Source organism: Carica papaya, chromosome 4 (genome assembly GCF_054855325.1).
Source record: "Carica papaya isolate Zhongbai chromosome 4, ASM5485532v1, whole genome shotgun sequence".
Classification (NCBI taxonomy): Eukaryota; Viridiplantae; Streptophyta; class Magnoliopsida; order Brassicales; family Caricaceae; genus Carica; species Carica papaya.
In genome coordinates, this window is record NC_142312.1 from 8,311,029 (window position 1) to 8,362,301 (window position 51,273).

The following is a 51,273-nucleotide window of genomic DNA, read 5'->3' on the forward strand; positions in this document are numbered from 1 at the left end:
AGGAGAAAAGAGGGAAGTACAAATTATAATTCCATAAATTTCAAAAAATTAATGTTGAGATGTCACATGAAGATTATATTTGGTTGTAGGTAATGAATTATCTTGGAATACAAAGGGGCTGTTGTTAGTTGCTAATGGTGTCACACGTAAAATGGCTTGAGAGCAAAATAGTAGTCTTCTATTGGAATTTAACTTAATAAAAGATTAAATTAATTATCATTAGTCCCAAATAATTATGTGCCGATTATGTTATCATCTTATTTTTAAGACTGATTAAAAACTAAGAAATTTGATCGTTTTACGAAAGGGTCTTGAAGGAATCATCAAGATATGATGTTTTAAGTACTCCAAAATTAAAATAGTAATTTAATTCTAGGATTGGTTTTGAGATTAACATACATGACCTCTTCTTGTGTGTGTGTGTGTGTGTGTGTGTGTGTGTGTGTGTGTGTATAATGATGGAATAACATCTTTTTTTTTTTTTTGTAGAATATTAACACCAAGTAGTAGACTATATTATATTTATTATATGGTTGCATACAATAACTAGTGAGAAATATTCGATGGAACTTCTTTTAGGAAATATCATTGCCAAAATTAGATAAAATTTTTCAGAACTTTATATTGAATAGGCTTCCATTAGATTAGAAAACTGGTTTCCAACCTAAAGATTGCTTAAAAAAAATAACTCATCCCTAATAATATTATGATATGATATTTCAAACTCAATGCCTATCATTCTCCTACTTCAATAGAATTCAATTACTGATTGCACCCAAGTTGACAAATTGGTTATTTGTCAAAAAAAAAAGTTCATACAATTAGATTTACTAAAATAAATATTTATCAATTTTGGGTAATCCTAACTATCAAATTTCTGTTAGATAATATGTGTTGAATTTTTATAGATTTACGAATTTGAAAAGAATTTTTATTGTAACAAATTAAGCTATTTCTATAATATTTTAAATTATTTCAAGTAATTGATACCTTAATAAATGTAGAGTTATTAGTAATTATTTTTTGTTTGCGTGATTGTCTCTTATGATTATTATTGGTTATATAATTATTATTTATTTTTGTAGTTAGCCGTGAATTGTTACTATCTTTCACTATTATTTATTATTGTGTATGACTATACGCTGGTTGTCGATCTCTATATGTTATTTTTTATTATTTAACATAAATATATATTTAACGAGTAATGATTGACAATTCTAGTTACAATAGCAAATGATGGGTAAATACGGTAATTATTGATAGTTAAATATTATAGCAGTATATGATGATTTCACACAATTTTAAATAGTAACATATTATGATTTAAAACACTAAGAGATACTAAAATATTTCACTACTAAAATGTATATCTCAGTGCGAAAAATTGGCCGTAAATATTTAAAATCTTTGTAATTGTAAATGTGATTGAGGGAAACTTTTTTTTTTTTTTTTTGGGTGCTTTGTTACATCTGTTTCCTTATGAAACTTTTTTACACTCTTTACCTTTTGTTAGTGGATGTTAGCTAATTCATCAATATTCTACTCTATCACCATACTTATAGGTGATTATATATTTAACCAACAAAAAGTAGAAATAATTACTGTTTCTACTACCCAATTGGCTGATGAAATTAATTAGATGATATCTGTACACTAATAATTCTAAATTTAAAAAAAAAAAAAGTATATTTCAGATGATAAATATATAATTAGAGATGAGATGAGGTTTATTTTAACTGATTATGTAATTTTTTTTTTAATTTAATAGTTTATATCTTCTAATCGGTTTATGAAATTTTGTGACTAAGGCAAGGTATCAATTAATATGATCTGTGATATATATATTGAATTAATTGAATGTAAAATCAAATAACTTATCTTATGATAATTAATAATTATGGAATTTTTACTGAACTCCAATTATTAATTAAGTTGGATATTTAATTTATAAAGTTTCAAAATCATAAAGAGTAGTAATTGATTATTAAACCTTCCCTTATGCTTAGTGATTAAATTAGTAAAGTTATGTCCTTTCATAATTTCCAAAACTCAATTACAACTAAACTTATTACTTATAAATTCAATGTACTTTTTCTATTAACAAATTTTAATTACTAATTTAACATATACTGTTAAATAATTAAAAGATTTTATTAAAATATTTATTGTAAAAATATTTTATTAACTATAAAATGACTTAAGTAATTATTTTTAAAATATATAATGAATTTAATTATAATTATAATTATAATTACAACCAACTAATTTGTATGGATGCGGTGAGGTTTTGTTGATAATTGTTAAAAAGCATAATGACATGTGACTAGACTCTTAACTTTTGTTTTTCTGATTTAATCTCTTTTTAGCAAGTCAAGAAAGATTGATAATTGTGAACCGTTCAGATTTAATCTACGGTATGAGCACATATACAAACTGGTTTTCTTTTCAGAAGTTAAAATACTATGAATTGTTTATGTCAAAATAATACCATTGCTAGAACCGCACAACTAATATTGAAATTAACAAAGCAAAACCGTAAGCACCCATTATAGACTAGAGGAGGAGGGTTGGGCCAAAATATATCTATACAGGTTAGGCTACTAACTCCAATATATATATATATATATATATATATATATATATATTCACAGAGAGAGAGAGAGAGAGAATATAATGCATATATATATATATATCATTTGAGAAGAACTCCAAAAGATAATCTAAAATGATACCAAACGAGTCAAATTCATGGAGATGCCCACTACTAGCTGTATTTTTGTGGACATATCTGTCCTCTTCATTTCTCACAAATTTTGCCTCTTAAAAAAAAAAAAAAAAAAACTCTTGAGAAAATTGATTATATAAGAAATTTATTATTTGAAAAAGGTAATTTTAATGATAAAATAAAAAAATTGTTATAATTATTTATGGGTTAGTTGTGAACACCAATGTTAATTACAGCTTTTGGTCACTCAACCTATTTTTTTTTTTACAGAATTTTTACTTCATTATATAAGACATATGATGTAGATATATGATAAAAATATGGTACAGACAACATTAATATGTGACAAAAAGGTGTTTGGCAATCAAGTGTATCACACACCATCTTTCTTCAATTGTAACAATTTCGAGAGGTTTGATCAATTAAGAAGGTTAAAGGAAATTAAACTCCGAAACAATTTTCTTTACTCTTACTTAACACTTTCTCGAGCTTACCCTTTTTTTTTTTTTTTCTCTTACTAACTCAAATGTTATGTTTTTTTTCCCTTATTGACTTAAATATTGGAATGTTGTCTCTCATGGAAGGTTGTTGTTTGTTTTATCATCATTTTTAGCTTTTATTTCATTTTGATATCATCAATTAACGTCGTCTATGACACACACAACACAAGTAGAGAGTAAAGATAAGGAATTCATTTCTTCAATAAAAGCAAAGATGATTTTACTTAGGCAATGAAAAGAAGAAACTAGAACATTGTCTTTTCGAAAAGCTAGTAGTTGGTGGATCTAAAGAGGTAATTGCAACTTCTTATTAAGTATCGTTAGATGGATTTGCAGGAGATGATGAATTAATTTTATGTAAAGAGAAAATTAACCAAGACTATAAAAATAATGACAAGCGTCCTTTTTGTGTCCCAGGAGACAAACACACAAAATAAAGTTTAATGATGGTTATGGGTCACTAGGAAAAATGTTGAAGAAGTCAAAGGTTGTGCCAATTCCAATTTTAACTTTTAAAACTGGTGCAACAACTAATATATAAACTCACTAGAGAAGCTCGAAGCCAAGCTATTCAAGGATAACATTTATAGTTTTAAATATAATTATAAATCCCATTTTTTTTGAGAGCTTGATGAAGGATTTTATCAAATTTTAAGCTGTCATAGATGGGCCACTATAATGGGATAAAGAATTCTTGAATTTTCTAAAAAATATAAAAATTCCATGGGGGGTTTTAAGGAGCAAAGATAAGATGCTTTATGAAAAATAGTCTCTCACCTTGGGAGGGGGTTAAACTCTTAAGTTAGGATCTTTCCATGCCCTTAAGGACCTAATAGATTAATTCTTAGAATATTTCATTATGAATCAAAGGTGAGAACTAACTGGATAAGATGTGGCATTACAATCAATTACCAATAGGTTAATCAATCATGTATTCACTTTCTCTTTCTTATTAAATCAGCTAAAGACTTTGCTGGAGCTCTTATCTAGTGTGTGTGTGTGAAGGTGAAGAACATCATGACTTCCTGTGATGATGGAAGTGCAAAAGCCTCTATATAAAACCCTAGGCGAATGATATGCTAGTCCTTAAAGAAAATATAAAGTAGAAACATGCAAGTAAATGAATTCATTCAAGGGTTGATCGGTATAACCTTTGGGAGTTGATGAAGTATACTTCCCTTAATGTGTAACCATATCAAATCTTGGAAGAGATTCAATATGGAAACACTTTTAAGTCACCATAACCTTTAAAGACAAATAACAATGAGTTAGATAGATCAAGATATTATAACTTCCATCATGACATATATCTGTTAACGTATTGGAAATATTATGAGACATATAAAGAAGAGAGTATGGAGGTGATAAATGAGATCATGAAAGATAATTTCAATCTCAATCATCTCAACCAATTATTGGAGTTATTCATTCCATATGAACCATAAGTAGAGTTATCCTATAATGACAACTAACAAAGGATTCAAGATCAAACTTAAAAAAAGATTACTATTGGACCACACCATCTACTCTTAAATTCACGATTTACTTGTATTTTCTTTATACTTCTATTGATTATGGTTTCAACATCTTAAAAGATATTTTAAAAAAAATTCAATGGAGGAATCTCAAAGAGATTAATTAATGAAGTATTATGAAGAATTTCATTTCTCAAGCTATCATAATAAATTATTCATCATAAAGGGTTATAAAATCCTTAAAACCTTTAGCTCCAACTATTTTGTAAAAGACTAGTTAAACTCCTTATTTCATGTGTTAAGGGGGCATATAGTAAAAGTAAATCAAAACTTAATAGATGGATAACAAAAGCATCATGAAAATACCATCTCAAAAAGATGATAAAAAAGAACAAATCACGACAACAATGATAATTAAATGATAGTACGATATTTTAATTATATTGTCAATAATATTATTAAAAATGATAGAAAATTATAATAATATATAGCTCATAAAACTAAGATAATATTGTAAAATGATAGTAAGATAAAATGAGACATAATAACAATTAAAAACTATCTTAAAACATATCATAAAGAACCTCACTATTAAACTCAAGTTTTATATTAATGTAGCTTATAAATCTAAGACCTTTTTGCATGAATGGAGCTTTTAAACCAACTTTTTGCATGAAAAACTTGGATTTTACCAAAATAGGTTACATCATCTTCATGTTCCTCTAAGTTGAGGTAGTTATCCTTGGCCTATTCCATAGGTAGCTTTGTCCTTCCATAAGATTATTGTTTTCTCCTCACATTTTTAGTCACATATTTGTATCTTCTTTATTTTTTTTAAATTGAAAATCCTTTTATGAAAAGTAGCTAGAGTAGTGGTAAGTTTAACAATTTTATTTCTAAGAAACAACTTGACTTGAGGTCAACAACAAGCTCTTTAACTCTTTAGAACAACCATGAGCTTTACCAAAAACTCTGTCTGTTAGCCATCTAGATTTCTCTCGGCTATCTCTATCATCTATAGATTTTATTATGATATAAACATATTTTATTACAAAGAGATGACCTAGTGAAAGGAAAACATAAAAATTTACAATAAGATATTGTGAAAGACTATACAATTTCATAGAAAACTTCTTATATAATCTTTAAAGTCTTCTTTGGACTAACCAATTAGCTATGAAAACTACACTGAGTGTTAGACCTATATTTTACACAAAATCTATTATGAATGTTTTATAATTAAAGCATTTAACATCATAAAAAGGATTATGCCAAAAAATAAGGCAATGATAAAGGCTTGGATAGTCAACCAAGGCATGGGAATGACGTACTTATAAGACCCTGAGTCTAAAGTGAGGTGGGTTTGGTAAATATAAGGACCCAAGAATTTTTAATGACTAGGAGTCACCAAATAAGAATATGCATAAAAATATTTTAGTAAATTAAATTGCTAATTTTATCGTGAGTATTATAAAGAATACAATGTACAAGGAGGGGAAAATTTTATTTAAAACATGTAGGACTAAATTAAAAATATTCTAAAAAAGCAAGGAAAAATTGAAAATTAAAATAAACGAGACACCCTTAGCATGTAAGGTACCTGAGGAAAAATTAAGCTCGACCACTTAAGTGGCCACATAGGAGAGCAAAGGAGAAACGAGAATAAACGACTAAGATCAAGACATAAAAGAATAGAAAAAAGATTGAACGATTGAGATCTATGTAGACAAAAAGAGAAATGTAAAAGATTAACAACTAGGATCATGCCACAGAAGTGGGGAGGAAGGATGGACAACCACAACAGTCTAAGGTGATAAAGAAGAGGGGATCGACGAACAAAGTCATGCCATGTAAAAAAGGGAATAATATATGAATGACCATGATTGCATCCCATGGGAAAAAAAACAAGGGAACAAATGACCAAGAATTCACCACAGAGGGAGAAAAAAAAAATGGACGACGACAATTTAATGATACACACGAAAGGATAAAAATGCTCTTAATGACACGCAATCAACATGCCAAAATGCATGGATGGAATCATACAACTTCGGGTGCTCTGGACTTTAATATATAAACTTCTTTCGTCGGCTTCTTGATGCAGAAGAGACATGATTGGATAAAAGAGAATTGTAAGCGAGAGAGGGAATTAAAAGGGACTTAATGCGCGAGAGGCCAGAAAACTTTTTTGAGGGAATGAGAGAGAGGTTGACGGGAAGTATGGAAGGTTTATAACCAAAGAGAAATGATAGTAACCGAGAAGGAGAAGAAGGAACACAAACCCGAGAGTTCTTTCTAGTCACAGAACACTAGCTAAAGTATCCATTACTGATGAAGTCTTCTTTCTTAGTATCCCAAATTTGATGAGTCTTTCTACACATCCAAAACATGCATCTATGGTGTTACAAAAAGAAAAACAAAAAATTTAGTGAGTCTTTCTACATAAGTTGAGAGGAATATACCAAACATCAAAACTCGATAACCTTCAAGTACATGTATTTAACCAGAGGCCAACTTTGAGAAAATTTCTGGGTATTTTAAGGAAATTTTAGAAACCTAATTACATGTTAAATTAAGCTAAAATATGGATAAAGTTAAGAGGAAAAGGACTAAAAAAAATACATTGATTTGGGTAGAAAACTTTGATGGAATAGGAGCTAAGAAACTGATTGCAACTGAGCTCTTTTTTTATCAGGTCTAGGAATGATTTTTGGTGAATAAATTTGTGAATTTTAATCCATTAACTAGAAATGATTTTTATTCGGAATTTGGGTGAGAAAGTGGCAGTATTAGAACATGTATAGATTTTCATATTTTTGGATTAATATTTAATGGTTTGCTCATTGTTTTAAAGGGTACCTTATTCCCAAACTGTCGGGAAGATCACAGCTTCTGGGCATTTAAGCAATTCTTGTGGATTAAACCACTGAGAAAAGCTTGATTTATTTTTAAATGCATTTCAATTCCAAATTTGTTTATGTTTTTGTTGAATTTCTGTTTTATAATTGCTACGGTGATGATATTTGATGAAATTAGGCATGAGAATGTTAGGTTTTAGGTAAGATGAAGAAGTATAATAGAATGTTCAAACTTAGAAGAAATTAACTTTAAAGTATAAGAAATGAAAACACGAAGGAACGGGAAATAAAATTAAAATAAAAAACAGAAAAGGCAATAAAATTTCATTGAAAAATGGGAAAATTTAATTCGTTTTTTCTTATGGCAAATTATTGAAAATTAAAAATTTCTATTTTGAATATAAAATTTTTGGGCAGTGTTGGTCTTTATTAAGATATTCGATTGGAGATAAAATTGAGTTGAACTAAAAATATTTATGGAAATCAAGTTGAAACATACAAAACAGATCTAAGGTATAGAGAAGTAAGTGGACAATGAGAAAGTATAAATTATATATAACACCCAAAATTTTTCTTTTATTTTATTTTATTTTTATTTTTATTTTTATTTTAATTTTTTATTGGAATTTTGTTTTATTTTATTTTATTTTAATAATTAATTCATAAGGTTTTAATTTAATTTAATTTAATAGAAATAAAAATAATAATAATAATAAAATGGGATAAAATTATTTTTGAGATTTAATTGAAATTGATTTTGGAAAAAAGGGGTAAAAATTTAGATTCTGGGGGTGTTTTTGAAAAGAAAATCGAAAACCGATGGTCAAAATGTAATTTAAAAAAATAGCGTCACGTCAGCAGTCGTGTCAGCAGCCCTGACCAACTAAGACACGCTACGTGGCAGGGACGCTGACGCGGGAAGCCACGCGGGACGGAGACACGTGGGCGATCCGCGTGCGCACGATCAGACGGCCCAGATCCGTTCCCGCGCGCATGGACGGTCCAGATCAAAAGCGCGCATGGACGGCCCAGATCTCACGCGTGCGGACGGCCCAGATTTGATCACGCACGGATGGTCCAGATCGTATCGCGATGGACGGTCTAGATTTATTTCTAATTTAATCGCGATCGGACGACCCAGATTAAATCATGATGGACGGCTCAGATTAAAAGGAAAGTGTTATAAATAATTACATCCACACCCAAACCCAAACCCTAGCTGCCAAAACCCTCACTGGAGAAGACGACCCAGCCACCGGAGGAACCGGTCGCCACCACCTGCCGCTGCATCGGAGGATTTTTCAGCCTCCAAACGAGGTAAAATTTCTCCCCTTGGCTCGTTTTTTCGATGCTAAACCTCCCTGTGGCCAAATCGGAGCCAAACCACTGGCTGATTGGCCGAAAAACACCGCCGAAATCCAGCGGCACTGCTGCGGGTTTTCTCAATTTTTGCCTCCGATGAGGCCCTTCCCGGTTCCCGTTCGATGTAATTTTATACCACTGTGACCACCGTCCTTTTCTCTACAGGTTGATCGGAGCAAAATACCAAATCGCAACTCGCGCCGGAAGAGCCGCCGTACCTGAGAGCTTCGCCGCAGGTAAGCCTCGATTTTTTGAAATTTTTTGGCCCACTGAGGGCCCTAAGGGTGTTTTATCACGGGAACCAATGCAAGTTTGGCCGAATTCGGTCGAAAACGGCCAACCCGAGGCGAATCGCCACCGTGGGCGGCGGCACCGTCGCCGAAGCATGGTGGAGCTGCTGTGCCGGAATTCTGAAATTGGTCGAAAGGGTCCTGGGTCTGATTTGGGATTTTTTAGGGACATGTGCAGGTACCGAAAGTGTGTTTCAGTTTCTGAAAAAAAAATCAAAGAATCTAGGGACTGCCTGTAGGCGCAGTGAGAACCTGATTTCAGACTCCGAAACAATTAAGGATCCCTCACCCTATTTCCTATCATGGTATTAAAGCTTAATAAATGATAAAATAGTTTTTTATGAGTTAATAGATATGTATAATTAATTAAGACTGCTAATGGAGCTTGAATCTGATATATTTTTTAGTCAAGTATTGTTTGATTTATTTTACAGTTTTGAATGCAGTATGGTGCCTGATGTGTTTATTCTATAGTTTCGTATGCATGAATCACGGTTTCATTTATTATGGTTTAAATTATTGTGAACCCGATGTTGTGTTACCTTGTTTGGTGTCCATTACTAGTTTACGTGTTTATGTTTGATTAGATAATTGAGATTAAGAAAAATAGAAAAAGGTATGTGAATTGATAAATGGATAATGTCGACAGCCTAACTAGATATCCTGAGAGATGGTGGACGGACCGGGTCTATAGGGAACCCTACCAGGAACGTGATCTCTCATATCAGACGGGGTATGGAGACTTTATGTGTTTTGGCGCCCATACCGGACGGGGTATGGGGACGGCCCGTTTCGCCCTCATACTGGATGGGGTATTGAAGTTTATGGTTTTAGTGCCCATACCGGACGGGGTATGGGAACGGCCCTGGAATTAAGTTATTAATGTGAATATTTCACGTGTAGCGGAGACCCCCTATGGATTCCCATATATACTAGTAGGCTGATAAAAGAGAAAATTTGTTGCCTGATGATTGAAATACAAAAGTATAATATGTGTTATGTTACAGAGTGTGCATGATCTTATTATGTTTATGATGTTATGGTTTCTCATAAATTATTTTCATAAATCTCACCGAGATAAGTGGACAATAAAAGTTTTTATTATTGATAAATGAGTTTGTTATAAATTATGCTCAATTAGTCGTTTTTGTTTTATACCAACCTTTATTTCTTTGACAGTGAGATAGTGTGATGTCTTTATTGGCATAGTGTAGCTCATTCCTTACTTAACCATTTCAGATCAGTAGGACTTGGTTTCCGAGCCCGTTCTACAGGAAGACGGCGAGTAGAAGCCTAAGAATTTATTAGTTTTCCTTATAGTATTCATTCATAGTATTTTCTTTAGTTAGTTTATTCTTTCATACGTTTAATTCGTTTTGGTTATTGTGTAAGAGATGTTAATTATAATATATTTTATTTTGCTTTCGCACTTAGAATAAATTTATACATTTTCTTTTAATTTCCGGGGCCGTTACATCATAAACTTAGAGAGGTAAATAAAAAAGAAAATAATAACCTGGGAAAAATTTAGAGCATGAACTAGAAGGTATAAGTTTTAAAAGAGGTTAGTAAAATTTAGTAGAACAAGATTGACATGGTAAGAAATCAAATTGGAAATAAGATGAAGGACAACGATCTAAGACAATAACCAATTATAGAGGAGAAATTTTAAAGGTAAAAAGAAATTGAAGAAATAAACTTAAGGAGATCATATTATAAAAATGGTAACAATCAATTTAGTAAGGCAATTAAATGGGTAGTAACTTAGAAGGAATTTAAATGGGAATATAAAATAAAATAAAGATAATTATGGAAAAAGAAGACCTCATCAAAGGATAGTAAAAGAAAAAGGTAATTAAAGAGTAATACTACGTAATAGAATACTTGGGAGTAAAAAACTACATAAATATAAAACTTTAATACAAAACTTAGTGGGATATTAAAGAATGTAGAAGTAATTAAACCAATGATGGTTTTTGGGGAAAGGTAAAGCAGTAAGTAAGGTTATAGAAAAATACAATATTAAATCTCAAAAAATATAAAATGAGTCAGAACAAAAAATAAATAATGAATAAAAAATATTAATAAAAATTGAATAGAGTACATAATAAGACATAACAAAGAATGTAAGATAGGATACTATGCTAATTTATCTAAAATATATGTCAAAACAAAAGATCTTATAATTTTGTGGGAAAACTTTTACAACTTCACAAATTAAAAAGAGAAGATGAAAAATGTAAAAAACTTAAAAAATCTATTTTTGACATGTATCATGGAGGTGTGTATATATGTATGGCTTAAATTTGATGGTATAAGTGCTAGTTAACTCTACCACATGGATGAATAAAAAGTGATCTAGACGTGGATGAGAATTTATTAGTGGCCACCTTGAAAAATATAACTGTTGTAGCAAGTGTTATCTGTATCAATGTAAAGTGTGTACCTATCCATGTTGGTAGCTAGGGATCCCTTATATCCTCCTTGATACTAGTTTAAAAGCGACATCATACGATAAAATCTCAATGGTGCAAAATTCGTAACTGTTGGAGACGTCTAAAGAAACTCTCAATGTAAGAGCGAAAAGAAAACTTGTGTGAACAGTGAAAATTGATCAATGTTAGTGAACAAGTGTATTATCATAAAAGTGTAAAGAATAAAGTAAAATCTGAAAATCAAACACAAAGAAAATTAGTAGCCACTTAGAAGTTTTCGAAAAGAAATTTGATAAATTAAAAAAAAAAAAAAATTGAACTATTGATAACTATGTTATATATGTAAGGAAAAGATATAACTAATTAAAAAATTTCTTTTCACGCGAGATTTAATAAATATATTTTTAGTTCCTAATATTTCAAAAAAAAAAATTTCTTTGTTATTTGTTCACAGTTTTAAAGTTCTTTTCTCTCTATTGTTAGAGTGCTATTATATTCTTACTAAGTCTGTGAAATTTACTTTAATTCACACTCTCTTTATAGATCAAAAAAACCAGTATTAGATGCCAAATCAGAAAGAGGCAGTGTAGAGGGCCTTTTTGAAATTTGAAATTTTGTATCTTGAGGTTAATTAGAACACCCTAAATTTAGATTTTCGTTTATATCGTTTAGGTGTTGATAGCTCATGTATTTTAAATTCGGTACTCTATTTTGATATAAGGAATGAATAATAATGTATAACAATTGTTGTATTATTCAAATTAATAGAATACTAATAAGTAATTATGTGTGTTGATGTGAGATGTCACCGTAAAAGTTTGTGATGAAGAAAAGGAGGCTCTAACACGATCGTGAGGAGGGATACAAAAGAGAATGATTGTGATGTTGATGCCTCAAAATTAATATAAATAACCAAATTTGATTCTATAAAAGAGCTGGTAAGGGATGAGGAATAGTAGTATGATACTTAAACCTGAACTATTTAACTCAAATCTTGAGTCAACACTTAAAATTGGTACTGAAGCAGTTTCAATGGTACTAAAATAACTTTTTATGATCCTAACTTTATGAGCAAAATCATTTTTCTCATTAGAATTAAAGGAGTTGCTAAAATAGTATATTTAGTTTTTTAAAATTTATTAGTTTGCGAATCAATGATCTCTTATTATTTTATAAGGAATTATTCTTACAATTAGTCCCTTCAATAATTATAATTAACCACGAAGAGAAATAAATAATTGAACATATGTTAAAAGAAATTATTTATATATTAAAAGATAAAACATATTTTAACCAATGTAAAAAAAAAAAAAAGGTTTGGTAGAGGATAGTATGCACATTTAATTTGATCTAATCCTCGTTAGTGTAAGTAATATTAAATTATATGATAATAAATAATAATTAAATTAAGATGATAACAAACAACCCTAAATTAGTGACAAAAAGCCTCCTCCTCTTAATCACCAATTGATCTTTGGTTAAAAAGCACGAACCAATGCGAGATTGAAGATTGTGGGGTCCATGATTTGAATTCTTTAACCAAATCAAACGGTGGAGAGTGGAGTTGTGACCATGATGATCACGACGGACGGTGACTTTAATAATAACCTTATATTATTATTCTATACAAAAGACCCACTTAATATTTTATCAACATCATGTCATCACATACATAAGAAGAGATTGGGAACCTAAAATTATTTAATTATTTGTAATTTATAAAAATGAACAAGGAAAAAAAAAAAAAAAAAAAAAAACAACTTATCTTTTGTCTCTTTCTACGTATTTTCCCTCTTGAGACTAATCAACCTTTATCTTTTCTTGTAGAATTCTTTACAACAAAAATTTGTAAAGCTATAAAATTTAAGAAGAAATAAGAATCAATTAATGGGTCACTTTCGTAATTTAGTTTTTAAATTAAATTTTAATTAGATTAAAAAAAAAAGTATTCATTACCAAAAGATTTATAAATAAAATAATAATAGGGTTGAATAAATAAAAATAAAAATAAAAACTTTATAGCACCACAGGGAACAAGGGGGAGAATGGGAAAAGTCTATAGTCAACAGGATATATGCAATAATATTCCATTATATAATCTCAAAATAATTATATATATATATATTTTTAGAGTAAATTTGAAAAATCATTCAATAACATCAAATTAAAGCAAAGAGAAAGCTGAACATTTACTTCATATGCAAAAACAAGAGGTCATATACCCCACACACCCACACACACACACACACACACACACACACACACCCCCCCTCTCTCTCTCTCTCTCTCTCTCTCTCTCTCTCTCTCTCTCTCTCTCTCTCTTTCCCTTTCTCTCTCCCATTTTACCTTCCTCCTCTTTCCACAGCCATTTATTAGATTCCTCCCTCAATGGTCTTCTCTTTTTTCAATTCAATTGTACAGATTCCAAGCTGAAAAACCTACCTCCAATCTTCTCTTTCTTCTTCTTTCTGGGTTTTTCTCCTTCATTTTATGTGTTTCATTATTTTGGCCTGATTTTACTCTCTTATTTTTTCTTCAACCTTAAGACAAAAGAAACTCTCCTGGGTCTCTTGGCTTCTGCTCTCTTTTGCCAAACCCTTTTCTGGGTTTGTTGCACAGAAGCCTTTAATACCCAGCTGTCTGTATTACGTTACGGGCTTGAACAGACTAATTTATATTTTGCAATTTTTATGTTCAGTCCAAGTTCTTTTCAATAAAATTTTGCTTTTTCCCCTTTTTATTCTTCCTGTTTTCAATCAAAATTTCTTTTAAAATTTAAATAATATTTTCTTCGCTTGAGGAAAAGAGAGAGACATGGGCAAGCAAGGGCCTTGCTATCACTGTGGAGTTACAAGTGAGTTCTTGTTTCTCCATTTTTACTTTGAATAACCCAAGAAAATACCAATTGGGTTCTTCTAATTTTGTTTTTTTTTTTTCATTTCCAATAATTATTATTGCACATCTAATGTTTGCCTGGTTTGATAAAATTCGCCGTCATGGTAGATAATAACAGTATGATCAGAGAAGAGGAGATTGAATAAAATCTAACTTTTCTGCTATTAAATTTTTTTTCTGTTTGTATATGTTTTTGGGATTACAGGTGTCCTTATTTTGTTTGAATATGTGTTCTTGTTTGGGATTGGGTTTTGTTAGTTAATTCAATTGTATTTACCCGTTCTTTGTTTTCTGATACAAAGTACTAAAATCATCTGGTACCTGTTTTTCTTCTTTGTTTCTCCTTAACAATTTGAACTCGCCCCTTCCCGATGTATATTGACTTTGAATTCTATTCAACCAGATTGTTGAGTCTATGCTGTCGAACACTGGGCAGTTATACAGACTATTCGATTTGTAAGACAATTAATCTCATTGGTTCAGAGTTGTTTGGACCCCATTACCCAGTCAAAGGTTGGCTCCTGGTTGTATTCATCACCGAGCTGAATGAGTCAGTTGGCAAAAGTAAAACATGTATTCCCTGTCTCCTGCAACACCGTTGTTGTTACTCCATTACTCTTCCCGCCAGACATTTCATGGAGTTCCTTGCTCCTTGCTATACAGGCGAAACTTAGTTTTAAGCAAACACTGTAGTATGTTATTAATCAGTGTTCCTGTCATTTCTCTCTCATTGGTTAGTGATCCCTATACATAATGGAAGATAATTTGGATATAATTTGCTTTCGGCAAACAGTCAACCTATTCCCTTAGAGGTTTCTTTTGGTTTCTCTATGTGGACTTTTATGTGTCTTCCCAAGTTTGGCGCTTTGTTCCTTGAGTCTTGGAGCCCCTGCTTTTCTCTTTGGGCAAATTCATAGCTAATATGTAGCGAAGATGGATGTGTATGGGAAGAATCTTGGACACAAGAAACCGCTTTTGAAGGCCTTTGGTTTCATGAATAATGCCAGTATCTTTTGCTTCAAACCTAGCTCTTTTGGTATTCCCTGACGCAGCCTAAATTTAGTGTGAACATTTAGTTTGTGGATCATGCTTTTGTCCTTTTCAGTCAAGTTTGAATTGAGGATCACCCTCCTCCACCTTAGTTATGAGGCCTTTTTTCTGTATGTTGTTCTTTGTTAATTGTTGAGCTTCTTTGATGGTGCATATCCCTTGGAGTAGATAGTTATCGTCGCCATACCTCGATACTTTAGCTCATTAACTTATGAAAACTGGATATTTAGATTTTGAAAACATAAATGGGCTAACTTCTGAAATTTCCACGTAGTTAGACATTTATGTTCCCCAATCCTGAAAGTATTGCCACTAGAAATTTCTTGAGTGAACATGATGTGTCCAATCTTCACTTACATTTGGAATCAGTTTAGTCTCTATTTGTTGCATGCGAATCAAAAGCGTCATTGATTCTCTGCTCCAAGCTAAACACAGCACCATTTTTCGCCTGAGCTCGTGTTCGATTATTTTCACATCGTTGTCCATACACTCTGGAAATCCTTTTGTATTAAGTTCCTTTTGAGTATTACAAGTACCCCAATTTGAGTACTCTTCTTGTTCGAGATGATAGAACTATATCTGCTCTTGTAGCAACCATGAGTTATAACTAGTGCTCTTGACAAGGCAATGAAATGCTCTTAAGTTTTTGAATTTTGCAATAAAAGCTACATGATTGGCTAATATAAGATTATTGGAGAAGCACCTCTTTCAAGTATTATCCCTCTTGGCATGTACAGCCAGTTAAATGAGCATGACAAATGCATTACCAGATTTTGACACAGCTATTTCTGATGCAAATGCTTCAAATTCTTCATGCAAAAGATACAATGAAATTTGTAATGCTTTCCACATGACCTGGGTATATATTCTTTTTTTCGGCCCTTTCTTTTCAACAAATTAATTAGCTAACAGCTGTGTCTTTAGTTTCCTGTTTATTCTTGCGATGAATGTATCAGTTAAGTTGATTTGTTTTGAAATTCCAGATAGTTAGCAGTTAATCTTTTTATTTCCATCTGTTAACTTAATCTTCTAGCAATTCTTTATTAGATTTTTAATACCTGCTGGTTGTTGGACAAATTGTTGTGACAGGCACTCCTCTTTGGCGAAATGGACCTCCAGAGAAACCAGTGCTCTGCAATGCTTGTGGATCTCGATGGAGAACGAAGGGAACACTTGCAAATTATACCCCTCTTCATGCCAGGGCTGAACCTGATGATTGTGAGGATCACAGGTTTTCCAGGGTGAAGAGCATATCCATAAATAGGAAACAAGAAGTGAAAATACTAAAAAGGAAACCAAATCAAGATTCTTTCGTTGTTGGAAGGCCTTCTGCTGATCACAACCAGGGCTTTCGAAGGGTTGTAGATGAAGATGCAAGCAATAGATCGAGTTCTGGATCAGCCATATCTAACTCTGAGAGCTGTGCACAGTTTTGTAGTGCAGATGCTAGTGATTTGACAGGTAAAATACATGCTGTGTACCCAAAAATTGGCTTTTGGATCTTTTATGTAGTTTAGTGGAACAGCAACATATTCCAATCTTTATACTGAAATTCCATATTGTTATGTTGTTAAGTTCACAATTCAAATGGTTCGATAGTGTATAATAATCACTGTGGTTTATTGTCTCGTCCAACATCATAATTATTGTGGTTTTATTATGTCATCTGATGATTTTCATATTCCCAATTTGCATGAATTATTTCTCAGTGCAGGATACGGAACTCATTGTTAATTGGATTTCTGTTGATCGAAGCACTTTTTGTAGCTAGGCTCAAATGCATTGGTGATGCTTCTTTTTTGGCTTTCACTGTATCTTTGCAAGTGTAGTTTCAGTCTTTATTTTGAGTACTCCATTATGTTACCCTGCATATCATCAGATAATTATCAAGGTCTACGTTCTATGTTAAGTTGCCATTTGAAACACATTCTTCTTATTTTCTGGTGTCTCTCTATTATCTAACTGCTTGCTTATTTAGGTCCCGCGCAGTCTAATGTATGGGACACAACGGTTCCTTCTAGGAAGAGGACTTGTGTAAATCGTCCGAAACCATCTCCAGTTGAGAAGCTTACAAAAGATCTGTATACCATTTTACAAGAACAACAGTCTTCGTGCTTCTCTGCATCTTCGGAGGAGGATTTGCTTTTTGATAATGAAACACCTATGGTTTCTGTTGAGATTGGGCATGGAAGTGTTCTCATTAGACATCCCAGTTCAATCGCTCGAGATGAGGAATCTGAGGCTAGTTCCCTTTCAGTTGAAAACAAATACTCTATAAATGAGGCTTATTCACGTTCTCTGAAACTTCCTGTGAATAATGAAATCAAGACTGTAAATCATGCAACTGAAAAATATAAGAACGATGATGGGAAAGGGATGCAAGGTGAACAACTTAAGAGGTAATTTACTTCCTAGATAGTGCAAAGCTTGGAAGAAAATATTCTTATATAATATGGATATCACATTTAAGTCAGAAATATAAGAAGTTATATAACATGTGGAAGTTAAAGTAGAATTGTCTAGCCATGTAAGCTTTCCAGGAACACTAACTATCAAGTGGCAGTCTGTGTCCCAAATTCTATGGTAAGTTGGTGATACGTTTGTGATACATGGAAATTATTAACGATGTGCAGATGAAGTATTGATTAGTAGGAAAAAAGATATTGTCGATTGTGTTACTCCATAGTTGAAGGAGAATCAGAACTATTTTTCGCTCTTTGTTTAATGAAGTGTTCTGAATTTCAGGAACAAGTCTCAGGTTGAAAAATTACAAATACTGGGAAGCCATAATTCACCTCTGTGTAATATAGATTTGAATGTAAGTATTGCTTCTTTGTCCTTCATTTAGTTCATGCATAAACCAACTGTTTCAAACTTGACACCTTATCTAACTAACTATTGCAATTGATGGAAAAACATAAATGCAGACGCACACATGGAAAATTTCCTAAATTGCACTTTGCTTTCTAGTCAAGTGCAAGGAACCATAGTTTGTTTATTCTTTCAGAGATGATTGCTTATTCTTGTACATTGCATGTTCAATTGCTGTTAAACAATACCATAGGGATAATGGACGATACTCCTCCGAGATTTTTTATTTTTGACTTAAATTGTTACAAAATCTTACATCCTTTATTTTCTTTCTGATTGGTGTCTGCATCTGCCTATTTCTTAATTACTTGTATCATGTAGTGAGCTGGAGCTTCAATCTATTCATGACAGGTGTGCTTGGAATTGCATTCTAGTATTTGTAAGCACTTATCCTGATTGCTGCTTGTTGGTGCAGGATATTCTCAACTTTGAGGAGTTTGTGAACTTGACAAATGAAGAGCAGCGGCAACTAATGAAATTTCTACCTCCTCCTGACATTGCCAAGCTTTCTGAAAGGTTAACAGACTCAGTCTTTCATATCTAGTGTATATTCTTTTTTATTCACAGCTAAGAACATTTGATGAAAATGTTTAATTGTTATCATGCTGTTCATTTGTGAATGAATTTCATTTCAAGAGCCAATCCACTTTACATCTAAGGCAAATGGCAAACCAATATTTCAAATGTTGTCATGTTATTGACTAAAAAAATGAAAATATCAAATAATGTCCATGTTTTCTGATTTTGCATTGCTCTATTATGTGAAACTGTGAAGTATATATCCCATGGTGAAACTATGATTCCGGAATGCTGATTGTTTTTTGTTGGATTTGCAGCCTCAAATGCATGTTTAATAGCCCTCAGTTCAAGGAGAATTTGTCTTCCTTTCAGCAACTGCTTTCAGAAGGGGTTTTTGATTCTGAAGATTGCAAGCTTTTGAAAAAGCATGTGTTGTTTAGTTATACAAAATCCCATTGGGTGGAAAGCTATAATCAACTCAAGGTTTGATCTCTCAAAATTCCATTATTAAATGGAGATATTTGGCTTTACAGCTGGGAAAAAATTACCTTAGTGTTGCTACTTATTAGCATAACTTCAGCTGCAGAAGTGTAGAAGTAGTACTGGAGAGTCTCTTGTTGCAAAAGGACCAAATCCAATTGTATCAAATACTCTGGTAAACGTCAGCAGATTTTGGGAAGGCCAAAGTCAACATTTTCCAGGTTAATCAAAAAACTCCATTAGAGAGAAATATGTTCTGAAATAAATTGTTGATTATATGAAGCTAATAAGCTTCTAATGATGCAAAATAGAAAGAACTGTGTAAATGTTAAAAATATTAAAAGTGTAGAAAGCTACTAAAAATGGTGTTCCACAATTTGAAGGATTTTTATAGCTTTCTATTTCAATGTATGCTTCTTCTGCATTCTATGTTTTGGAAAAAAAAAGAACGCACCCTAAGGGTTTCTTGCAATATGTTTTCCATTCTTTCTTAGTCATATTTTGTTGGGCTTCCTGTGGTCAAAAATAAAAATGTCATGCATGGGGGATGGAGTATGAGCATTTCATCATGTAATCATGAATTGAAGAGCAACTAAGCATTAGAAACATCACTGAAATGGCATTAATTGTGCATACGATCTTATTGGTGCTTAGATAAATCTTATTTTCATTTCCACCCGCCTTGTAAATTTTTATGGAACTGTACTTAAAATACATTTTATCCATTTCAGGAACGAAGACTACAATGAAAAGTCCAAAAAGGGTGAATATGAAAGGTAGCTACGAAAACAAAGAGATCATAGACAATGATGTCTCTTGCTTCAGTCCGAGAAGCCTATTTGCGTTGCCTCCTGATGGTAGCTCCCTCATGTTGGATTCTCTTAATTTTATTGATGAAAGCTCTGATCAGGATTTGCTGCTGGATGTGCCATCCAACAGCTCGTTTCCACAGGCTGAGCTTCTTCACCCAAATTTAAGTTTTGGGTCACAGGCAAGCACTAGTAGTAGTTCTGCATACCCACAACATCTCCGCCCTTAACAGTGTCTTGCTAGGGCTATGCGAGTTTGCCTTCAGCTAAATCCCATGAGTGGGGTCCTCATATTTTGCATGCCAAGGACAACATAGAATGTGAATGACCGCTCTTTCTTCCCTTGACCTCTATGAACTTTGCAATGCAAGAAATATTATCTGGGTGGGTTTATTTTTGTATAGGTCAACAACAGGTTGTAATATATAGCTGAAAAATGCAGCAGAGGTGGTAATTTTTAAGAGATTGATATGAATATATGGTTTTTTATAGCTTTGCAAGTAAACTTTATTAGGCCTTTAACTGGCTGGTTTTTATTCCAGCGGATTTTGCCTTGCAAAGGGAAAAAAAACTAGGAAAACTAAATTTGACTTTTAGTGGAGTATATGGGAAAGAAATAGATTATCTTTTTCGATAATCATTGAAATAACAAATGGCTAGTTTTGATGGTAGAGCATCGATGTAGATACAGGTTTCTTTAGTGCGATGAAGATGGAAACTAAGAGGGAAGGATTGAATGCTAGATCTTTCGTCCCATTGAGTTTTGACCTTGTTTTTTGCTCCCTCCTTCCTTCCCAACTGTTTCTTGTGTCATGTCTTCAGGGAGTGACTGGAGCAGGCAAAATTTGGACGTATTAGGAAAATTGATTCCATATTGATGTCGGGTTTCAGAGTGCTTTAGGAGTTGTCCTCCTAACAGTCTGTAAAATTGGAAACAAAGTTCTTGCAGTATCCAATGAAGTTTCCTTTTGTTGTCAATGGCCTTCAAATTCAAGATTTCAAATTCAATATTTTTTTTGGTTTTTCCTTTGCTATATTACTGGGGGTAGAACATTGCTGTAAGTAGCTTTTACAAAAGTTATTAATTAGGTGAATGTACACCAATCATTAACACACTTTCTAAATCTAATGAAAGAGAAGTCACATTTTTTTTTTTTAATAAAGAAACCCTGTGAATTGAAAAGATAGCAGGGATGCAATAGGAAATAATGATTTTATTAGTATGTTGAAAATTTTTATGGAAGCTCAGTTGGGAAATTGATGGAATTATATAGGTGGATTATTCACATTATATTTATATATTTTAATTGAAACAATTAGCTTCCCAATGTTCATATAGCATCAATGGTTTTATTTATTTACATTACATTGTTTAACTGCATAAATTCATGAATTAAAATTATGGTAAATTAGTAATAATTTAATCATAAATCTAATTTTTAAACTTATAAAAAACTTAAAATTCAATTTTTTTTCTTGAACAATTTTTGAAGAAAAAAGAGTCTCTTGATCTTTTTATAAGAGAATTAACTTCAATTTTTCCGTTAAAAATTCGTTTAATATGGTTATCAAAACTTTTTTGTTTTTACGTTGTCAAAAGTAAATCTTTCACGAAAGTTGTCGATTGAGTTTTAAAGAAACAAATTTTGTTAATTGTTCTGAGTTATTCGGAATCGCTTACTTTTCATTCAAAATTTGAATCCTTTGTACTAAAATACTTTGGTAACTCAACTTCTTAATATTGAATCAAGTATTCAAAAGTAATAAAAATAACACTTGGATATTTTACATGATCAAATTTTACACAAACTTTAAATTCGTTGTTAAATATAGCGATGACAACAGAATGAAAACTTGATAAGCGTGAGAGCTTGAACACCCTCCATAAATATTGAATTCTCAACTCAATACAGAGAGAGTGGTATGAAAATAAAGGGAAAAAAAATATCTGAGATTAAGAAGAGAGATATTTATATATTCTTGATAAACATCAACCAGGGATATATGAACATGTAGGGACAGCAATGACCTAATCTGGGATGTGAGGGATATTTCTAAAGGAAACCATTTTATCACCTTCCAGCATCAACTATATTATATATATATATATATGTATATATATAAAGAAAAAGGAAAATCTTGTCATGTCCTTTAAAGGACAGACAATTCCAAAATTAAAGAAGTTGGCATCTTGATTCTTGCATAACCAAAAGCTGGGATAGCATGCAAATTTTTTCTTTCATCAAAGCAGTCAGCAGCCAGCAACCAGCCAACATTTCCTTATATATATTTATATATGTACGTATGTATATATGCAGAATCATACAGTGACTAGAAATTTTTACTACTATATTATTACTACCTTTTATATTTCCATGATTCAGAAATGGTGTTTCATTTTTTCTTTCTTAGTTAAAGACTCGCACTATTACTGTTGACAATCAGATAGATTCAAGTGAAGAATCATAGTTCTGTCATTGATAGTACATTTTTAGAACAAACAAATTCTAAATCCAATATAATTTACTTGTAAATCTGTAATTTTATACTTAAGGTATGAATTTGTAACATTCCGACTCCGAAAATTAGGTTCGGAATGGAAAATTTTAATTTTATAAATATTAATAATGCATAAATTTTTATTTTTAATTATTTTTATTATCTTTTTATAGAATATATACATTTTGAACGTTTTTTAAAATAAATTTTAAAAGTTATGGCCAAACTGTAAATAAAAGAAAATATATTTGAAAGAGAAATTTAAAAATAAGGATCGAATTGCAAAAAAAAAAAAAGGGGCCAACTGTAAATCAACAGCGCAACAAACTGTTGCATGCTGCGTGGCAACCACATCAAATGGGCTCCACACAAGAAGCCTACGGTAACAATCTGCGTGCTAGGAAAATCAGACGGCTCATGTCTACCCCTACATACGCGCGAATAGCTCAAATCAATTCCCCGAATGAGCTTCGATTGAACGACTCCTGTCGCCCCATGCGAACCTAAACAAACGGCTCAGATCGATTCTTTGAATAAACCTGATTTAATGGTTATCCGCACTCCACGTCGACCTAAACGAACAGCAGGATTAGGGGAATATAGGTATATATACATCAATCTAAACTAATGTCACCCCAAAACCTGACACCAGGTCACCGGAGAAGAAGAAGAAGGGCAGGTGGAAAGGAGCTCAGCCATCAGAGAAATGCCAGCACCACCATGCTGGAACCTTAAAATGCTTTGGTAAGCCCATAATTTTTATCCTTTCTTCCCATTTCTCATTTCTTAGCTGCCTAACACATTTTCAATGCAGGGTGACCGAGAGAAGTTGCAAATTGCGAGGGAGGGATGACGAAGCTATGCTGAGCTGCTGCACTGGAGAATTAAAACCACTGGTAAGACCAAAGTTTTTTCCTCCCTTCTTCGAAAAACACCTCCTAACCACGATTTAAACAAATTTTCATCAGGAACTAGCCAAAATCGGTTCGACTGAGAGGAGAAGCATCGGAGAAGGATAATCAAGCGGTGGAGTAGGAAGGCGATGCTGCGTCAGAACCCCAACCCAACCTCGGTGAGATTTTTTCCTTTTTTGTCATTCTTTACACATTTTCATACTGTTTTGATGTGCGTTTTTAAGTTTTATAAGAAAAACCTAAGAAATCCAAGAATCGAGAACCATCAGAACTGTAATGAAAAAGGTAGTGTCCTGAACATTGACCTATTATAAGAATCTCTCATTATTTTCTCATATTACGGTTAAATTAAAGTTAAATCAATAATAAATAGAAAATTATAAATAATTTGACGATTCCTTAATTAAATATAAGTTGCCAATAGAGTCATTAATTGATCTGTCCATGTTCGTCTTTGATTTATTGTATTGCCTATATGTCGTTTTTGCTTCTATTTTTATTTGATTTTAATTGCTTATTTATACTTCATTTTAATTGATATTTCATTTTTACTTTCTGTTTGTTGAAATCCCACCTTGAGTCATTGTTTCATTTTATTATTTATGTTATTACGACGTGCGATTCTCTTATCCTATTATGACATTTTAATCCGCTTTTATTTAATAATTTTATTCATTAAAAATTTTAAAGCATAAATTTAGCTTTTTTGTATTTTTGAAGTATAGGTCTTTATGGAAAGTATGTGTGTGTAAACTAATAATGTTGAATAAGAGAGCTTACCGGATGACATGAAAAAAAGTATATGGACTTGGTACATACGATGAACCCTACCGTGAATGTTATCATCAGCTATATGGGGTTGGAAAGTTTCATATTGGATGAGGTTGAGAGTTTATAAATTTCGCTCATACCGAACGGGGTATTGAGACAGTTTTTAATTATGACGCCCATTATTCGATGGGGTATGGGAACGACCAATTTAATTATAAAGAAAGTGTAAATATTCACGTATAGCGGGAATTCCTATGTACCCCCAGCAACACTTATAGAAAAAATTAAAATGATAGGATAGTGATTGATATGGTAAGAAATCTAATTTTGGGCGATAGTTAAGAGTCAAACGTTATATATTTATTGAAATATATACTATTTGTACTTAAATTGTATTCTGATGCATGGCACTCGAGAAGTTAGAGATTATAGGAGAAAATACTAACGTTTTTAGTAAAACGAGTAATGAATGCATTAGCATTCAGGTTTTATTAAAAATATGCTCCATCAGTAGTTTTATTTTTTTTGTGTTAGTGGTAAAACATTGACATTCTTACTGAGTTAGTGTAGCTCATCCATTTCTTATTAACTATTTCACATCAAGACGACCAACACCCAGATCCTGAACAGTAAGAGACAAACTAAACAATTACTTCTTCCGTTTCGTCAATTTCGAATAGAGATTAATAATATTTATTGTAAGGAAAAAAAATGTAAGGAGTGTAATCATCGAACATTTAATTTTTTTTCGCTAAATAAAAGAATTCGGTATTATTATATACTATTATCATTAGCATGATTGTGTCAAAACCCTTGAAGGATTTTGAGCCTTCAAAGAATTAGTGTTTGACTTTTTATAAATAAAAAGTTATTATTTTTATGAAAATAATTTATTTTAATTAAATATTATATTAATTTAGTATTAGTATTACCCTTACCTCGTTGTTTAATTTAACAATTACTTTATTCTCAATTCAATTTTTTAATTCGTAGTTATTTAATATTTTAAGATTAATCATAATTTACATATTTTTGTGTATAATCAAATTAATTTAATGCAATATATTTTTAATTTTATAACTATATACTTCAACTTTCAACTCTCGAGAAAGAAATTATAAAAAAAATCTAATTTTAGTAAAAATTTGCATATTTTTTTATATATAATTAAATCAATCCTACTGGCTATATTTTCAACTCAAAAATTATATGCTTTTGTTCTTAGTTGTCAAGAAAGAAATCATAAAAATATATTGTTTTAGTAACACATTAAGTCAATTTGGACTTAAGAAAACAAGATAATTATTTGTATTAAATAGTTCAGTAGTAATATTATTTTTACATTTTGTTGGTTAAAACATTACTTTTTATTCTTAATCATTTAATATTTACAAAGAAATCATGGTTTACATATTTCGTGCATAATCAAATCAATTTAATTCAATATAGTTTAATTATACAACTATAGGCTTTTATTCTATAATTGTGAAGTAAAGAATCATAAATTATATCTTATTTTAATTTGATACTGAGTCAATTTAGAATTTTAAGTACAATTTTGATTCGAGTTTCTAACATATTTTTATAATATTCTCATTCTTATTTTATAACGAGTGAGTGAACCATACAGCTAGTCATTTGTTGTCTGTTGTTTAGCTAAAATCTTACTTTTATTTTTTATTTTTAAAGAAATATAATCAAGAATATATGTTGTCACGTGTGATTGGATTATGTTACCTATTACCAGAACTAATTTACATCAAAATTTAACAAGTACGTGCTCTTTTGCTTCCTTTCATCCCCTCCGTGCTTAACTTTTTTAAGTTTATATCCATAGTTTACATATTTATTGAATTCATGTTTACCACAGTTATGCTAATTAATGATAATCAAGTTAAATTAAAATCAAATTATTTTATAACATCTGTTAGTGGATACAGACCTTTTTTTCTGTAAGAAAAAATATCACAACAGATTTTGGGAATCCCGTCGAGCAACCCACTTTCATGATGATGTATTGGTTCCTTTTTTTTTTTTTTTTTCTGATGGAAAAAGAAATGTATATTAATAGAGAGGGAGAGAGAGAGAGAGAGATATATATATATGTAATTGTGTACAGCCAAAAACATTATAAACCCTGTTTGGAAATATCACGGAAGAATGCACAAACCAGAAATCACAACAGACCAGTGCTTCCCTATATTATTTTATTCTCAGCTGGGATGAATCCAAACAAACAGCTGGAAATATCAAAAGAAATTCAGAAACAAACAGATAAACAAGGTAATATTGTATTGATATACTCCAGATGGTGGCATCATAAAAATAAACGTTGACTATTGACTTGGACTTGGCTGCATTTACTTTTGTGGATGTCAATTTGTCAAGCATTATTATGTTATATTTATAGAAATTAATGCATCCCCATAAGAGGTGTAGGTGAAAACTGTGCATTTCTTGGCATATTTCTCAGATCCATCTTCTTGGTGTTTCATTCACTCAGTCAGCCATGGCTTCCCCAACTTCCCTGCAGCAGCAAAATCCCAATACAACTTTTACCTTCCTGCAAGTAATGGATTCCATAACTGATTTACACGATGATCTTTCTCAAGTTCTGAAATCTATCAAAGAATCACCTCAGACTGAGGGGAGTTTTATGGGCACTGAATTGGGTAAGTTATGTGATGATTTCAATTACATCAAGCAGACAATTACCAAGTTCAGAAGTTATGAAGAAACCCTGGGCAAATCAGTGGTACCTCTTCATGGCAAAATCAAGGAGCTTGTTAGAACAGTGAGGCAACTCTCCAATGGATCTTCTTCCTCGAGAGAAGTTGAAACTAAGCTTCTCAAGGTTACCCAAGATATATTGAACTTGAAGTATAAGGTAGCTTTCCCTCAGAAACTGTCTTCTGTCGGCTCTGATGCTTATCGACATTCTCACACCAATAATGGAGTGGATGATGATTGTGGGAAGCATGATTTGCCAATCTTACACACGGCTGAAGAGTTTAGCAAAAGCTTTATCTGCAGAGAAATTCAGGGGATGTTTTGGGGGCTGGAAATCAATGAGCGGCTATGCTTGCTATCTTTTGCTGTATTCCCAGAGAATGCAGTGATTAAGAAAAGACTTCTGATGCATTGGTGGATTGGAGAGTGCTTTGTTAACCCTTCAGCATTTGGAGAAAATGTTGATGAAATTCTTGAGAAATTCATGAAGAAGGGACTTATTCAGCCTGTTTATGAGAAGGCCAAGCTACGGCCTAACAGCTTTAAGATGCTCCCCACCGTGCGTTCTTCGGTTATTGTCATTGCTAAGGAAGTTGGATTCTTTGAGTTTGATGATAATGGAAACCCAACAATGGAAGTTTCATTTTGGAACAAGGCATGCTTAAGGGCAACCAAAGAGGACTTATCCCTGCAGGTTCCAAACAAATTGGAGTCTCTAGAAACATTGTTTAATGTCAGCGAACGGTTCCCTGATTTCACTTTCAAGTGGCTTTCCAAAATGAGTAACCTCAAAGTTCTTTACTTGGGAAGATGGGAGAGCACCGCGCAGCGCCACATTGAAGTGGAAGACACTGCCTTCTTGAAAGACTTGAGAGGAATGAAACAACTAAGGCTTCTCAGTTTTCAAGGAATCTCCAGGATTGAAGAGCTTCACAGTTCCATTTGCAAGCTCTCCGATTTGACCATCTTGGATCTTAGGGCCTGTTACAATCTGGAGACTCTTCCAGAAAGGATAGACTTACTGAAGAATCTGACCCACTTGGATATCTCAGAATGCTATCAGCTAGATCGTATCCCCAAGAAGCTGTCCTCATTGTCAAACCTCCAAGTCCTTCAAGGGTTTGTAATTAGTGATGCTGAAAAGGGAAGCACATGTACATTAGATGAGTTATCTGGGTTGAAAAGTTTGAGGAAACTCAGCATCAATATAAATACAGACGGTTTTGGGTTGAAACAACTGATAAGTGCTCTAAAAGGCTTCCAAGGGCTTCAGAGTCTCAAAGTAGCATGGGGTGGAAGACTCTCACAGGCCAAACCAGATAACAATCAGGAGAATGATGACAAGAAAAAGGAAACGCTTAAAAGTCAGGAGAAGAAAGATGATCCAGCCAGATCCACCACAAATCAGGAAAGAACTCCAGGTAACAGGAAGAAAGGTAATACGGCAGGAATGGCTATTGAAAACCAACTAAAGGATGCAGAGAAGAAGAGGCAGGAAAGTGCAGTCCTAAACCAGGAGAAGAGGATTGATAACAGGGAAAAAAAAGGGAGTAGTACAGAAGCTGTTGGCGGTCGCTCGGACAGGAAAGTAGACAATGAAATTCAAGAAATCGCCGAAGCAGAATCAGCAGCAAGAAACCAGGACAAAGGTGAGACTAGCGCTGGAAAATCAATGGATATCAAGCTGGAAAAGGGGATTGGCATGGAGAAAGCAGTAGCTGCTGAAGAGGGTAAGAAAAAGAAGAAGGTGGGAATTGCTGAAGGAGAACCAAAGACCGGAAACCAGGATAACAACAGAGGAGAAAACAAAAAGCCTACAAGTCGTACCCAACTAGGAAAATCACTCTCCAAAAGAAAAAGTTTCCACCGATATTTTAGCATTGATAAGCAAGAAAAAGATGAGGATAGACTTCCAGCCAACCTCCAGAAACTGGATCTTGAGTGTTTTCCAGAAGAAAAAGCTCCCGACTGGTTGATGCCTGTAAATCTAAGGGGTCTAAAAAGGCTATACATCAGAGGAGGAGGACTGAGAAGTTTAGGTGAAATCCCAAAGAGAGGGGAAAGCAAATGCAGTGTTGAAATTTTACGCTTGAAGTACTTGAGTGGGTTAAAGTTGAATTGGATTGAGTTGAAGGCATTATTTCCCGAATTGACATTCTTGGAGGAATCCGGGTGCCCAAACATCACATTCTGCCCTGGTGATGGATATGGAGTTTGGCAGTTGCAGAAAAAAGCAGAGTCAGAGAAATTGTAAGAAATAATGCTTCTTTCTTGTTTTCCAGCCTAGTGTTGTTGAAATATAATTCAAAGTTTGAACAGAGTCTTTTTCTTAAACAAGTTTCTTTTACAGTTACAAATAAGTAGCAGAGTAGTTGTGTGATTTGATGAAGGTTTTTTTTTAAGCTCTGTTTGTTATATATAAGCCAATATATAGAGGCTTTTTTTTCTTGTTTTATACAGACTGGAATCAGAAGAAAGTGTTTGCAGGTTCTGCTACGTTTGCTTTTCTTGCTTTGGTTTTCTTTTTACTTTTATCTTTTTCCCAGCCTAGTGTGACTGGAATAATTTATTATGGTTTTCATTAAAAAAAAAAAAAAATTATCATTATTATTATTTTTAAATGTAAAAACTTATATTGAATAATATATTCAAGAAAATACTTATGAAAAACTAAATTGTTGAGATACAACATACACATCGGGAGGATAATAAAGACGTTGACAAATTGATAAACTCGATTTATGATGGGGCCCATTCTTTACTGCAACTCCCTCCTGAGCATCCTCTATTTAGTGTTTTTTGTTTCAAATTATGTAATTGTGATTTATGATTATTTTTATTAATTCTTTTGTTATTCTCACCTTGTATAAATATATATATATATATATATAAATAACTTGTGTTTTTAACTAAAAATATTTTGTGTTTTAGTGAGTAGTTAAACTTGTATTTTTGAGAATAAAAACATAAACATAAATCTAATCAAAATAGTCACTTAATGTCAAAATCTAACTTTTTTAATTTTTTCAAAAAATATATATATATATATATATTCTTTGGACTAAAAATGAGATCTTCCTTGTCAACATGAAACTCCAAAATTTATTTTACTGGTGTTAATGTTATGAATTATTTAATAGACTTTCTCATTACCTTGTTCTAGGGAGAAGGTAATATTAAGAATATATTACAGAATACAGGATCAAAAAGCCGAAACATGGTGTGTTCTGTGTTTTCTTTTTTTGGGATACAATCGAAATTCAAAGAAAGAGGTTAAAGTACCCCTAGACAACAAAGTGGTTGGTGGCGGTGGCGGTGGCGGTGGCGGTGACGGTGGTTTTCAGCTGTCGACCCTTGATTTTCCCCATGGCTTTTGCAGCTCTCGGCAAACCACCGCATTTCTTCATCAGTTCTTCCTTTAATTCATTAGAACAAACCCCAACTTCGCTTCCTTCTTCCCTAACTCCCTCCTCGTAGATTTCCCAGCAACTCCCTGGATCCCTTAGTGGCAGAAGCTCATGCAAATTCTCTTCCCCAACCAGCCTCTTCGCCACTTCTCTGCTCCTGCTCGTCACTATAACTCTTCCTCCATACCCTTTTGGAAACCCTAAACAAAGTTGATCTCCCCATTTCTTCCCCCCTATCACGCTATCGAATCTTTCATTCAACCCATCCGATTCTCGACAATCGTCCAGCACCACCAGGTATCTCTTCCCCCACAACTGCAAATGAAGTGCGTATAGTAGTTTTGAAATATCATTCTCACCTTTCACCACGTTTTCTTCGGCTCCTAGATTCTCCAAGAGTCGTTTCACGATTGCAGTCTTTGGATCTGGGTCCTCTCCTTTCTCTTCTTTCGACATAGATATCCAGACCCTTGGGACGAAATGGCTCCTCACCTGTTGGTCTGCTAGAATTTTCTGGCATAATGCCGTTTTCCCAACACCCCCAACTCCGATAATGCCAATGGCTTTGAAATCTAACTCGTTTTGCTTGCGGAGAAAATTTGACATGGACAATACCTCGTTTTCAAACACTCCGCCAGTGGGTGGAGGTTCTGGCTTTGAAAACTCTCGGGGGACCACTGTGTTATTCGACGTTGAGTTTGCCTCAGTGCTAGTGTTTTGGTGTTGACTGATCGTCGTTCCATTTGAATTTATTTCCTGTTCTTCGTTTCTGGAATTGCTTGACGAAGTAGTGTTTCTTGTGTTTAGGCACTGAGGTTTAGGCACTGAGGATCTAAGCTTTCCCCAGATTGATTTCTGTACAGCTGGAGATTGACCTAGGTTTTTCTTTAACCAAACCTTGAATTCGCAGCTGAGCCGATGCTTGTCATTCTCTACCCCGTTGTTGGATCCGTTTGCTTGATTCCTTTCACCGTTTGTGAACATTTTACCGACGATTACAAGAACCCTCGCGTGTCTGAAAGGTGTTCACTGAATTATTCCGACTCTTCCGCCATTGTGTTTAGGTTTGATTATATTGCAAATTGACTCGCAAAGAATTTACCATTAAAAAGATAACCCAAAAGAATTAAAAATAAAATTATATTTCGAGTAAAGATATTCTTTTTTTTTAAAGAGAATTATTGAGATCAGGCAGGAAGGTGGTACAGAACTGCAGAAGAAATAAGAAGATAAAAAACTGGATTTCATATAGATTCACATTTTCCAACCGGTGATTGTTTAATATGTCTGATCCAAAATGCAACTAACCACGTTGAATCAGTCTACATGTGCTGTATAAAATATCCAATCTCCTTTCCCCATGATCAAGAAAATCAATTAACAGTACGAGAATTTCCTTTTAAAAAAAGGAGGCATGGATAATTGACACAATAATAAATACATACATCATGTTCCCCACATGACTGAAAAAATATCACATAAATCCAAAATTAAAAAGAAAGACCAGGACGACCATTGACTTTACTTGTTATTGGGTGGGTGAAGAAATATTAAATATTGCATGCCCAACTGGATTCTTGTTTGTTTGTTCATAAAAAAAGATTAAAAAAAAAAACTGGGGTTTCTGTTTAGCCGAACTGAAATTGTATCTACAGTCAACTGGTTGAAAATAATCTTTAGCGGAACTGGAATTGGTTTTGCACGAGAGTGAGAATCGAGGAAAGAGAAAATGGTGAATCCAATCCCGGATTCTGTAAGAGAAGTATGGAACAAATGGAATGTGAGAGGAGTCGTCTTGTTTAGCCTTTCATTACAGGCTTTTCTGATCTTGTTCGCTCCATTTAGAAAAACCACAGCGAGAAAATTACTCATCTTGCTCATCTGGTCAGCTTACCTGCTAGCCGATTGGGCCGCCAACTTCGCGGTGGGTCTCATCTCTCAATCTCGAGAAAGTAATTCTTCAGACTCTTCAGCCCAAGACAACCCTAATCTCTTAGTTTTCTGGGCTCCCTTTCTCTTGGTACATCTCGGTGGTCCAGACACTATCACAGCTTTTGCTCTGGAAGATAATGAGCTCTGGTTGCGTCACCTCCTCAGTCTCATCTTCCAGGCTATTGCTACTGGGTATGTCTTCATGCAGACAATTCCAGATAACAAGCTATGGGTTCCAACAACAATCATGTTCGTCGTTGGAATCATCAAATATGTGGAGCGCACCCGTGCTCTGTATCTTGCAAGCTTGGACCAGTTCCGTGACTCCATGCTTAAAAACCCAGATCCTGGACCAAACTATGCCAAACTCATGGAAGAGTACGCTTCAAAGAGAGACGCTAAGCTTCCAACAAAGATTATAATGATACCAGAGCCTGATAAAGAATCAAAACCTTCCCGCACTGCTGTTAAGAAAGGAAAGTTGACCGATCTTGAGGTTGTTCAGTATGCTCATGAATATTACCAAACCTTCAAGGGTCTCATTGTTGATCTCATTTTTAGCTTCCGGGAGAGGGATGAGACCCGGGAGTTTTTCTACGAAAGAGATTCATTAGATGCTTTGAAGGTGATAGAGGTGGAACTTAACTTCATTTATGAAGCTCTTTACACCAAGGTTGAAGTTATGCATTCTAAGAGAGGAGTCATCTTTCGGTTTATAGCCTTTGGTGCACTTGCAGTAGCTCTGGGTTTATTCCATTTCGAGATCAGAAAGACGGGTCGATTTGAGCCTTTTGATGTTCGAGTCACCTACACCCTACTCCTCGGTGGCTTATCTCTAGATGTGATAGCTTTCCTCATGTTCATTTTCTCGGATTGGACATTCGCCACCCTCATCAACATGTCTGATCAAGAATCTGATACTCAAAATATGAGCAGGAGGCCTGAACAAGAACCTACAGTCCAAGAATCAGCTGGCACCCAAAAGAAATCCTTCCTCAAGTCTTTCGTCTCCAGCATTCTCAGTATAAAAAAGCCAAGATGGTATGAATACGAAACTGAATTTGGGCCTGAAACTAAGGTCAAGCACCATGTACTGATTACCCCCATTCTACTTCGAAGGTGGTCTAGAACTATATCTGTTCACAACTTGATTGGATACTGCCTAAAAAAGCGACCCAGCAAGATATATCAAGTCAAGAGCTGGTCCCGTCTCATCCTGGAAAATCTCATTAGTTTCTGTGGCATTCATCTTGTCATCAACAAGATCAGTGAGCTAATAAATACCGTTATAGCTACCGTTGTCTTCTGTAAGGACTACATTGTCAGGAATCTGGGGAGCAACAAAGAAATTCAAGTTCTGCTCTTTCCCATCCAGAAGGTGATGGGAGTTTTGGGTTTTCTCTGGAACATAACATGTAAAGTTTTTGGTTGGATTGGTAGTTTTCTCCTGGAATTTTTCGGGCTGGAAGATTTAATAGATGAAATAAGGTTCTTATCCCACGAGCCATTCACAAAAGAACTCTGGGATTTGATATTTACAGAGGTTAGAAGAAAATCCGAAATCGCAAATGACCCAGAAACCGTAAAGAGGATATCTTCGGCGAGAGGTGAGTGGTTTCTGCAAGACAGGTATTTAAGAGTAGATCGAAACAAGCTGATGGATTACGTGGTGAATGTTGACTATGATCAGAGCCTTCTCTTATGGCATATAGCCACCGAGCTCTGTTACCAGACAGAACCAGAGACAGCAGAAAATTGCATCAACAGGAAACTCAGTAAGATGCTATCAGATTACATGTTGTACCTTCTAATAATGCAACCGACGATGATGTCTGCAGTGGCTGGAATCGGGAAAATAAGATTCCGGGACACCTGCGCGGAAGCAGTAAGGTTTTTCAAGAGGAGACATCTGGAACAGGACACAGTGAAGAATGCTTGTAGGAACATTCTTTCAGTGAATACATATGTAAAACCTATAGAGGTGAAGGGGGATAGAAGCAAATCAGTGTTGTTTGATGGAAGCATGTTGGCGAATGAACTGAAAAGATTGGAGGATGATGAGAAAGAAGACAAATGGGAGATAATAAGTAAAGTTTGGGTAGAATTAATTTCATATGCTGCAAGTCATTGTGATGCAAAGACTCATGCCCAGCAAGTGACTAAAGGGGGAGAGGTGATTTCTTTTGTTTGGTTGTTGATGGCTCATTTTGGTCTTGGAGAACAATTCCAGATCAATGAAGGCCATGCAAGAGCAAAACTGATTGTGGGTAAATGACTCCATTCATCTTTTTCTTTTTAGATGAATATTTGTGTAGGAAGTTGGACTCTTAAAGAGGAAACTTTGTTGCTTAATCCACCCTGCAGCTTCAATTCATTTGCATTTTCAATCAATCTTAGTATATACATGACATACTATATGTCAATAACTGAGAACAAAAATGGAAATGTTGGAAAATAAAGTCTATGGGGACTTTTATCAAGCACTTTCTATGCAGGAAAAGTGAACTGAAAAACTCGTTAATTCAACCATAATAAACCAGCCTCAAATAGAGAAATTTGTAACTATCAACCATAGAAATTACTCCAGTAACTTACACTAACAACCAATTAATTGGGTAGTTCCAAGATGACAAATTTTCTACATTACCCACTAACAACCAAGGATGATAAATATGAATATATAAAACTAAGCAGCTGGAGAACTAGTAAACCTAATCCAGGTCCCCAAACTGGTGGTGGCAGAATCATCCTTACTGGAGCCTCACAAAGTCTTTTAAAATTAAGGATGTTGAAGCTGAAATAGGAGAAGTCGAAGAATTTCAGTTTTGAAGATTAATTAACGGCATTGTTTGTTTCATGGACAATGATGATGGGCTCTGTTACGTATGGTAATAAAAAAATTAGCAAGCAAGGTGCGTGGTTTGTCTTATTTATTAAAAAAATTAGATAAAATAGTTTTGGCAGGTTAAGAAAAGAAATAGAAATTTCCAGAAACGACGGATTGTGTGATTTATTTGGTCTACAAATAGAGGCTGCTATATATGCCTTTTTCATCAAAACACATCTTTATTGACCTTATTTAATTTTCATCAAAAATTGGGTGAAGGTGATTTAATTTGTTACAAATAAAGAAGAAAAGTTGGAATGGTGGTGGCTGAAATTCAAATATAAAAAGTTATATATAAATAATGTGTGTGCATATATATATATATATATATATATATATATATATATGTACGCAAAAAGAAAATTTTGTTCTCTGACGCAGAGTCTTAATGCGAATTTGATTCCTTTGAGATTCCCTTGTGCCATTTCTCTTCATATTTTACCTCTCCTCTCCCCCTCTCTTCATTCCCCATTGCACCCATACACCTGTTTTTCTCCAATATTACTTTCTTCATTTAAAATCCCTTGCTCAAACAATGACGGCTCTATCCGCTGATAACTCTACGGGAAGGTACTCCAATTTCTTCTTCTTCTTCTTATTTCTCTCTCTCGCTCCTTTTTTTCTCTTTTAATCAACCCTTTATCTGGGCTGTTCTAATTTCTTCCCGTTTATGCACTTGCACACAATGTAATCTTCTTTCCAATTCTATGGTTTCTGTTCATATGTTGCCCTGCTCATCATTCTCTGTTTTCTATGTATTCTCTCCAGTTTTGCATGATTCCCGTTGCACATCAGACCCTTGTCTTTTTGCTCCGTGATTCGTTTAATATAAATCTGATTCTTGCAGGAATTTCCACGAGTGTATTATGTTTTATTGGGTGAGGTCTATGATTTTTGAATATTCTGTTGATTAGTATTTAGTCTCTCATCTGATTTAGGAAGTCGATTTCGTGTTCCTTAATCTGGGTCCTTGCTCTTACCATCTGCCCTGCTTTCTTTAATTAGAACGATTTAAGAACACTCTGGTTACCTTTTCATTCTCATGTGACCAGCGTAAAAATAAAGATTTTTTTAATCCAAATTCGGATTTGCATGTCATTGTTATTGTTACTGGTTTGAATGAGAAATTTTGGATTTTTATTTGGGTATTTGACTGTTATGTGTTTGATTGGGAATGCAGCGAAAATTGTCTTTCACATCTTGCACCTCTAGAAGCCGTGCTATTTGATGTTGATGGAACTCTCTGCGATTCAGATCCTCTCCACCACGAAGCCTTCCGTGAAATGCTTCTGGAGGTATGTTGTTTTCATCATCTTTAGGCAAAGGAAGACGGAAAATTTTCAGATATTACTGTTTCTGTGTTATATAGGAATTTGGAGGTGACTATATATTGATTTTCAGTGGGTTCGGTTGTTTCTATTTGTCTTTCGAAGTTCTTGGGATACCTTATTCTCCGCCATTGTATTTATATCTTTCTTGCCTTTATAATACTTTCTTTCTCAATTGGAAAAACAATCATCTTTATTTTCAGCTTCTGCATTGGACAAAGACTCGGATCTGTTATCTTAATATTTTCAAATTGTACTTCGTGTTGAAGAAATCCGGTGATAGTTGTTTGAGGGCATTTACAGATAGTGAATTGTTTTGACAGATTGGTTTCAATGACGGGGTTCCAATTACAGAAGAATTCTTTATTGATAACATTGCTGGAAAGCACAATACTGATATTGCAATGGCTCTCTTTCCTGACGATTTGCCAAGAGGCATGAAGTTCACAGAGGAAAAAGAAGCCTTGTTCCGGAGGTGAAATCTATCGTCCCTCTTCTTATCAGTTTTGCATTAGCTCCTTTTTTCTTCCTGAGAATAAAATGCAAATTCTTGGGTGGACATAAAACAGATTGGCCAAGGAAAAACTGAAGCCAGTGAATGGTCTGTACAAATTGACTAAATGGGTTGAAGAGCGTGGGCTGAAACGAGCTGCTGTTACTAATGCACCAAAAGAAAATGCTGAAGTCTTGATCTCCCTCCTTGGCCTCAAAGAATTTTTTCATGTTGTCATTCAAGGAACTGATTGTGAGCATCCCAAGCCGCACCCAGATCCATACCTAAAGGCCCTCGAAATACTCCAGGTGTCCAAGGATCACACATTTATTTGTGAGGTATTAGACTATCATTTCCGGAACCACCTCAAGTCTACTCCTTACAAAACTTGCTATTCTTAAAAAATTTGTCTTTTTAGGATTGTTGTACAATACCAACCTATTATAATAATCCGATCCTGATAGCACGAGACTTCCTTAGCGATTAGTAGGTTATATTGTGGCTCATGTTGAGTTCCTTGGACTTGTAAAGTAGTCAATCAAATGATTCCCTACTACTCCAGTCGGTTACATAAAATCTGATATTGGTGTTGCTTTTTATTTGCCAGGACTCTGTTTCAGGGATAACAGCTGGAGTCGCTGCAGGGATGCCTGTCATCGGTGTAACCACAAGAAACCCAGAACATATTCTGATGAAAGCCAAACCTACCTTACTTATAAAGGATTATGAGGATCCAAAACTGTGGGCAGCTTTGGAAAAACTTGATGAGGCTGGAGCTTCGGATTGAAAATTTACATTCATGGATCAGTGATTAGAAAAATCCCATCGCAGTACCTCCTAACAAATTTGTTGTTTGAAGAGGTTCAGCACTATTACTTTCTTACTCTTTAACATCATTATACAGCCGAGGATGAAATTATAAACTCTTATATGTTTTTCCATTTTACCCCTAGAAATTTAGGCCAGTGTTTACTTCGTCTGTATCAGGTAACCAACTGGCCAGATGGATTTGAAGAAAGGAATTCATGTGATGAATTTAACTCACCATATCTTCTGTAATTTAAGCCAAGCCAAGGAAATAAATGTAGAACTATCACTTTTGAATTTCTTATCATTTAACCTTCTAACGAGGAAATAACATAATTAATTAATCTGGTAATATGGGATTTACAGTCGATTCAAACTCACTTTGGTCAAAGTTTGGTAATAATTTAAGGAATTTATTCTGTAACCGAGTAGGAAATTGATGGATAATTCAGACACAACAATACAGCATATTGGCATTAACATAGTCGAAAATGCCATTTTCCTAATTCAGTGAACAAGTTCCATAATCATTGATGGCGGCTGGAATACACAGAAAAGGAATGCAGACATATGGGAAAATCTATCTTATACATTACGTCACATGTATTTTTATTTTTATTTTTATATAGAATATTTGTTAAATATAATTTGAATAAATTATATAATTTTCTATAATTAAAAAAAGTCTAATTTGTTTTCAGTAATTAATAAATTTACATGATGGAAATAGTTAATTTAATAAATAACGCTATATGTGTAATTTTTTTTTTTTCCTTTTAAAAACTCTTTTTTAAATAACGTTTTGTTTTAGAATAATAAGGCATTTTTAATTTCAGAAACATTAGAATTTATTTGTAATAAAAATCTCTGAAATTACATGTAACATACAGCTCTTGAATTATATCAACTGTAGGACCACACTTCTATCTTAATCAAGCAAAATGATCCATACAATGACCATAGTTATAACATATTCTCAGAATAAAAATCTCTGAAATATATTCCAAGTGTTTTGGAGGAGAAATGAGTGACAAGTAAATAAATTTCTACTTATTTCCTATATAAAACGAATATTAATTTATATTTTTACTAACATGGTAAGATATGAAAATACCAGCTCCTGCACATCTCTAATTCCATCCATGGGGAAATGCAACTCATATGGCTGAGAATCCAACTTAAACAGAGACTATGAACAAGCAGACTCAGCAATCGAGTTTTATGAGTTGGCCAATACCTGCACAATCCAATGCAAACCAAGAAAACATTGTCCTACCATCTAGAAGACAAATAATTACCTATCATATAGACATTATATAAACAAGGTGAGATTTCCCTCAGCCAGTCCATGAGATCTCATCCCTGGCCGACTTGTACAACTCTAGCCTCTTCGCGAACTGCTGTCTGCTTTCCATAACCTCAGGATCTTCATCAAGTAATCTTGCAAGTTCCTTGCCCTATATAACACACATTAAGAAACTACTTCAGCAAACCAAACCACAAAAACTTCATCTTTGATGCTCCCTACACCAGGGTATAAACACTGTCCTGGTAACAAGGGGGAAGGGGACTACATAAATATTTTGTACGTGTTAAGAGAAATCATAACAGACTTGAAGCCAACGTCCTAAAAATACCCTTCCTACGCTCTTTTCCACAGAGGTTATCTCCGTTCTCAAATTCAAATAGGTCAAGTTCACTACCTCATCTATACTGTAAAAAGAAGTTATCGTCAAGTACCTCCTTTTTGCCAATTTGGGCGTAGAAGTAATCCAGTAAAGACCTCTTTGCCTCCTTCACTTGACAATGCACCACAGCTTTTGGAATGGAGTACCTGAGCGTTGCAGAAACCATCCCTACATAGGAGGAAACATTTGATCCAATCCTGCGGAAGTACCCCTCTCCATATCGATCTGCAGTGGTGGCAGTTGGATTTCCACCTTTTTCAATTTCCTGGGGGAGTTTCCTAAAGAAATCAACAGTAAGGTAGGAGGATTCCATGTCCACCAATCGCAAAGTTGTTTTCCGACTGTCTTCACGAAATCTCTCCAGTGCTTCATTGGCAGCTCTTGTTATCTCAGCTTGAAGAGTTGGAAAGCGTCTCAACTCCTGGCCAAATTCAGGTATCAAGTCACATCCTTCTCATTATCGAATAATTTTACAGGTATGTAATGTTTTTGAAGCCCAAACCTTAGTTTCTCCAACTGATCTCCTCACAAGCTCCTTGAGAATAAAGTGAACCTGCAATCAATACCCATCAAATAACAAATTTCTGCTGCATGAATTTAAAAGTGAGAGACTCAAAATGCTGGAGAAATTAAACCTTAAAACATGCACAATCACATCAAAATAAAAACAGAAAGAAAAGAACACAAAAATTTTACGTGGTTCGCCAACGTACGTGCCTATATCCACGGGTAAGATCGGTAAGAAAGTATTTCATTATGTAATATGAGAGTACATCATCAATATATTAGCAAATCTATTTATAGAGAGAGTAACAGAATTTTTCACAAACAAATGTTTTTTAAAATATACATCAAATATTTTTTATGATAAATATAAAAAAAATTCATATAAATTATCTTCTAAAATATAGATAAATATCACCAAAATTTAAAACACATTAATAAATCTTTCCCTTAGCTTGAATTTCCTCTATCATCAAAACAACTAACCGTCTTGTCGCACCGTCTTGCCAACATGTCCCCACTGGGCCGCTATTGATTTGATCTCTGAAAAAAGTGACATATGTCATCAAGTTCTTCACACACAACACCAATCATCTAATCTGCATCTGAACTCCTCGGTTCCTGCAAATCAACTGACCCTGCAACTGACAAGTTATATGCAACCAAATTCTCATACCTTTAAGATCGTCTAATCTGTCTTCTCTCCCTACCTGTTGTAATACTATATGATTGTTGTTGATCAGGTGCACTATCACCTTCTTGATTAAAATCCTACACTTCATTCCCTAGATCATTGGACTGAACTTCTAACTCTGCTTGTTCTCTGACACCATGATTTGATTCTGCTATTGTCTTCCCTTTCTGACTATTTAATGAAGCAAACTCATTAAATGTCACATTTCTACTGATAATCAATTTTAGAGACTTGGGATCACTACACCGCAACCTGTATCCTTTCACTCCATATGCATATCCCAGAAATATGCATTTTTTTGCCCTCTGCTCAAGCTTACCATCCCCAACATAATTATAAGCAGAACAACCAAATGCCCTCAACTGAAAGTAATCAACAGGTGATCTAGACCATACCTCAAAAAGAGTTTTACTTTCAATAGTTGTTGATGGAGATCTATTAACCAAGAAACTAGCAGTATTCACAGTTTCAATCCAAAATTCCTATCCCACACCTGAATGAGACAACGTGTTTCGTGTCCTATCATAAAACGTCTTATTCATGCGTTCTGCAATACCATTATGTTGTGTTGTCCCAATATAAGTACAGTGTCTCGCTATTTCTTCCGTACTGCAGAAATCATCAAACTCATGATAGTAAAATCCCAACTCATTGTCAATCCTAAAACACTTTATCTTCCTCTCTATCTGCTTCTCAATTATGGTCTTCCATCTGACAAATGTTGAAAATACTTTTTCCTTAGATTTCAAAAAATATACTCATACCTTCCTACAATAATCATCAATTAATGTCATGAAATATCTTACACCACTCTTGTAGGGAATTCTGTATGGACCCACTATAAGTTATAATGAACATAATCAAACTTATCTCTGGTCTTGTGCACTGCCTTTTTGTTGAATTTCACTTTCGTCTACTTGCCAAACACACAGTATTCATAGGAACCCAAAGCTTCTTCTTAATACTCGTTCAACAAACTATATCTGTTCAAAACAGATAATCTCTTGTCACTCATATGATCCAAAAGCAGATACCACAACTAATTCTGATTACTGGGCCCTGATGCTACAACAACTTCCCTTGAAACTATATTTTCCTAAAGAGTATACAATCTAAATTCCAAACTGTCTTTCATGAGTACTTCGAAGCCTTTAATCACTTTAAGAGTACTATTCTCTACATGATATTTATAACCTTGAGTTATCAATGTAGATAGAAAAATTATATTCCTCTTCATTTGAGGAACATGTCAATACTCAATAATTCCGATGATACCATTAAACATTCTTAATATGATATTACCAATCTCAGCTACAAATAATGAACAATCATCTCCCATATACACGGTACCACTCATCTGCTTATAAGTAGCAAATCAATGCCTATGTGGACACATGTGGAATGTAGCACCGAAATCAAGAATTTATAAATTCTTTCTATTATCCGAATTCACAGGTAAAACTACCCCAATACTGCTGCTATCACTATCATCAAAATTATCTCTGTCGACTATATTAGCAGAACTCTCATACTATTTTTCTCTTTTCAGCGTAGAACAATCTCTCCTAAAGTGACCATTCTCCCCACTCTCAAAACAGTTTTCCTTTTTACCTCTAAATTTTGTTTTGTCACTTATTTGTGTTCTTCCCTTACTTACCAAACCTTCCATTTCTGTTCCATACTCTGCAAATTTCTTTTACAACTCTTTTAATTTTAGTGCATTACTAACATTATCTAGTGAAATACTAATTTTCTCATACAATGGAATATCAATAAAAGTTTCATAACAAGATGGTAATGAACACAAAACAATCAATGTTTGATCCTCATTTTTAATCTTAATATCTATGTTTGTTCAGGTCCATAATTAAAGAATTAAACTCATCAAAATGTTTAATGGACGTACTTTCACTCATTTTGAAATTGTACAGCCTTTTCTTCATGTAAAGAAAGCTCGGCAGTGATTTTACAGAGTACAACTCTTCTAATTTCTTCAACGCAGCTAAAGCCGAAATCTTTTCAACAATTTCCTATAGAACATTGTCATTCATACTCATAAAGATTACGCATAAGGCTCTATCGTACATATTTGCCTTTTTCGACTCTCTCATACTCTCAGAATATTTATTTTCAGTTATCCCCCATATACCTTGTAGAACCAACTATGATCTCATTGCAATCTTTTACATATTGAAACTCGTACTACCATCAAACTTCTCTATCTTATACTTTGCGAATGTAATCTCGAATCTCTATATTGTGCACCAAAAAACTAAACAAACAGAAATAACATTGTCAGAAAACAAAATAACTGCTCACAAGAAGTTACTGCTGCATAGAAAACCACCACATGCAACCACCGGAGCACCGCATGTGCTGCCACACGCTGCTACGAGCCTTCACACGCTCTCCCACGCGCTGTCACGTGTGCAATCACTGGAGTTGTCACGCACCGCCGCCGTCCGCCGCTCACCGCTGCCGATAAACACAAAAAAAAATACAGAACTGTGCGACTCGACAGATCCAGCACGAATCTAGTGAAAACGTGCCAAAAAACCGCCGAGAACGCCGCAAATCAGGCCTCGCGCAAATTGGGTGCCGCCGCACTAGTTCGTCTTCTCTGGCGCGCATTCTCCCTCTCCTGCTCTGGTTTCGCACACAAAAGAGGCCGGACGATGCGGATCCACCTTCAGTTTCTCTTCTCTGGCCCTCTTCTTCGAGCAAATCAGTTTTCTTCGATGAGCTGCCGCGCGTCCGAACTTCTCTATTTCAGATCTTGTTTCACCGGTCGCCACTCACGCAAACTAGCTTTATCCCTCGCCGATCTAGACGAACTGATCTTAGCACTGGATGTTTCGTCCCTTCAAGCTGCGTTGTTCGTTGTTCGTCGTTCGATCTCTCCACACGGTTCAACTTCTTCAAGTTTTGGTGGGCACACAAAAAAACATATTTGAAATTTTTTTTTCACTCACTAATCTGCTTTCTCTCTCTAACCCAGCTCAAACCCAAACTCTGATACCATTTGTTGAGGAAATTAAACCCTCAAGCATGCACAATCACATTAAAGTAAAAACATAAAGAAAAGAACATAAGAATTTTACGTGATTCGGCAGTGTGCCTACATCCATAGGGAAGACCAGTAAGAAAGTGTTCCACTATGTAATAGAGAGATTAACAGAGTTTTTAACAAACAAAAACTCTCTAAGATATACATCAGATATTCTTCAAAATAAATATAAAAAATATTCATATAAATTATCTCCTATAATATAAATAAATATCACCAAAATTCAAAACAGATCAACATAAAAGCCATCAGACTACCTCCTAGATAAGCCTAACAAATTCACATGTTTTCAGTATCTTGGCAAAAAACACTGCATAAGATAATTTCTCAAAGTCTCATAACCCCCACATTTATCATTAAGAAAAAGACTAAGACATCATATAATCATACGTTATCATTCATTCCGTTACCTTCACACGTCTCTTTGCCCTATTGAGAAAGAAATAAAAAGCTTCTACATCTAAAGTTGAGTTTGGCTCAAATTTTAATGCTATAGAACATGAATGAGAATACAATACAAGATAAATATAAATTTCAACAAAAATAGTATTATAGGTCTAACTCGATTTTATTTCTAACTCAAGGTGCTTTCTGTAATTCTTATGCCGATAATTACTACTATAAATCTACTAGTGAAATTAAAGATATGAGTTGAAGTTGATTCCACCATGAATTATATATATAAATTATGACTACTTTTTAGTTATCAAACAACTAAGATCCAAAAATTAAATGAGAATAGAATAAATTTGAATCAAATGCAATATAAATAGAATTTCAACTATGGGAAGAGAGCCATCCATTCCCAGAGACCCCAACTCTGAAAATTAACCTCACGAATAGAAAAAATTCAAACATTGTTACTCATCGAGCATAAAAAGCCAAACATACTCATGACAGATAGATGGGAAGTTCAAAAGGGTACTTACAGCATCTACAGATGCTTCAGCTGGACCTCTGAAGTAATTTAGTGCATCATCTATCAGACGTCGGTAACCTTGCTCAGGTGCAATTAAATGTGGTTGGTATCCATCTGCCTCTGAAACTACTTTTCTTACATTTTGCAGAGACAAATGGCGATCAAATGGAAGTTTCCTCAAAGCAGCAGGGAGCTGGTTGTCAAAAACTCCATATATCCGGTCACCACCAGGTCGCCTAAGATACAACAATAACAAGGAAACAGTATATAATTGCAACTCATCATAAATTTATGCACCAAGGAACAGAATATATTATGAGAATGTAATACAGGATCAGCTTCCAATTATCATGCACCACGAGCCAATTCCACCTCCTCTCTTAAAAACTAGGTGATGCTTTTAGTCCCCAGTATGTGTGTGCAGACTAGTTATCATGTAACTGGCTTGGTAAGCTCAAGGAACTGGCTATGGTATAAAATTTTCTGAAGTACACGGGAGAAGCTTTACATGAAATGCAAAGTGGACATATCCAGACTGAAAAGATTCATTCAATAACTCAAAAAGTGTCTTAAAATATTCATGAAATAACTATGAAACTGATATGCTGTAGACTAAAATATAGAACCAAAGTTTGATTCAGTACCCTCCGTCCAAATGCTCCTTGAAGACGCGATCAAATGCACGGCATAACTCGAGGATAGTATACAACTGTATCTAATTTATGCATTGCATACAACAAAGAAATTAGTGAACAACATAATGCAGTTTGACCTCAACATCAAGAAAGAACATGTCAATACACTCCTTACCCCAGCCTCAATAGCAACAGGTCTACCAAGTCGATCCAACTCTGATTCAAGTTCATCAATGCTTCTATCAATCAAAGATGAGATGCTTGGTATGCGAGCTCTAATTACTGACTCTAAATGCTGCAAGCATATCAATCACTGTCATCAGTCACATTGGTATTAAGTTAAACAATATAAATCTAAGAACCAAGATTTCAAAGATGCAAATGCATAGGGTCAAACCAAACCTCGGAAAGAAGTTTTGCAAGATACTCTGAACCCATTCTGCTAGCTAAATGCCCATAATCAACACTAGTAGCAAAAAATTCACGCTCCTTTCGCCTAGCAGCAAGCATGTCCACATTTTTGTTAATATCAGATTGTGAGCGGTTCACAATTCCAACCCAAGGGTTTTGAAGTGGATAAGCTCTTCCTTCAAGAACCTAGAATAAAACATAACAGAAGAGAGAAAAGAAATTGCCAGTAAGCATAACTTACAAATAAAGTTCAATAACAGTATACCTTCATGGATGGTGGATGACAAAGGAAGAGGAGACACAAGGAATTACCAAGTGGGAAAATAAATCACAACTATGGTTTCTCATAATCCCTAAAAGCAATATCTTCCATCACAAGACATAGAACAACTACTATAGGAGTTTAGGTTTACTAGGAGATGCATATACATGTCTACGCATCTGTTTCTATGTATTATGGCATACGTGCATATGGACATGTGAATATGTTTTGCTAATAACAATATATGGTGCACCTGAAAAGGACCATATGAAAAATGCAAAGTATTCCCTAGCAAGCACCAGATTTTATAAAAAGAATAATGTAAGTTGTACTGTTTTAAATAACGATAACTTGATAATTCTACAATAACTTTTTTTGTTTTTTATGAAGAGAAAAGTTGGGTATTACTTATTGTGACTACCACAACTAAAGGAACCTAACTGTCATTGAATATTTTTTTGTCATAATTAGAATAGCTTATTGGGATCAAACCAACTTGTTTACTGTAATCTCATCAATACACTAATGTACTAAACCTTAGACTTGTTGAATTAAGTATTATGGGTTTGCCACCGCCAGCCTATAATGTAGTTAAAAAGACAAACTCTACATTCTCAATATGATTCAAACTTGTGATTTTCAAGTTGAGTGTTAGGATCTTAATCACTAGATCAATATTATAACGGTTAAATATGCAGTAACTTAAATGGTCTTAAACCAAGTTCAACTCATTCTACAACTATAAAAAGTTTTAAGTTTTATGTCATGTTTAATAAAAATAAAATCCAAGGAACCAAAGCATATTAATTCCCAATAATGATCTTTAAAATGTTACTTAAGTATAAACTAATCTCTATGGTAGGCTGAGAATAGGCATATTCATATTAACATCCAAAGTTCACAGATGCAGAGAAGATCCTTCTGTGCACTTCAATCAGCAATCTGAACTACTGTTGTCATCATCATTTTTTCTTTAGACAAAAGCAAACCGTAGGATATGAATTAACTGAGAAACTATTGCTATATAAGTAGGATGCTTTAATGTTATGCGTTAAAGTGATAAACTGATAATGCAAAATAAAATAATAAATATCCTCTTTTTTTATGTCACATATATATAATATATTTACATTATACAGATCAGCAACTGCAATCTATCTCTATCCTCCAACCATAAGAATCTACAGATAAAAACATGTAAGAAGGCAAGAAACTTACATCTACTGCATTTGTTCCCTTGTCCATCAGATCAAGCTTTGTCAAAACACCAAACGTCCTCTCACCTGGTAGAGAAGAATAAAAGATTTTTAGAGTATTTTTTAGAAAAATCAAATACAAAACTTTCAAACTAAGTCAATATAGAACTCTCGGAGTAATACTTGACGGATCTACTTCTCTAGAGAGCTTGATAGCATCAGATGTAGCTATATCTTGATTGGCTGGAGTTATTGCCAAAATTATGCAATTTGGCTGCAATTTTCAGAAACCATTTTAATTAATGGGAAGACATAACAGTATTTAAAGTAAAAATAATTGCTGCACGTTCCAAACATTAGAACTGCCAGAAAAACAACAGAAAATTGTTATTAGTCCCAGGAAGCTAAAATTCCAGAGCAAAACAAATGATTTTCCACGGTCTATCAGACATTGCAATTTTGCTTCCTGTTGAAAATAATACAACATCTTATTGCATGTTAAAACTATGTCATGACAATAGTAGAGTGAAGAACATATCAAACAAAGTCACCAAGAAAATAGAGAAGCACATGAATCATCTTAACATTAGAAAGAGAATACCAAAAAAGCAATGTGCAAGTCCAATAGTAGCTACAACTGCAGAACTGGTAAAGCAAGTTGCATTCTCAAATACTTTCCTCTTATATTTGTTAATAAACAATAATCGTCAACCTAAAAAATGTGAAAGAGCATGAAATGACTTAAGAGAGCCATAGCAAAGACTGAAAAGAATTTCTTTTAAGGTATCTTGTCCTTCTATGCATGTCTGTTGAGGAACATGCAAATTAATGGTGGATGACCTAAGTAACAAAAAAATAACTGTAACAATATTTTTCTTTTACCTTCTCAACATATGAGCGAACCATGTTCTCAATGTCCTGAACGATGCTCTCAGGTTGACCCTCTGTCAACATGTATATTCAAACAAATAAAATTTTCTAATTTCCGAAAGTAGAGAAAGTTATTAAAGAAATATAAGAAGAGTATATCTTCTTCAACATGTGGAGAAAAGACAGTGAGAGGATGAAAGCATACCTACGGCAACTTTGGTTAAACCAGGCAAATCTATCAATGTCAAGTTAACAACTGCCCAAAGATAAAGTTGGTCAAAAATTACTAAAGATTATCACATTACTATAAGAATTGTACAACTAGAAATAAAGAACTCTCCAAACTCCCAGACAAGTAAGAAGAAAATAAGGTGTTACGAGACCAAAAGAGTTCAATAGAAATTAACAAAATCTAATTGCTATTATCACATGACACAGGATTTGAAGGGAAAACAAAACAAAAACATATTTATGCATAATAACTGAAGAAAATGTGAAGTCACTCAGGAAATCACTGTCACATGCAAATCAAACAGCAAGTACTGACAAACCTGCCCCAAATAAATTCAAGACAAAGTTACAGGAAGTAAATACTATTCACCATTTAGTCAAATTCTAAATTATGTTACCATTTGAAGAATAGATGCTAAGATGAATAGGAATAGGAGATATCTGCTTCAACTTCCCAGTCACTCTATCAGTTTCATCCTGAATTTCCTTCCGAACCATAGCTTCATAAGAAAACAAGAGGATCAGGCACCAACTTCTTCTACACCTTTTCGGGCGAATTTTTTTTTTTAAAAAAAACAATCATCAGGAAGTATTCATAACTATAAGAGAAACTACTAATAAATACATAACTATAAGACAACATGATAAGGAAACTACAAATCACAAACAAGTAATCTAATATGGACAAGTATGCTGTCCTTTTCTTTTTTGTACTGATAAAAGCCAAAGGCGAAGGTTAATGGTATGCAGATTGGCTGGAAGAGAATAGAAGAGGGAAAGTGTTTCAAAAGCATCTAATCAACATATACTACAGACCTTTCATTCCACTAAGAGTTAAAACCTAAACCATTAAAACTCATTTCATTCAATAAGAAGGAAAAAACCACTGAGCATAATTTATCACCAGAGTATGTACGAAGACAAAAAAAAAAAAAAAAAGAGGAAAAATCAGGATAGCCAGAGTGCAATATATGCATGACGAATTACATACAGAAGTCTGTGAATTTTCTCTTTGGAAAATGAAGAAACTCTGCATATTCCTGTAGCCCTTGCTCTATCTTCTGGAGCTGTAGCACTAAAGGTCTCCTTGTCACAATACCTAAACCCCAATGAAGTCATAAGAACCAAAAACAACTTGTATTTTGCCATCTAAATCAGTAAGTGATATAAAATGGTTTCAAAAGAAATAAATCTTAAATGTTGATTGATTTAAATTCCAATAGCCGGAACATTCATAAACCGGATTTAATTCATTCACTTTCCTTCTTTTAAACAGAAGTACAAAGTTACATAATTGGAGACTCGTTGAAGTATTTCTTTCTTTCTTTCTTTTTTTTTTTTTTTATCTCCCTCCATTCCAAACCAACAATAATGATACAATATGAATAAGCTCTAACCCGATCCTCTTGGAAGAAAATCCCTGCCAACGATGCTCTCTAACACCGACGACTTTCCAGAACTCTGAATTAACACAGGAAAATTCAAAAACAACACCATATTATACACTTATTCACGGGAAGACAATGAACAGCACTACTGAATTTACTTCAGATACACTAGATCAGTCGATCAGAAATAAAACGCATGTGTATACACACAAAAGAATGCATAAAAATAAACAAACAAGTAAAGGTATGCGCAAAACAGCTACTGCAATAACTATGTTCCCTCGAAACACAAAATAAAATACACGCAGCAAACAGAGACACACATATAGAGGGAGCGAGAGCGCGAGAGAGAGAGAGAAAGAGAACCTGGCCACCAACAACAACAACAGAAGGAAGAGCCTCCCAGAGAGTCGGCAAAACAGTATGAGCAGAATCAGAACCAACACCGCCATGGTCACCAAGTACGGTACACGCTCGCTGTATACGATTCACCAGACCTATCAGGCTCTCCATCGTAGCGGTCATTTCCGTACCAGCAGTAACCTTGTCTTCCTCAGAAACGTCGGATTTAAAATTCAAATTTGAGAGAACAATTGCAGAAACGATGAGGCAAGTGACGATAGAGAGCAAGTGAGAGCAGCAGAGAAGAAAGAGAAAAGCTATTTTGGATTTCTTGTTTCTTTTTTTGTGGGGAGCGGTGACACTTGGGTTCATGTAAATGCGCCACGTCAGCTGAGAATTTTGAATTTGCTTTGAAACGTTTTCAACGGAAATTCAAATGTTTGTTTTCGTGGTGTTTTATTTGTGGGCCTTCTTTTCCTCTTGAGCTCAAATTTTGGACCGTTAAAAGAAAATTCGGCTTCTTCTTGTTCCAAACTAAGTTTTTTAACGTTATATTTATAGCATATTCAAAATACGGGCACAATTTATTTGTAAATTTAAATTTATTTTAATTAATATACAATTTCATTCTAAATTTATAATGTATTGTTTTTTGACATCACATTTATAATATACTTTTTTTTTTTTGTCTTTCTAATACAATTTGCACTTTTTTAGTTAAATAAATTGTGAATTTATAAATAAATTTCATATAATATTTAAAATTAGTTTAAACATAAATGTGATGTAACAATGAATTAGTGCGTAGCTTATATTTTGATTTTATTTTATAAAAAAAAATTTCTTAAAATTTTTGTATTAATATAAAATAAAATAAATTTTTATTTTTATTTTGGAGTGTTTTTTTTTTAAAGTTCTTTAATAATATTTAAGAGAAGATAGAACCATAAATATAAATAACGTTTGAATATAATTCAAAATTATAATTAAATTAAAATCTTGTAATTGATTAAACCCATTGTTATTGAA

At 33.8% G+C, this 51,273-nt stretch overlaps 6 protein-coding genes across 9 annotated transcripts; 4 read left to right on the top strand and 2 right to left on the bottom strand.

Annotated features, from left to right (window-relative positions):
• Positions 1–13,923: 13,923 nt before the first annotated feature.
• GATA26 (GATA transcription factor 26) lies at positions 13,924–20,760 on the top strand. Of its 2 annotated transcripts, none has more exons than XM_088217718.1 (8): positions 13,924–14,499; positions 16,680–17,051; positions 17,569–17,989; positions 18,336–18,408; positions 18,877–18,977; positions 19,298–19,463; positions 19,561–19,681; positions 20,192–20,760. In XM_088217718.1, exons 1-8 carry the CDS (start codon positions 14,460–14,462, stop codon positions 20,497–20,499), a joined length of 1,602 nt encoding a protein of 533 aa, XP_088073844.1. In that variant the 5' UTR covers positions 13,924–14,459; the 3' UTR covers positions 20,500–20,760. The 2 variants fall into 2 exon arrangements, with proteins under 2 accessions (XP_088073844.1, XP_088073845.1); XM_088217719.1 differs by having other exon boundaries at positions 19,567–19,681.
• Positions 20,761–26,624: 5,864 nt separating this feature from the next.
• On the top strand, positions 26,625–29,679 carry LOC110812761 (uncharacterized). Its single transcript, XM_088217722.1, has one exon. The coding sequence runs from the start codon at positions 26,963–26,965 to the stop codon at positions 29,435–29,437; it is 2,475 nt and encodes an 824-aa protein (XP_088073848.1). The 5' UTR covers positions 26,625–26,962; the 3' UTR covers positions 29,438–29,679.
• Positions 29,680–30,262: 583 nt separating this feature from the next.
• LOC110812767 (putative disease resistance protein At5g45440) lies at positions 30,263–32,184 on the bottom strand. The gene has a single exon (XM_022039611.2). It carries the CDS (start codon positions 31,572–31,574, stop codon positions 30,468–30,470), a length of 1,107 nt encoding a protein of 368 aa, XP_021895303.1. The 5' UTR covers positions 31,575–32,184; the 3' UTR covers positions 30,263–30,467.
• On the top strand, positions 32,170–37,079 carry LOC110812766 (uncharacterized). 3 transcript variants are annotated; one of them, XR_015818378.1, is made up of 3 exons: positions 32,171–34,789; positions 36,590–36,704; positions 37,061–37,079. XR_015818378.1 is itself a non-coding variant. In XM_088217721.1 (2 exons), the coding sequence occupies exons 1-2, from the start codon at positions 32,320–32,322 to the stop codon at positions 36,619–36,621; spliced, it is 2,502 nt and encodes an 833-aa protein (XP_088073847.1). In that variant the 5' UTR covers positions 32,170–32,319; the 3' UTR covers positions 36,622–36,704. The 3 variants fall into 3 exon arrangements, 2 of the variants coding, with proteins under 2 accessions (XP_088073847.1, XP_021895302.1); XM_088217721.1 differs by lacking the exon at positions 37,061–37,079 and having other exon boundaries at positions 32,170–34,789; XM_022039610.2 differs by lacking the exons at positions 36,590–36,704; positions 37,061–37,079 and having other exon boundaries at positions 32,170–34,896.
• Positions 35,764–38,334, top strand: LOC110812770 (Haloacid dehalogenase-like hydrolase (HAD) superfamily protein). Its single transcript, XM_022039614.2, has 5 exons — positions 35,764–35,979; positions 36,590–36,704; positions 37,061–37,212; positions 37,307–37,568; positions 37,838–38,334. The coding sequence occupies exons 1-5, from the start codon at positions 35,945–35,947 to the stop codon at positions 38,015–38,017; spliced, it is 744 nt and encodes a 247-aa protein (XP_021895306.1). The 5' UTR covers positions 35,764–35,944; the 3' UTR covers positions 38,018–38,334.
• A 682-nt stretch (positions 38,335–39,016) lies between these two features.
• LOC110812783 (phragmoplastin DRP1E-like) lies at positions 39,017–50,569 on the bottom strand. The gene is made up of 15 exons (XM_022039627.2): positions 50,269–50,569; positions 49,912–49,975; positions 49,506–49,613; positions 48,913–49,014; positions 48,489–48,539; positions 48,296–48,357; positions 47,597–47,687; positions 47,436–47,500; positions 45,947–46,141; positions 45,720–45,839; positions 45,554–45,624; positions 44,920–45,145; positions 40,228–40,278; positions 39,778–40,146; positions 39,017–39,494 (listed from the first exon to the last, which is right to left on the bottom strand). Exons 1-15 carry the CDS (start codon positions 50,425–50,427, stop codon positions 39,375–39,377), a joined length of 1,854 nt encoding a protein of 617 aa, XP_021895319.1. The 5' UTR covers positions 50,428–50,569; the 3' UTR covers positions 39,017–39,374.
• Between the last annotated feature and the right edge of the window lie 704 nt (positions 50,570–51,273).

Bases quoted from the DNA above. Each gene is read 5' to 3' on its own strand.
- LOC110812761 (XM_088217722.1), top strand. From the start codon at position 26,963: ATGGCTTCCCCAACTTCCCTGCAGCAGCAAAATCCCAATACAACTTTT.
- LOC110812783 (XM_022039627.2), bottom strand. From the start codon at position 50,427: ATGACCGCTACGATGGAGAGCCTGATAGGTCTGGTGAATCGTATACAG. The intron at 46,142-47,435 runs GTAAGTTTCTTG...GTTTTATTCTAG, and splicing joins AGGGAACAAATGCAGTAGAT to GTTCTTGAAGGAAGAGCTTA. The intron at 40,147-40,227 runs GTTTGGGCTTCA...GAATTTGGCCAG, and splicing joins GATCAGTTGGAGAAACTAAG to GAGTTGAGACGCTTTCCAAC.
- LOC110812766 (XM_088217721.1), top strand. From the start codon at position 32,320: ATGGTGAATCCAATCCCGGATTCTGTAAGAGAAGTATGGAACAAATGG. The intron at 34,790-36,589 runs GTAAATGACTCC...TTGGGAATGCAG, and splicing joins AAGAGCAAAACTGATTGTGG to CGAAAATTGTCTTTCACATC.
- LOC110812770 (XM_022039614.2), top strand. From the start codon at position 35,945: ATGACGGCTCTATCCGCTGATAACTCTACGGGAAG. The intron at 35,980-36,589 runs GTACTCCAATTT...TTGGGAATGCAG, and splicing joins GCTGATAACTCTACGGGAAG to CGAAAATTGTCTTTCACATC. The intron at 37,213-37,306 runs GTGAAATCTATC...GACATAAAACAG, and splicing joins AAAGAAGCCTTGTTCCGGAG to ATTGGCCAAGGAAAAACTGA.
- GATA26 (XM_088217718.1), top strand. From the start codon at position 14,460: ATGGGCAAGCAAGGGCCTTGCTATCACTGTGGAGTTACAA. The intron at 17,990-18,335 runs GTAATTTACTTC...TCTGAATTTCAG, and splicing joins CAAGGTGAACAACTTAAGAG to GAACAAGTCTCAGGTTGAAA. The intron at 19,464-19,560 runs GTTTGATCTCTC...GCATAACTTCAG, and splicing joins AAAGCTATAATCAACTCAAG to CTGCAGAAGTGTAGAAGTAG.
- LOC110812767 (XM_022039611.2), bottom strand. From the start codon at position 31,574: ATGTTCACAAACGGTGAAAGGAATCAAGCAAACGGATCCAACAACGGG.